The sequence below is a fragment of the Lissotriton helveticus genome, chromosome 2_1, assembly GCF_964261635.1.
Source record: "Lissotriton helveticus chromosome 2_1, aLisHel1.1, whole genome shotgun sequence".
Lineage (NCBI taxonomy): Eukaryota > Metazoa > Chordata > Amphibia > Caudata > Salamandridae > Lissotriton > Lissotriton helveticus.
This window is the reverse complement of record NC_136059.1, coordinates 904689889-904761977: the sequence shown is the minus strand read 5'-3', so window position 1 is coordinate 904761977 and position 72089 is coordinate 904689889.

Genomic DNA, 72089 nt, shown 5'->3' with positions numbered 1-72089 from the left:
GAAAACTCACCACTACCTCACCTCTGAACTTTCCCTGCCATCTCACATGGCGATGGAGTCAGCAAGAGGCTGAACTCCTCACCTCACTGTCCCTAAATTCCGTTTCTCTTTGTCCCCACCCTGTACTGTCCCCAAACTATCCCATGCCCTTGACTCTGTGGCCTGTGCCACTTGTAGGAAGACACCTGGGGTGAGACTGTCTCTGACTTTGTTCTTTCCGGGTGCCTTCGTTATAAAATAAATGCAGTTTCTGAAGTGTTCAGTTACAATGCGTATATATGAAGTACACAGAAGTGGCACCACGTTCCCTTCAGGACCTGAAAAAGAGACGGGTTTCGATGACGCTCAAGGTCAGGTTTCGAGTACAAACTTCCAGGCTGTGAAAGAGAACACATCCACTGAAACCGGAGGTGACACTCTGGAAAGGCTTTGTCCAATCACACTTTCCGCACAAGGAAGCTCTAACAAGTATCAATACAGCAAACCGTGTTGGTCTTTGTATAGTGAAAGGGTGTCTCTAGTTTCACTGACAAATGCAGGCCTTCAGTAGACCCAGCTTCCCTCACACACCGAGCACCCAGTATCAGGGTAGTAGCAGTCCGATCGGACATTTATGCAAAATGTTTACAACATCAGCAGTCCACACTTCTCCCACACACTCGCACACACCATGTAGTATACAAGTAGCACAAGGTTTTCTCACACAGAACATGTACAGTATTACCAGGGCTACTGAAACTATGCAGCAATGGGGAAACACAAAGTACAGTATAACCAGGGCTTCTGCAACTATGTAGCAATGAGGGAACACATAATGCAGCAGGGTTCACTAAATTATGCTGCAAGAAAATACAAATTATGTGCATACATAGTGCATTCTTAGTGAGTATTATTTTGCTATTTTTTCAATGTAACACACACCGACACTGCCTGTCCAAAAGTTTCACCTCACAATTAGCACATCTAAATACAGCAATCAACAAATGAAAGAAGACAATAAACTTTTCAAAAGTATTTAGCAGTGCATGACAGCTCACGTGGCACTTCTTTTTTGTTGAAAGCTGCTAACTCTGCAACAAATGTTGGATTATGTGGCAAATGTAGTAAATCCATAATTAAGTGGGAAATGCAACAGATTGGCATAATTCCACTTGCCCTGAGTAAAAGGACAGGCCTGTGAAAATGCCCCTTGCTAAACAGGTCAGGTTCAGCATCTGAAGCAGCTTTTAAAGCCTCCTTTCAAATACATGGCAGGTGCTACCCAGGGCTCAGCCCTACAAGGTTTCCTGTAGCAAGGAACGATCCAGGGATGTTCATCACGCCAGCGAAACTACACTTTCGCCAACTGGAGCTGTTCCAGCTAGGTCTGCGCAAGAGAACAGATGGAGTTTTGGCAGCACCAGTGCAATCTATATTACAAACAAAGGATAGGAAGAGCATGGACAACAGCTGTGCAAGCTTACCTCAAGCTCACAGAATGCAACAGCACAGACAGAAGCAGTGCAAGCTTCCTTACACCTTGAAGATGTATTCTAGGACCAGAAGCAGCTCGACTCTTATTGTAAATGGAGTAGCATAATTTTGGCTCCATCCTTTTACGTATGGTTTGGGTATATATGTATATGTATATATATATATTAACCAACCATTCTCCCATCAGGAAAATACGTAAACGACACACCAGGAGTTGTTGTGCTCGAAAATTTATTTGGCAGCAAAACAAACAACGCTGCCAAATAAATTTTCGAGCACAGCAACTCCTGGTGTGTCGTTTACGTATTTTCCTGACGGGAGAATGGTTGGTTAATTACATTGGGCTTCCGGGACCCTGAAAACGACCCACTCGTGAGCAGGTACTGGCTTTCTACCGGGATTCCGTGTTACGCGGTATATATATATATATATATATATATTACCTCCTGGCGTTAGCCAGTAGGTATATATAGTTAGGATTGATTTCCATAGGGAAATTGCAACATTCTATTGGGAATAACTTTGGCGCCGGTTAAGGAATCTGCCTGAATTTGTCAGCAACTTTGCCTCGCGGCGCTCCGGTCCTTCTCTGAAAGTTTGGGGGGGATCCGTGAAGCGGGGGCCGAGATAAAAGGGGGTCCCAAAACGTGCTTTCCCCATGTCAATTTCCATAGGGCGGTCGGTCGAACTTTTAGCTCGAACGGCTGAATGGATTTCTATGAAACTTGGCAAAATTGTAGAGACTGTTTGCCCGATGTGCCTTTGCTAGGTCTCAAGATATGTGCTCCAGTGGATTTTGAGAAATTAACGTTCAAAAAAATTTATATATCTGTGACAGCGTGCCGGTTAGCGCCCCGGTTCGTGTACCAGACGCGTAACGGAACTTCGCGAGGAGAAGCGGATTGGCTCTCCGATGACTGTCAACATTCTAAACAGTCCGGAGCGGCCGCCATCTTGTCTCTCGGTAGGATCGAGAGACAAGAGGTGGAAATAAACGAAGGGGGAAATGAATGAAAGAGGGCAAGGTAGACCCCTCCTGACCCCCTAGGATTGATGTGGGGGCTATTAAAGGGCCCCACGGGGCAAAAAAATAATTCGAATTTTCGCGGTGGAAGCGCTACCCGGTACGCGAACCGGGTAGCTCACCGGTAGCGTAACGGGAGTCCGCCATCTTGTGTTTCGGACGAATTTAGTCACAAGATGGAGGATAAACAATGTTGGGAATGGGTATAAGGGGGCATGGGAGACATATCCTGACCTCCTAGGTTTTCTGAGGGTGGCGGAGGAGGCCCATATATGTAAAAAAAAAAAAAACTTTTCTTTTTAAATTTTCGCTCGGTTAGCGCCCGGTCCGCGCACCGGGTAGCGTTCCGGAAAGCGTAACAAGGGGAAAACCAAGGGAAACAGTAAAATAATGTTTTAGAGTGCTTTGAGGTAGGGTAGCTCTGAATAGAGCTGTTGTGTTGTGTGGGTGATTTAAGTACCAACATGTAGGTACCAATGAAGAGTCTAAAATTCAATGTACACCGTCTCCTCTGTAGAGCAGGAAGCAACAATTGCAGTCGAGATTGCTAGAGACAGTTCTCAGGATAGTCAGAGTTCCACTTCATTGAGTCAGGATCCACTAGGAGGACCAGTTATCGAAAATGAAGCTGCCACTGCCATGATTGAAGTGGAAAGAGCCATGGCACATGCTCAGGAGGATGCAGTTAACTTCGAAGATTTGGAAAGACAACTCAACGTTGAGCAGAGGAAAATATATGACGAAGTTACCAACCAAATTGATCATGGATTAAGTCATGAGAAGAAAGAGTGCTCATGTACGTCGTTGAAGCCTGTTCGACTGTACGTGAGTGGAGAAGCAGTAACTGGAAAAAGTTTCCTCATTAAAGCAATTTCATGTTATCTGCAGAAAAGGACTGAGTCATTGCTGTCTTGTGTTGTCACCGCTCCAACTGGACTGGCAGCACATAACATTAAAGGTATTACTTTGCATCGTCTACTGATGCTGCCAGTGGAGCATGATAACAAATTACAATACCATAAGTTATCTGGAGATGCTTGTTGTGAAGTTTCAAGAGTCCTCAAGAAGATGAAACTTCTTATCATTGACGAAGTAAGCATGGTTTCCAATGTCATGCTTGCCTTTGTGCATTTGAGAATGCAAGAAGTTCTTAAAACAGAGTATGATGTGTTATTTGGTGGCAAACACATCATTGTTTTCGGTGATCTTCTGCAGCTGACACCAGTGAAAGGACAACCAGTGTTTAAACTGCTTATGCATGAAGATACCAGGGAGCATTGGCAACGTTAATATATGGTTAAACTTCAATTATGCTGAACTGCGTGAAAATATGCGTCAGGCGAAGGATGAAGATTATAAGAATATTCTACAAGATGTTAGAATCGGAAAAGTGACCGAGCATGGGAAGGAAGCTTTACATGCACGATTACTGTCAAATTTGTATCCAGATGAAGACGTTCTGCCAGAGAATATTTTTAAGAAAATTACTGAGAAGAAATCTGGGATATGGTTGATGCCAACTCTGCAAGAATGTTCCATCTTCAACAGGGAAGGAAGCTTTACATGCACGATTACTGTCTAATTTGTATCCAGATGAAAACGTTCTGCCAGAGAATATTTTTAAGGAAATTACTGAGAAGAAATCTGGGATATGTTTGATGCCAACTCTGCAAGAATGTTCCATCTTCAACAACAAAATGTTGAATTTAGAAAACCAAGACAACTATAAGGTAAGTATTTAGTACTCTTTCCCTTACATCTCTATCACATTCAACTTCTATTAGTTCCACTGCTTTATTTCCTTAACCCTCAGTTTCCTTCCTTTGCTTTTTCCCTCATTCCTTTTCTATTACTTACTTACTCCACTCCTTCCACTCCTTTTGTCAGTCCCTCTGTTCTCACAGTTCCTCACTCCTTTTCACTCAGTCCGTCTCTCTTACTCTCACTGTCTCTTCACTCTTTTACTAGTTGTTCATTATGCTTTCTCCCTGTAGTTCAAGCACACTATGTTATTTACATTTCTTTGCTGCTTCAATTACTTTTCTGTCACTTCTTCTTTTCTTCTTTCTGCTTTTTCTCTCTGTCATTCCACATGTTTTAACCTTATTCACTATCATACACCTTGTTTTATTCCTATTTACTTCCGCTCACTGTTTTTTTAACACCTTCCCTCAGGGTTGTTGTTTTAGTCCGGTTCTATCCCTACCTCTCATTCCACATCCTTTACTCTCTTTCTTTTTAATTTGAACATTCACTCACATTCTCAAAGTAACTCTTGCTTATTATTCTTCTACTCTCTTTTTTCCTTTCACTTCCTTATCTATTTTCTTTTTCTCAATTATACCCTCTTACATCTTTTCTTTGTCTAATTATCCTTTATACAGTATCTCTGTGTTACTCCCTCTAGCTGTCTTTCTTTTAACATTATTCTCTCTGTCTCCTTCCCTTATACTCACTCTTTATTTTTTTTTCATTTTTTTTTGGTTCGCTTCCGGTTCGCGCGCGAACCGGGAAGCGAATAAAAAAAAAAAAAGAGATTGCCAGAGTGCTAAACATTTTAGCATTTTTTTATAAATGGGAGGTAGTTCTGAAAAGAACTTTTTTTTAATTGTTTTTGTTGTTTTATATTTTTTTTTATTTTTCTGAACATTTTTTTTTGTTTGTAGTTTTTGAACAATTTTATATTTTTTGGTTTTTTTTGGGGGGAACAACGAAAAACAGGCATTAGAAAGGGCTCAACAGGAGCAAAAAAAAAAATTACTTCTCGGGGTGTTTTGAGCTCTTGTGGTTTTCAAATGCTCTATTAATTAAAATGATACTCCTCTCCCCATAAGAAATTAGTGCACCACAATAAATGCACACTTGCTTCAGGTGCACAAAATTCTTTTGAATACTTGGGACCGTCTCCCTCGCCTCTGGTCCCGATAGAGTTTCCTGTGACGATATACTGGCCACAGGAGTTGGTGGGTTATCCTGGAGGTGACGCACCTCAGCAACGCTATAATTGATTGGATGCCACCTCTGCATGTGGCGGTGCATAGTATAGTTTCCAAAACTATACTTTTTGTCTGTGCCTCGGGACAGAAGTGCATTGCAAATGAGGCATGTCACGTGCTGGGCATTGACCTTTTTTTGCTCTCGAGGGTAAGAAAAAAATTGCCATATAAAATGGTCTATGTGGTGGGATTGCCGGGGCTCTTCACGCAAGAACTGCCTCGGCTCTACCTCCTCTTCCTCTTCTTCTTCCTCTTCCTCTGGGTTTGGAAGGAACTGTGCAGGTGGTCCTTCCTTCCTAGGTGGTTGTGGTGGTGGTGGGGGTCCACCAGCTGCAGCTACTACAGATGCCATGACTGAACAAGCAGAAACAGGTCTTCCTCTCACAAAGATGAAAGTCAGAGTGAGGAAAAAAGGTGGGGTTTTCATCATTTGGGGAAAAAAAATGTTCTAAACCAATGAAAAGTGTTATTTTCAGGTCACATGACCTGTCACGCTTACGTTACGCGTCCCGCTCCGCGCCCGGAGCGCTTCCGGGGTGCTGCGCTTCGCGCCTCGGGTCGCGCTCCGGAGCACTTCCGAGTGCGCTAACGCGGCGCGTCATAAGACGCATTACGCGGCAACGCGATACGTCGCGCTTACGCGACACGTCACGATGTTGTTCTCGAACGCGGCAGTTGTGCAAACGGAACGTTTCCCGGTGCGCGGATCGGGTCGCGGCACCAAATTGAGCTAACGGGAAGCTACCCGGTGCGCGGACCGGTAGCGAAACTAAAAAAAATAAATAATAATTATATACATAAAAAAATTATATTAAATACATATAAAATATATTTTTCCTTTAAAATACATTTTAAAGCTTTTAATATTTGCTATTAAAAAACCATTGAAATTCACTGAAAAAAACATAGGTTATAGACCATATATAGTTAGGAATTAGCATTTACAAAACCTTGAAAATTCACTGAAAAAACCATAGGTTATCCCCTTCCATGCTCATGACGGAACGGTTCCGTCATCAGCGTCGGTGCTCCGGTGCTGATGACGGAACATTTCCGTCATGAGCCAATATGATTTATAACCCTTCAGCACTGCAGCGGAATTCGCGCAGCACTGAAGAGGTTGAAGACCATATATAGTTAGGAATTAGCATTTACAAAACCTTGAAAATTCACTGAAAAAACCATAGGTTATAGACCATATATAGTTAGGAATTAGCATTTATAAAACCTTATTTTACTCACACAAAACCATTGAAATTCGCATATATAGTTAGTTGCACTAACTATATATTTCGCGCACCCGCAATCCACTGCTGATGATGTCACATATTACATCATTCATGACATGGTCAGTGACATCACTGATGACATCTTAAATGACATCACTGATGACATCACTGATGACATCTCATTTGACATTACTGATCACATCACTGATTACATCATTCATGTGATAATACGATGAACCTCTTCAGACTCTAATATAACCTTATATACACTCAGTGTAAACAGACACTCACAGACTGTCACTCATCCATGGAGTTACTCACACACCTAGTCAGTCATGCAAAGAATCAATCACACCTCCATTTCCTCAACTATACAGTTATACACACCTTACTTATTCAAACATATACTAACACATATTTACTCTCTTATACAATCCCTGATACAAGTTCACAATGATCCATACAGCCACTCACACATGGAGTTCTTTGAGAATGTGGAGATTTGCACGCGGGGTGAGCGTGAGTTTGGCTGGTGCATTGTGGATGACCTGGAGAGACTCTCGGTGACCTGAGCGGTGATGCTGACAGTGTGTTGTCATAGTCCAGTTTTTGGGTTATAATAATAATTATCATGATATTAATTAATAGCGACAATAAAATTATATGATAGCTACTTTAGATGCAACCCTTGCCTGATGGATGGAGTTTACCTATGGGCTTGATATCTTTTTTTGCAAGGTGATGTGTAAGACTCCCTTTTCCAACTCAACCCTTATAAGTATGAGCAAGGTGAGAAAGCAGGCAAACGACGGGCTTTCACCATAATGCAAAAACATAGAACTAGAGAGGTCTTATTCTTCAGGAACAGTCCGGGTTGCTTATACCAATGGCATCTGATAGCAATAAGGTCTACCCAGATTTTTATAAAACTATGTATAAGTTGGAGACAATGGCAGACTGAATGAAAGAACATTTATTCTTAAACTGCTAGCGAAATCTAGAAGGTAGAGACGTTTTAATGCTTGGGCAAAGTGGGCTCTGGACCAGGGCCCCAACCTTTCAGTGGCGGATAGGCCAGCTATGTTCTGCAGAGAATCTTGCCAGATGACTTCGGATAATCTTTAAACAGATTGTTGTAAGTAGAGTTTTTCTATAATTTATTTTTAATGTGTGAGAGTCTATTACGGACCTTTTGCAGGCAAAATGCGTTTGTTTCATGCAACATCCATATAAAATGTTTCTTTTAGATGAATATAGGACCTCACATATGAGAAATGGGAGGGTGTCACTGACATTATGTGCAGTAATATTGGTGGGCTGCTGCTGTGTTGAATATCAGATGTACACACATTTAAAATTTGACCAAAGAGCTGAAATTGGATCATACATTTAAAGCTATTCCGAACAGGGGGGGCCCCTGGGCCAAAATACATTTGGCCCAGGGCCCCCCAAATCCTTAATATGTTCCTGTAGAAGGGAGGGAATTTTAGGGGTGTCAACTGGGGAAACTGAAATTAAACGACACTCCAGGGGATGTTAATTTGAAAAGCCCTACTTGGTCTGAAGTGTGAGTCTAGAATAAGGTGTTCATGGAAAGAAAGGAGGAACATTCAGTTCTAGCGCAGTTCAAGAGGATTCTGATCTCAGTCCTCCACAAACTACAGCGACATACTTTTACCTGTCACATATTTCGGTTTGTTTCGCTCGTTAACAGTGAAACTGAGATCCTGGAAAAGATTCCGGCTAATGGCTGGTAAGGTTTCATACCTTAATTGATGGGGTCTGCCTCTGGCCGCAGGCTGGGTACAGTGTGTGAACGCGGCGGCACTTTCCCAGGAAACCCAGCACAACCGGTCGCAGCCCAGTGACCTCTGAGGGGAGTTTGAGCGGTTGCGTACAGTACAGTAATGACGTCTGTAGAAATTCTCCGGTTTTTACTCCAAGAGTCAAGACAAACAAGCAGCTGAGTGGTTTCGCTTGACAGTGCGCAGATTTCAAGACGTGCTGACGAGGAAAGCAGCTTCCGTTTACCACAGAGAGGCTGCGCTGAAGCCACGAGCAACATGCAGCACTTTACACTGGAGCACGGACTCTTCGTCATCCTAACTCTATGTCTAGAGCCCTAGCTCCCATGGGTGCAACATGCAGCACTTTACACTGGAGCCCGGACGCTTCGTCATCCTAAATCTATGTCTAGGGCCCTAGCTCCCATGGGTGCAACATGAAGCACTTTATACTGGAACATGTCCACTTCGTCATCCAACTCTATGTCTAGGGCCCTAGCCCCCATGGCTGCAACATGCGGCACTTTACACTGGAGCCCGGACCCTTCGTCATCCAAATCTATGTCTAGGGCCCTAGCTCCCATGGGTGCAACATGCAGCACTTTACACTGGAGCCCGGACCCTTCGTCATCCAAATCTATGTCTAGGGCCCTAGCTCCCATGGGTGCAACATGCAGCACTTTACACTGGAGCACAGACCCTTGGTCGTCCTAACTCTATGTCTAGGGCCCTAGCTCCCATGGGTGCAACATGCAGCACTTTACACTGGAGCACGGACCCTTCATCATCCTAAATCTATGTCTAGAGCCCTAGCTCCCATGGGTGCAACATGCAGCACTTTACACTGGAGCACGGACCCTTCGTCGTCCTAACTCTATGCCTAGGGCCCTAGCTCCCATGGGTTCTACATGCAACACTTTACACTGGAGCACGGACCCTTCGTCGTCCTAACTCTATGCCTAGGGCCCTAGCTCCCATGGGTTCTACATGCAACACTTTACACTGGAGCACGGACCCTTCGTCGTCCTAACTCTATGCCTAGGGCCCTAGCTCCCATGGGTTCTACATGCAGCACTTTACACTGGAGCCCGGACGCTTCGTCGTCCTAAATCTATGTCTAGGGCCCTAGCTCCCATGGGTGCAACATGAAGCACTTTATACTGGAACATGTCCACTTCGTCATCCAACTCTATGTCTAGGGCCCTAGCCCCCATGGCTGCAACATGCGGCACTTTACACTGGAGCCCGGACCCTTCGTCATCCAAATCTATGTCTAGGGCCCTAGCTCCCATGGGTGCAACATGCAGCACTTTACACTGGAGCCCGGACCCTTCGTCATCCAAATCTATGTCTAGGGCCCTAGCTCCCATGGGTGCAACATGCAGCACTTTACACTGGAGCACAGACCCTTGGTCGTCCTAACTCTATGTCTAGGGCCCTAGCTCCCATGGGTGCAACATGCAGCACTTTACACTGGAGCACGGACCCTTCATCATCCTAAATCTATGTCTAGAGCCCTAGCTCCCATGGGTGCAACATGCAGCACTTTACACTGGAGCACGGACCCTTCGTCGTCCTAACTCTATGCCTAGGGCCCTAGCTCCCATGGGTTCTACATGCAACACTTTACACTGGAGCACGGACCCTTCGTCGTCCTAACTCTATGCCTAGGGCCCTAGCTCCCATGGGTTCTACATGCAACACTTTACACTGGAGCACGGACCCTTCGTCGTCCTAACTCTATGTCTAGGGCCCTAGCTCCCATGGGTGCAACATGCAGCACTTTACACTGGAACACGTCCCCTTCGTCATCCAAATCTATGTCTAGGGCCCTAGCTCCTATTGGGGCAGCAGGTGCAGTGGCCTGCAGGGCCGGACTGGGAACAAAAACCGTCCCTGGCAAAGAGCTCGGTTGGCTCCCCCACATGGGAGTGTGATCGAACTCTTTGCCGGGGCCGGTTTTCGGCCGATTTTATTACAGGGCGGGTTTTGCAGCAATGCTGCAAAAACGGCCCTGTAACAAAAACGGCCCCTACCCTTGCGGCGCACCGGGGGATTGCCCGGTGCCCGCAATGGCCAGTCCGGGCCTGGTGGCCTCAGGGGCCTACTGATCCCAGATTATTGTTGTATTTTTTCCTTCCTTGCCTTAGGGCGCGTGACACACTGGCTGGGCTACTGACTATATCACGTGTGTCTTGGGTGCCAGGTCTACAAACATGCACATGGGAACATCAAACAACACCAGAAAACTCAGACATTTTGCTCAACGCTGTGGAAGAACTTGTTGCTTGCAATGTAGTGGGATAATATAAACATCGGGGCCAAATAACAAAGGTAAATTCGGTTGGAGACATAAGTGTGCCACTGAATTTACTTTACTTACTGTCTGCTTGGTATTCACAAAGGGATTCCTGTTGGGTGTAGGCTCATTTACATGCGTAGAAATCACCAACACTAGTGTGGATATTGCCACATCCATTGATCCTTCTCAAGAGGGATGATATGTTATATATATATATATATAAATATAAATATAATTTTTTTATTGGTAAAAACTAAGTATAATCATAGATTGATTTTTAAATAAATTTAACACACTTAATTTAAAAAATCACACTTTTTAACTTACCTTTAAAATGTATTTTAAAAAAATATAAAGCATCACTTTTAACCAGGTTCACTGCAAATTAAATAAATGTTAGTGAGATGGGGGATTCTCTTTCTAAATTGTTTAAAATCATTATTAGTTACAAGGGGAAGTGTGGCTCAGTGGTTAGAGGCGGCAGACCCGGAATCTGAGATCGACCGTGGACCAGGGTTCGATTCCCCGCCTCGGCGGGTCTCGGGCTCATAAATTCCACGGTCTCGACAATTCTCGCTCCGGTGCCTACTCGACTCACGGGGTCACACTCTGCGACTCTGGGCAATAGCTTGCTTAATCTCCACATTGGCCCCTCGCGGCGGGATGCCTGGCTTTCACCTTGTGGATACCCTGCCGGGGTTTCTCACAGGGGAATACCAGGACGGGTTCCCTAAGCAAGCGCGGAGATGCCCCAGGGTAAGTCCTGCGCTATATAAGTTTCATACATTTACATTTACATTTACATTAATATATTAAAATTATTAAACAATTTAACAGAAATTTAATTTGAGGAGATATTGTGCTGTAGTTTTATATTTTTTACTTCAATTATAAAAAGTTTATATTAATTTACATACATATTTAACATTAAAATAATTGTCTTTGTTTTGCTAAATAATAAACATCAATATTTTCCCTATATTTACTTTTATGCAGCTTTCCACCCCAGTGATGGAGAGCTGCACATACAAGTGGAACATTACTAATAGCAACTTTATAGTCATAACATTGATTTTAAGAGGCTACAACCCTCCTTTGAGGGCATGGGGACTATTAAGTCTACCCCTAGGTGTAATTCTCTTCACGCAATTGGTGACTAGGAAAACAGTTGAGATTCACACCGATGTCTATGAGTAGATCTGTATATAATCAAAAAGGGGACAATGAGCAATATTTAATGAAGTTCTACAACCATGCTCATCCCAGAATAATGTTACTAAACTCTTCAAATAAAGTAGTTGCTCTCAAGGGAAAATTAAGCCCTAATGTAGGTGGAATTATAGGTCGGACCAAGAGGATAATGGAGGGTCCGAGTGGTCAGATCATAGTTTCCTGAAACACCTGAACGGGGGTCATGCTTCATCATAGGCTTCTTCGCATCTAGCTGGCTGTGCAATGCTTGACGGGGCTGGGGGCTCTTTAGCCGAGATCTTTTGATCTGTAGATGCCGTGACATGAGTGCATGTAGGGGCTTTTCAAAACTACGGTGGTGACACAGAGTGAGAGTAACAGTCATCGGTCACGTTTCACAGGAAGGGGGGCCATATTGACAAACACAGGTCCGTCCCAGAGAAGTGCAGATCAGAACAGATGGCTCGATCTGACAAAAGTGCTCACCACGCATTGGGGGGAGCAAAACATGTAGCGCTCCCCACACGCTGTTTGGCACATGACAACCTGGACAATCAAGCGCTCAAAATGTGCTGATCCAGGCAGCTCCTCTCTGAGAAGTAAAGTGCTCCACGCGCACTTTCCTACCAACGCTCTCCCCACATGCTCATAGCAAAACAGGGAGAGTCTCTGGAGAACAACTGGGGTTATAAAGTAGGGATCAAGCAGCCAGTCAGCACATCAGGGTCCTTGAGACAAAGTGGAAGTCCTTCTAGTAGCCTCACAGGCCACAGGTCAGCCCACAAGCAAGGGAGCCCAATGGCAGCTCCTCCTGGCAAAATAACAGTTTCTTCTCGCAAGGTGCAGTCTGAAGAGCCAGCAGTGCCAGGTAACAAGTCCCACGCAGTGTTTAAAATCATGGGGTCAGATCCCCTGTACTTCTATTCAAAATGTTTTTGATCTGAAGGTACAACACCCCCATTCAATCCCCAGCCCTGGCTCCAGACACACTACAGGGAGTGGAGACAGCATTGTGAAACGCAGGCACAACCCTATTCAGGTGCAGGTACCAACTCATCCCACCACTCTAGCCCAGGAAGACCCATCAGGATATGTGGGGCACACCTAAGCTCCCTTTGTAACTGTCTAGAGTGAATGCATAAAGCAGGTCCCTGTCAGTCTAAAACAGATGTTGATTGGAATCAGGATGCAAAGTACAAAGAGTTATACGTACACAGAAATGCCCACTCTCTAAAAGTGGCATTTCTAAAATAGTAATTGTAGGAAGGTGGAATCTGACTGCATGGTTACCCGCACTTTTTTCCTGGTGTTTTTCTGGGTTTTGACTAGTCTGACTGGGATCCTGCTATCCAGGACCCCAGTCTATCTACGTTCTCCCTTAAATTGATTGCATGTACTTTAGGTATACTCTAGATTGGATACTGGGGTACCCTTATCAGTCCCTAGTATATGGTACACCATGTACCCAGGGCATGGGTACCCAAGAGGACTCCCAGGGGCTGCAGCATGTATTATGCCACCCCTGAGAGATCATTCAAAATGGCACCACAGGTCTGCTACTGACCCTGTATAAGGTGATGCATGCACCCCTTACTTAGATATAGGTTACCTATATCTATTCTAAATCACTGCACATATAAACCGATCAGTCACCCCTATGGCAGGCCTTATCAATCTTGAAGGCAGGGTGCTGGGGTTTGTGTGAGGGAGCCCCTGCATGAGCTGAGCCCCTCTGCAGCCTTCGGAATCTATTCTCCGGGGTTGTCTGTGATACAGCCAAACCATATAAACCTAAGTGCATTATATCCTCGCGGTAAATGCTAACTTTAAAACGGCTGCTTAGAACATGTTGTGTTTGGTGTCAAACACCTTGGAGTCATACCTCAACACCAGTAACTGGTGTGGGAGGTATGATTCCTCCCTTGTAGAACCACTACTGTGGGTCACTGGTCTACCCGGTACCAGCTTTCTCGACCTGGACAGCACAAAATGGATGCTGCCAGCCACAGACACGAGTCTGCCCTCCTGCTGCTGAGCTGAGCTCGAGCAGGGAAGGCTTGACAATAGGTTTTCCTGTCAAAGGGAGGTGCAACCACCTCCCAGACAGGCTTTAGTGTATTGGGGCTGGGTGGGCGCACTCTGAGAGTGCCTGAAAGTCTGCACTGGGGGCACATTTGGTGTCCCTGTGCATAGTCCAGCTCAAACCGGTTGCAGGAGCCATTTGCTCCTGCTCTGGCATGAAACTGGATAAAGGACATGGGTGTAACCACCCCTCTGTCCTGTCCCTCCCCTAGGAGGGTCCCCAGAGTTTGTCCAACCCCTTCCTTGGGTATAAAGTAGGAAACCTGACTACAGGACTTTAGATTTTACCTGGACTAAACTCTACAAGCAGAAACCAAGTACTTCAATGGTCTACAATTTGCTGGACGACAGAAGAATCTCCCTTGGGGTAAAGGACCTACTCCCCTGCAGAAGCAGGCACCTTAACGCATCTGACCGGTTTGCATCTCCCAAGCTCCTGAGGACTCTGAAGATTTCTGAAACACAGGAGGTGGGTTCCAGAGCGTCTCTGAGGTCGATCTGCTCTCTCAGCAATCCAGAGATCAGTATCCCTCGAGGGGACTGTGCAACCCAAACCCCTGTGCACCGTGTACCTTTGCAGCAGCATATGCTCTTTGGCAATCCCTGAGGCTGTGCTTTAGGCTACGTGTAGTCCTGACCCCAATCAGTATTTCCACTGAAGATTTCTGGCCTCTACTCCACGAGTGCTACGTGGGCCTGTATTTTGTGATTCAGCTTGAGGTCCCTTCGCGATCCCTGGTCCGTTGACCTGTGGGTCCCTGCGAGGGTAACCTTTATTTCTCGTGGGGTTTCCTGGTTGCACCAGAAATGCACTGACTCCCCATTGCTTGGAGAGTCTCCAGGACCTTGCTGGTCCTCACCGTAACTTGTTTCATTTGCCAAGGCTTGTTGGTGTTCAGTCGGACACTGATCCCTCAGCACTCGACATCCTTTGTGGGACAGCTCACCTCTGGACTTCGGTCATCGTCGACATCTCCTGGTCCCAGTGGCTGCAGAGTCAAGCATCCAATCTTCACACCTGAAGCACCCGACATCAGTGGGCATTCGTCTACCGAACCCCTGGTCACCCTGAAGTGACTCAGACTCTGTCCCCTCTGCTTTCAGGTTCTTCTCATCTCGGACCCAGGCTTGGTTTCCACCGGACACTTTTCATCTTCCCGGCAGCAGCACTTCTTTGAATCACACCATTGAAAACGACAAAGGTTTCCAACATCCTTGACCCCAATGCACCCGGCTCCCCTGGGATAGGTAACAGGGGTACCTCGGTACTCACAAGGGTGCTGGCCTTAGAACCATCAATATTCCAAAGGGTTTGCTTGAAGTCCTCTCCTAACTGTCCTTAAACTGTAAATTTCCAACCGCGACTTTCCCATGGAGTTGTACGGAACACGAGTCGGCGTTCTCACACTGCATCCATCCTCCGTGGGCTCCCTGTATCACTCCTTTGGGTTAATACAAAGTCACTGTGGCAGTAAACTGCACATGCAAGTCATACAGTGGCAAAGGACTGAGATATGTCTTAAAGGCTACTTCTGTGAGTGGCGCAACCAGTGCTGCAGGCCCACTAGTAGCATTTAATTTACAGGCCATAGGTATATAGGATACCACTGTACAAGGGACTTACAGGTAAATTATATATGTTAAACAGGTGTGACCAATAATACCAAGTTTACAGGTGAACGTACATGCACTTTAGCACTGATCACCATTGGGAAAGTGCCCAGAGACCTAAAGCCAATAAAAACAGGTCAGAAATAAATACAGGAGGAAGGCAAAAGGTTTGGAAAGAACCCTGCAAAAAGGTGCCAGGTCCAACATAACCCCGTTCTAGCCTAAAGCCAGGGTAGACTAAGCAATACCTTGATGGGCTTCCCTGCTTGAAGTGATAGAACATGGACCCTGGCCCCCAACTGCAGGGGTATGTTCAAGTTCTACAACAATCTCAACCCAGTTGGATCCCTCTGTCTATGCTCTCAGGACAAACTAAGCTAACCCATTGGTATTCTTTAGCTGCCAGTGGCCAGAACCAGGCCCCAGGCCATCTAGGCGTTTCTGGTCTCTGGAATATTGCACAGTGGGGGGCGGTAGCCCCATGTGCATAGCCTCCTTGCTCCACTCTACCTCCTACCAGTGCAGGGGTTCTACTCTGCTGCTGGCCCCTTAGCCCAGGGCCTGCACGCTTAGGCTGGACAGGGGTCAGGGGTGAGGCTCTCTTCCCCCTACCCCTCTTTCTGGGGTTCCGCACCCTCCTCCTAGAAATGGTACCCCCAGAATCCAGAACTGTCAGGACGCTGGTGTCAGCCATCCCACACAATTCTCTGACCAGTTCAGGGGTTCCACCCTGCAACTGTTCTCCCAACCCAGGATCAGTAATCTCGAATTGAACAAGGGTCAGGGGAGAGTCCTTTCTCCCCCTCCCCATCTTCTAGAGTTCTGCAACCTCCCACCCAGAGTGGCACCCCCAGAATACAACACAATATGGACACTGCTAGCAGTCATTCCTCCCTCCAGGTCAGGAGTGACATCCTGAACCTGGGCCCCCCAACCAATGGACTACACCCTGCAGCTGAGCATTTGCCTGACAAGCCAGGACTTCCTGGGTAGTACACCTACCACCACCCCACAGGGTAAACATTCCTCATGTGTTGCGTGAGAGTCTTCCTGGCACTGATCTCCCTACCTCTGCCCATCTGACAGTGCATGAAGACCCCTCAGACCAGAAGTGGTGTCACCCGGTCACTCCTGGGGGGCTCTAACCTCAGAGCCGGTCCCTGACTCCCTGTTTCCCTCACTGGGGACTGCCTTCCCCTCTCACCACTCCATCTGGGCTTCTGCAACCTCCACTCAGTGTTGATGCTGCCAGACACCAGAACTGGTGGGACTCTGGTGACAGACGCCCCTTACATTGTCCTGACACTGAATTCCTCTCAGCAAATAGCCTCCTGGTACAGACTAGGCCTCCCTCCTAGCGTTCACTCATGGAACTAACAAGGCTCTGGGACTGGGTTTTGGGCTACCTGGGACACATCCCATCCCCACCCCTCTTCCTCACCTGAGAAGGGACATGGGACCCTCTACCCATCCCACTACACTGGGACCTATCTGGGCTACTAAAAACCTTCCCCAATTCCCTTGGTTGGGAAAAACCTGATCCGCTCCCTTTAGGATCACTCCCAAATGCCTGTTCAGACGGATGTATGACGTTACAACACATACTTTTACAACGCATGCCTTTACAACGCGGTTTTTACAACGAAAACCTTTACAACGCATAGCGCTTTGGGGTGCTGGATAGTGAATAGTTTAATTTACTATTCCAACTCCAGTCCCCGTGGACACTAGGGAAGGTGTTGAATAGTAAATTAAACGTATTCCCTATCCTAGAGCGCCCCCCAGCGCAATGCGTTGTAATTGTTTGCGTTGTAAAAGTTGCGTCGTAAAGGCACTGCGTGGTAAAAGTTGCGTTGTAAAGGATGTTTCCCTGTTCAGACCCTCTAGCATTCATCCAGAGGTCTGCCTCCTGTGTAAGTTCCCTGGGGTCAGAGAAGTTACTCCAACAGGTGTAGCCATGGAAAACAACAACAGAACATGTGCTCTCTGGCAATTAGATTGAACAGCCCTTCAAAATTGTTTACTGTACTACCCTTCACCCAACCTTCCAGTGCTTTGCAACAATCCTCCACAAACTCTCCCCAAGACTGGTGAGACTGTTTCCTACTGCCCCTGAACCTCAACCTATACCCTTCAGGGGTGACACCCTCCTCCTGCGAGCTGAATACCACGCTCTTGTTTCCGCGAGTGGAAGTTTCTACACTAGACACAACATTGCTGCCACCACTGGACTCCACCTGCATCACTGGTGAGCCTAGAACACTGAACGTATGCTCATGGGACAACCTTTCCTCAAGTACTGGTTTCTCTCTGGCGAAGGCTCTCTCAGCCTCCAGCATCCACTCCTGAACTAAGGCTCCTCAACCTTTCTCTTTTCCACAGCCAGCGTGCTAGCTCCTTGGCATGCTCCAATTTGGCCTTTCCAATGCCAGCTGGTGCTTCCTTTCCTACTGTCTGTCAGCCAGCTCCTCTGGGGACCGGGAATGGGAGGTGACGCTGCTCCTGGTACTAGACCCAGCAAGGGACTCCCCCCTCCATGTGGTCCTCTTAATCTACTGGCGTCCCTGCCCTGTAATTTTTTTCGTCCTGCTCAGTTTATTCAGGGCTTCTCTCATAACCACTACCCTCCCCCTCAGAGTCCTCATAGATCTCAGGATATAGCCTAGGCCCACCTGGTGGGTCACTGTTGACACTTTTTCAAAGTAATCCTTTAAAAACTGTAGTATGGCACTGGCAAGGTTCAGATGTGTGGCTATCACACATCTTACCCGCAACCTCCATTGTCTGCAGAAGCCCTCTAACTCCTCAACTTTGTAATATGCCATTTTGTTGGGATCAAAGGTTGACTTCATTTTGGCAACACACAAATGCAACAATGAGATTCCTAGGAGTAAGAGCTGAAGTGGGAGTAACCAATAAAAAAATGGCCAATGAGAGAATTAAAAAAAACAACACATAATGGTCTAAGTGCATCCCTATCTCCAAGTTTGCACAGCCTCAAGGAGCCGTTATTTTTTGATGCAAAGTCTGGTCTGAAAATATTAGTAGATAAGGCTCTGCATCAAAAACATGGGAGCTTGTGCTAGAAGGCGCACCTACACCCATCTAATGGCCCATTGAAGGTAACTGTCACAAAGCAGCATAAAACGCTATTTGCTCTGAAAAAAATTAACTTTTCTAGTACAAAAAGGTTTTGTGCTTTAATACAAATACACTTTCAAGACTTTTTGCATCTTTGTGCCACTTTCAGCAACTTTGCAGCAATGTAAATTATTGATAAATCTGCCCACTTCTACTGCTGAAATTCTAGGGATTTCAAGTTGTTTCATGTTATTTGTGATAGATTTCCCAGTCCTTTCTTGGGGCTAGCTGCATGAAGCATTTTTGCTGATGCAAACAGCCTGATTCGCAAAAATGCATTTTGGTATTTATTATTCCCAAATTGCAAGTTGGTCCCATATTACCAATTTGGAATTGCAAATGCATACCGATTCGGTATTTGAAAGGGGCAAGTTTAGGGCATCCGTTCCAAATACCGAATCAGAACGGGATGTATGAATGTTTTTCTATCAAAATGTGGTTGGAAAACATTCACACTTTACCCCCAACTCAAAGTTGGTGGTAACTCACTCGCAAGTGGGAAGGGACATTCCTCCTTGAAAATGTGTGAACAAAATATTTTTTTAAGAGCAGGACCACTGCCTACTCTTACAAAATTATTTTGAATCATAACATTTTTTTCTTTTTAAATGCATCCCATTTTCCTTTAAGGAAAACTGCTTCTTTAAAAAAAAAATGCTTTCTTAAAAAGTAATTACAGACATGATGGTCTGCTGATTCTAGTAGGCCACCATTCCTGTGATGGCTGCAATTCTTAATGGGTGAGTAATTGTGACCTACCTCATTAGTATTTATGAGGTAGGTCGATTTGCGACCCACTAGAAATCGCTAAATGAAACTGAATTAGTTTGACACATTAGGAATTGCCATTTCCTACTTGCGATTTGCAGAAAATCACTATTCTCAATGTTAGTACACCTGGCCCACAGTTCCTAAAGCCTAGAATGTATTAGGAGGAAACCCAAACTACAAGAATTGAACTGAAAAAAAGGCTGTATGAACTTTTTACAACACTCGACAATGGGAAACTTAAAAACTCGGCAGTACAAAATGCATGAATACAATCCAGTTTCAGATTTGTTAAAAACACATTTTGCCAAAGAGATTTTACTGCGACAGAGTTATGCATGTCAAAACAAGATAAACATATTCAGTATATTACAACAGGGTTTGGTCAGGGCACAATTTCACGGAGGAAAGTACATCACGACTGAAATATTTGGGGAGTGATGCAAACGTAATGAATGAAAGTGCAAGAGGCATTATTGACTAACATCATGATATCATGTGCTGTATGGATAAAGTGTGAGAGGTATTCGGTTCATTGGTAAGGAATTCAGAGAAATGGACAAAGATTCTGATCAGCACCAGGGTTATGACCAATGGAGCAGGTTCAGTGGCACAGGATCAAGTGTGTTAAAGTTCATTGATAATCAGCTATAAAGGTGGCACCACAGGACAAGTGGAAGGTTCAAAAGTCCTTATGAGCAAAGTCAATGAGGTTGTTGGTGACTGGGTATAAAGCAGCATTGAATAAGCTCTTGAGGGCCTTAGAATGAGATACTAAGGTTTTTGATAAAATATTACATCATCTTGGATAGACAATGTAAGAGTTAACTGAGAACGAGAGTTAAATGTTGAGTGAGTGCTAAATGACATTTTCAGTTCATGAGGCAAAGTGGGGACTTTGGGGCACACATGGGTAAGCCACAATGAACATGAAGGGGATGGTGTAAGTGGGCTTAGACTGGACATCAGGGTGTGTTCTGAAGCTTATGATTGGGTACTTCTTCATGGTTCTTTGGTGAGCAAGAGAGATGCTGATGGGTTCAGTGGTTTACCAGTCGATGATGCTTGCCTCTATCATCTTCATTGTTTTCAGATCTTGAGTCTGGCCACGCATTTGCTTGATTTCTTATTCATGGCATGATTTTGTTTTGCAGTACCTGTATTGGTCATATCCTCGGTATTAATGGACATTTCAAAAGGTGTGCCGGGTACAAAAAGGGACTGCGTGCCATATTATAAAGAATGTGCTGCCCCAGGGAAGGCGGGAACTTGCGCTGCAGTTGGGGCAGTGCATTTAAGTGAAATTCAAAGCAGCTGTTTCAATGCTGGTCTGTGCCTCACAGGGCTGTCAAAAACCTCTTGCTTTTTGAAGAAGGCAGAGAGATCGCCTTGCAGGCGGGTGGAGTGAGTGGCTTTATCTACCTGCAGGAGGATGTCCCTTTCTCCCCTCCAGAGGACTGCCTTTAGGAGGTGCACTAAAAATGTGCCACCTTTTTGGGGCGCACTTTCAGTGCACCTCCTAAGATCATGTTTGCCTCTGTGCCCCATCCATAATATAGTGCGGGCACAGAGGCAAAGTGAATCCCTCATGCAAATTAGGGAACACCCTCTTATGATAGCGCTGGCACAACATGTGCGCCAGCTCTATCTGTATTACAGAAGAGGATGCAAAAGCTTCTGCGGGCCCTTCTGTAATACCATTGCACCCCGGGGACGCACAAAGCGGACACACAAGTTTGTTGTGCCCCAGGGCACAATGCATAATAGGGCCTCTAGTGTCTTTCACTGAGGGCATAATACTTTTAAGCACCAGAGGCCATGTTATTCATAAGATGCACAGCCTGGTCTGTGCTAATTAGGGGCACTGTAAGCAGACAGAACAGTGTGCCCTATTATAACAAATGCGCTACTGCCAGTACAGGGGCAAACATGCGTCCGTACTGTGGACAGTATATAAGTGAAAGACAGACCAGTCATTGGAAGCCTCCAGTCTGCCTTTCACCACAGGCAACAGACATGCCTCCCTTTCAAGGTGAGGGCAGGGATCCCCTCCACTTGTAGAGTGTGTGACTCCTAGTGAGTCCTTTCTCCACCACTATAAGCCGCCAATCAGTCTTAGTAGTCCAGAACGTCCAGGTACATGCAGCCGTTTACAGTAGTTGGTGCTCTCAGACACACTAAGTGAAGCTGCTGATGTAAAAAAAAAACCTTGCTCAGCTGCTCAGCTAACCCGTCTTGCGCACTTTAGAGTGTGCCTAACACTCCTCCCCCTGACCCCTGCTCTGGTCAGCCCAGCCCCACCTGCCCCTAAGCAGGAAGGAAAACTAAAATGATACAATTAATTATTATCAATTTAGCTTTCCTTTTTAACCTGCCCCCAGAGCAGTGGGGCAGCACTCCTCCGCTGGAGTGGAGGAGCCTCCGCTGCTTACTGACAAGGCCTAAGTAGGCGTAAACAAGTCTAGGGTTGCTTGTGGTCTCTTCTGGAGGCTGGAGGGGGCCTTACCTGGCAGTTCGGGATGGACTTTTCCCGTGAGGATCAGGGTCAGTACTGATTTGCATAAGGCATGCCTTTCTCTAGAGTGGCACAGTGGGCATAAAGTTATGGTTTGGAATGCTACCCCTAGTGATTGCCAGTGGTTAGACTTCTTGCAAGCATCCCTTCCATCACCTTTCATGTGTATTTCATTAAAACCCTATGACTAGCTAAAGACATAACGTAACTAATCACAAATGCACCGTTGACACCTACCTTACAATGATGGGTTAAAAGCACTATATTATGACTCATTGGCAGTTTCTAAGGCACACAATTATGAAGGTAAAGGGTGTCCTTAAACTGACAAAAGTGTATGTGGGATTGATTAGAGCGTTCTTTTAAAGTATGTCACAGCAAAATTGCCAATTGAAAAGCTTTCCTAATCCATCCCCTCCTTTTTAGGTTTCGCCTGTCGAAAGCTGCGCAGGCGAAATCTTATGTTTAGAGTATGTGTCCTTATGTCCCGTCCCTCTGTTCCATTGGCTAGCTCCATAAATGGAGGCTAGCCATTGGAACAGAGATCTGTCCGTCATGGCCGGACCAGATTCGTGGGCGTTCCCGACAGTTTTTCGCATTTTGCCCACGTCCCCCCTCCCGCTGTCCGGTCCGTGTGCCCGTCCCCCCTCCCGCTGTCCGTGAGCCCGCCCCCCTCCCGCTGTCCGTGAGTGCTTTGTGTGGTCAGGCGATCCTCTGTTTGTATCTGTGAATGTTTTGTAGTGTGCCCGTCCCCCCTCCTGCTGTCCGTGTGCCCGCCCCCTCCCGCTGTCCGTGAGTGCTTTGTGTGGTCAGGCGATCCTCTGTTTGTATCTGGGAATGTTTTGTAGTACTGTCCGTGTGCCCGCCCCCTCCCGCTGTCCGTGAGTGCTTTGTGTGGTCAGGCGATCCTCTGTTTGTATCTGTGAATGTTTTGTAGTGTGCCCGTCCCCACTCCCGCTGTCCGTGTGCCCGCCCCCCTCCCGCTGTCTGTGAGTGCTTTGTGTGGTCAGGCGATCCTCTGTTTGTATCTGTGAATGTTTTGTAGTACTGTCCGTGTGCCCGCCCCCTCCCGCTGTCCGTGAGTGCTTTGTGTGGTCAGGCGATCCTCTGTTTGTATCTGTGAATGTTTTGTAGTACTGTCCGTGTGCCCGCCCCCTCCCGCTGTCCGTGAGTGCTTTGTGTGGTCAGGCGATCCTCTGTTTGTATCTATGAATGTTTTGTAGTATGCCCGTCCCCCCTCCCGCTGTCCGGTCCGTGTGCCCGTCCCCCCTCCCGCTGTCCGTGAGCCCGCCCCCCTCCCGCTGTCCGTGAGTGCTTTGTGTGGTCAGGCGATCCTCTGTTTGTATCTGTGAATGTTTTGTAGTGTGCCCGTCCCCCCTCCCGCTGTCCGTGTGCCCGCCCCCTCCCGCTGTCCGTGAGTGCTTTGTGTGGTCAGGCGATCCTCTGTTTGGATCTGTGAATGTTTTGTAGTACTGTCCGTGTGCCCGCCCCCTCCCGCTGTCCGTGAGTGCTTTGTGTGGTCAGGCGATCCTCTGTTTGTATCTGTGAATGTTTTGTAGTATGCCCGTCCCCCCTCCCGCTCTCCGGTCCGTGTGCCTGTCCCCCCTCCCGCTGTCCGTGAGCCCGCCCCCCTCCCGCTGTCCGTGAGTGCTTTGTGTGGTCAGGCGATCCTCTGTTTGGATCTGCGAATGCACTTTTGCAGATGGTCCTAAATCGGGAGCAAGGACTGCTGGAGCTGGGCAGACCACCTCGAAGGCACACAAACTAGAGCTGGTTTCCTACGTCGTCTCTACTCTTGGATCTCTCCCAGACCACGTCTGCTTCCCTGCTTTTTGTATGGTATGCCTTGACTTAAGTTCCTGCAGGGCACCTTAGTTGTATATGTCGAATCCTTCTACAGAAAAGAAATGACCATAGTCTTGCTAATATACTAAATTGGCCATGAAATATGTGTACACTTATAGAGTTTTTGGGAGGGGGGGTCTGTACTATTAAAATGCACTGGTAAGCCCACTGACCTGCTCGTATCGGTTTGTTCTGAAGCTCTGTGGGCAGTTGAATTTGGAAGGCATTGAACACCATCTTCAGTTGGGGGGGGGTAGTTTGGTATTAACTTTCACTATTTCTGCAGGTGAAATACTATTTGTTCTCAATAAGCAATCTTCGGAAGTAATGTCCCGTGTCCCAAGAGCTTGAACTGATTGAGTTACATAGAAAGATCAGTAATTACCCACTTCATGTGTCTCATCAAGGTATGGTTGTAATTTGAAACGCTTTAGTTGTGGGTTTTTGTTTTGGGGTGGGGGGCAATTTATAGACAGCAGTGTGAGTCTTCTAGGGAGAGCATGGTGTGTGGGAGAGCATGGTGTGTGAGAGGCAGCAGTGTGTGAGAGACAGCAGTGTGAGAGACCTTTTATTTATGTTTTGGTTTTTGAAACATAAATAAAACGCATTGTTATCTGCAATATCATTAGCTCAAACTTGCGTAAATACGCGACCTATTGCATTGCAAATGCTATAGGTCTCGCATTTGCGAGAGATTAAGCTATTGGCATTGTAAATGACAATGCCATTTATTTATTTATTTTCAAAACCAACACATAAATAAAAATGTTGTCATTTACAATGCCAATAGCTCAAACTTTTCAAAAGGCGAAACCATTGCATTGTAAATGCTTGTTTTAAATAGTTGAGCCATTTCATGTTGGGGAAACATATGACTTATTGGCTACATTTGCAAGCTGCTCAACTAGAATAACTGGATTTTAATTCTCATTTCCAAACCCAGGGCTTTAAGTGGGATGAAAAAACTGGTGGGTCTCTCCAAGGGGCGTGGCTAATGGAATTAAGGGCATGGCTTAAAACACAAGCTAAAAATCTGTGCTTAGCATAGTGTGCCGCCCGACTTGTATTTTTCTGTTTCTGTCATTTTTTGAAAAAAAAATACAGATTTATATAGCGCGAACTCAACCAGAAGGTGTTGGAGCGCTTTGCATGAGCACCGGTTACGTTACACAAGGACACATTCAGGCACAGGGAGATTAAGTGATTTGCCCAGAATCACAGGATGTGGACACGACCCCGAGGCTCGGACCTTAGTTTCCAGCACCAAAGTCGACAATCTAGCCATCAGACCACACCCTTTCCTGTCTTGCATCCATATATATGATACAACAAGTAACATCATACCTACAACAAGTCAGGTCTATTTGCTTTGTCATTGGTTGTTAGTTGCATAAGAAAAATAAGCAGCAACAATGGCTTGTATATAATATTGAAACGGTTTCCACTTAAAGCCCTAGTGACACCACAACAGAGGATGTTGCTGCTCCTGAGTTTCAAAAAAAGAGAGAGGAAATCCAGAGAGAAAATGACTCTCTTTAAATGATGTCCCTTCCCCTAAAACGCTCACCTGGCATGACGCATGCCCTAACTTCTCCACTAGTGAGAAGTGCGCAGTGTGAGCACGCGCACATGTGCCAGGACACAAAACAGTATATACACCCAACAAATGGTTCAAGAGGAAAATTGCTTAAGACATACAATATACAAACATTAGTAAATTAATAAAATCAAAAAATTCCAAAAGAAAAGAGAAGGAGAAGAAGAAGAAGAAGCTCCTAAGTCAAATAAATCATGTATCAAAAGTTATTATTTATTACATATGATAAAAGTAACTAGAACAGTTACACTCAAGACAAAGTGCTGGTATACAAACAAAACATATCACAAACCAGACATGTGGCAAACAAAGAAATACACATCACAATAAAGGAACAACATAAACAAAAATAATGTGTCCTTCTGTTTTTTTGGCCACATAGGCGTCGACGGTGTTTCGACCACTGTAAAGTTACACAGTCATCATCAGGACTCTCATTTCACTTGAGCGTTACAAAATATTCTGAATAAAAACGATCCCATCAACTTTCATTGAAGGTGATCCACACGAATTGTAAAATTAAAATAGCAGCAAATGTTGTTTGGACAGGTCTCACTGTTAGATAGACCAAGAGTTATATCTGTCCATTACATCAAGATGTAGAATTCAAAGCTGCGGTAATCAAATCACCAAAAGTCCTTTAGGCCCAATCAATCGGCGACTCAGTGGGTGGCCCTGCTCATGCTTACAAGGAAGTCGGTTACAGAGCCTGATAGAGACCCGTTTCGAGGGCCCCTTAAAAAAACTTCTGGTGCTCAGCACCGGTGAGACTCGGCCCACTTAAAGCTCTGTCCATACTCATCAAATTGTGTGATCCTTGGATATGCACATCAGCTCTCTGTGTTCTATTTCCTTTATCTGCCTAAAACTGGGAGGGTCTAGAGCCTTGTCACACAACAGTGTGCTTGCCAGGGGTCGCACAGTCACCCGTAGGTGTGGGCATGCTTGCCCTCGGAACACTTCATTGGTGAAAGGTGGATCTGCTGTTTGAAGCCGCCTGGTCAGCCTTAGCAAGCCTCCTTCATAAAGGTCGCAATGACAGTGCTCCGCCTCCATGTGTAGGACAGTCAGTGCGCCTTCTGATGGCCTCTGACTGTGCATCAATGTCTGTAAGATGCTACACGCGCAAAGGATTCCTTTGTTTGCATGGGGCCCAGCCTCCAGCAAATGAGGGCACGCCACCTTGGGATCTTCCAAACACACAATTAGCGATGGCCTGAACCTTCTAAGGGGCGGCGCAAGTGTCTGCGGCCTCTTGTGTGACCCAGGGGCGCAAAAAGCAGGCACAGATGCTGATTGTGCCCTGGGGCGGTGTGTACAATGCAGCTCCATGTGACTACATATCTCCAAAGATGCAACACTCCCGCCCTGGACTTTTCTTTTACCAGTCATAGTTTTTAGGTGTCGCCTGGCGTTAGCAGGGCGCATGCACTACTCTCGCCATGCGAGTGCCTTTTGTAATCGATACAGATTCCAAAGTGACTTAAAGCCATGCCCTTGTTTTCAATTGGCGTGCATCAGCATTTATGTTAAACGCTGGCGCGTGATTAGCAATCGGGGTTTTGTGTTACCGCCATGTCCACTTTTAGGATGGCCCATGTAGACAGGCCGATGCCATCTTTTTTCCCATGACGTGGGAGGGTTCGGTTCTCTGGGGCGGTGTCTTTCTTCTATAGATACACCTCAGTCCTGCTTGTCTAGCCTCCCATTTGCATGTGGTGCTATGGCTTCTCACAGATGCTTGAACTGCAGCTTGTCTGGCTTCGGAAGGTGCAGCAGCGGCTCTCTGGTTCCGGTGCGAGTTGCTCAGAATCACAGCTGGGGCCAAGGTGCCGCTTCCAGCTTTACACAGGGGCTGGGAAGGGAGGCCCGGGGCAGGTGCCCTAAGCCTCTGTGGCTGAAGCATGAGGTTCATCTACCTGCTCAGCTAGCTGTCCCTGCTCATACAGGTGGCCTTTGTGACGCAGGCGATCGGTGAGTGGCCCGGTTCTTTGGGGTCTTGTTACCCTGTCGTTGGTTCACAGAGTATTGTGCTCCAAGGCTGTTATGAACCCCTTCTCATTTTAAGTCCGCCCATTGCTTTTTTTCTAAACCTCAGCCTCCTCTCATTTATTGGCGTCCCTGTAAGTATAGAGAATTTTTTGTTTTGTTTGAAGACTTCTTGAAGGTTCTCGGAAACCTTTTGGCCCATAAAGTTTGCATTATTTAAAAGCTCTTTTACTGGAAGATAGCAGCACCCCTTTCCTTTGTCATTTGGAAGATTATCTCTTTCCCCGCACATAACATTTCTCATGTTTACCCAGTCATGTTTTGCTTGGCATTCTGGAACTTTTAGTCCTGAATTCATAATGAAACAAACAGGAATGCAAGTCCCAGAAGGCAACATTAGTGGGCTTTTTCATCGCCGCTCTCTCCGATGACTGACATGTCCCCACCTTTTCTACATTTTCTCTGGTACTAACACCGCCTTCAATGGAGTTTCGCTTTCATTGAGCTCCATCCACCATGGTTAACTGCTGGGTAGAGCGGTGCCCTGCCCCTAATGGCACACATGTCATCCTCTGTGGTTAACTCTGTGTGGTGGGCAATGTTTCATGTGATTTGAAAGGTTTACTGGTGCTTTAAACCGCCTGTGACGTGTGACAGTTCATGCCTCCTCTAATCACGGAAACGCACATTCGGGGGCGGGCAGAGGAACTGGCTCACACGCCTTCCTTTTCTGTAGACATGGATGTTATCCCTCATGCTCTGGTGGGTGAGGAGTTGTAGATGAACAGCACACACCCTAGAGCAGGGTCCGGGAGCTGGCAGCCTCGCTTATGGTGGTTCACTTGCAGTTGTGTGCAAAATACTCTCCCCCAAGCTAAAGGCACCCCTTTGCAATAACATACTAAAGCTTGTGGGAAAGAGATGGCAGCTTTGTCTATTAAAATGCATGGTTGATTTGTCTCATAAGTCTTACACTGGAAAGTATGTTTTACAAAGGGCATGTTAATTCTTCGTAGGCTCGTAGTGGCTAAAGAAAAGATGTGACCGCCTGTTGCAGACAGCAGATTACGGTGGCTTCCTCTGGAAACAGATGACAGATAAGCACCTGTAAGGTGTATTACAACAGCCGCTAATCAACCAGGACCTAAAATCCAATGTACGCAATCTCAGCAGCCAGAAAGACCCACTGCAGCTGACAGGGTTCTGTTTTGAACTCTTATGCAGGCCATAACATGCTGCCACTAATGTTAAGAAATACAATTTAAGGTCTCTTCTCCCACGTATTTAATGTAGTCCATGAACTGTAATGTATGGATCCTTTGATTAAGTTAAAGCCATTTGCTTTGCTAATGGTATTGTATGCTAGCTGTGCATTATTTATTGTATATTTGTGAGATGTGCATATAGTTTGTCTCCCCTCGCCCCTTTCGTCTGCCTCATGCTATTATAATCCTCACTATACGAAATTAACACATACTATTCTTCTAGTCATTCACCTCCCAAATCTGAAACACTGCTCTTTTCCTACTAACGCTATGCTTTAAACTACTGCACAGCTAACAAAACAATTCTAACTACATACAACTACAACATATCACAAACATACACTAAATGATGCAAAGCTAGAATACAATACCATTAGCAAAGCAAATGGATTTAACTTAAAGACGAGACCTATTGCATTTTCAATGCGTGTTTCAACGTGTGTTAGTTCACTCAAGCAACTGTAATATACCAGGAATACAACTCCCAGAATGCATTGGCTGTTAAACGAAAATCCAGAACTATGCTACCACTTCCTCGGTGACATGGACTCATATTGTAACCCTTAGCTATGGAAGAAATACATTATCACTTTACCTCCATCCACGTGTAAATGCGTTGCTAAAAGCAAGTGTTTAGAATAGAGTCACTTGTTTGCAGGGCACAATATCTATCTACCCGCACAGCCTGCTGTCCCCATGTGTGAGCGCCCAGCAAAATCCATTCGAGTAGCTGAACTGACTGCCAATCCATCCCTTTAATGTGCAGCATGCGTTATCCCACGCATTATATATTTCATTACCAGTCATGAAATCACCACCGTGCCCGCGTGCGTTCATCGGGTGATATCGCATCCGCCTCGGGGATGCCGTCAGCTCGGTGAGTCAGCTGATGCTTTTGTCAGCGGGCTGTTTATAACTCAAATTACCTCTGTGGCGGTAAAAGAGTTCAATTTATCTCTTTCCAGAACTCCATCACGGCTCCTTCTGCTCCCTTTGATGTGCTTTAGTGCCGGATAAAAAACATACGAAAAACCCCACCTTATTTGGAGCCCTGTTTTGAAGTGAAAACTCAGCACAGTGTTAAATCTGCTTCCAATTTCCTAATGCCTTAACTGACTGCAGAGCCCCCCGGAACCACATCAGAAAGCGGCGCGTGAATAACGGACAGCGGAAGTGAGCGCCAGCGACGGATTGTTCCACTGCCGCGAACCCCGCGAACCCCACGGGGTCAGCATCTCTGCACAGGCTCAGCAGCAACCATCAAAGCCACCCACCCACTTGCACTCTCACCCTTTACTGGAAAATAAATGGCCGATTAATCACAAACACCTCTTTGCCACTCACTGGCCACCCACAGTAGCCTTGCAGTGAGTCACCCCGCCCTCGAAGAACCTTTGTATAAGTCCTTCAACGTGATTAGGTCCTTAATTGTAATTTCGGTAGAGGATTACAATAGTGCAACAGGTGCAGTGGCACCGGAACCCACGAGGGTGAGGAGCCGTTGCTCCCAAATTAGTGGCTACCCGGCGCAACACCCATTGGGCTCACTGGGCTACAGTACCCCCCCTCCCTCCCCGTCGTATGTGTGAGCCCAGGCTGAGACAGCTTCACATACTAATTGCAACCGCACCCGAGTACTTTACAGGTCATTAAAAGACCATTTACTTGTTAATGAGGCTTTTGTTGTGTTTTCACACCTTCTTAGAGCCACTCTGCCTCCCCCACCCCAAATCTTTTTCAACCCCCACCCCCTCTCCCTCCCCCCTGAAATTTGGCTCTAGTTGCCCGCCTGGTGGCTACCATATGTTACCAACTCAGGGTGTGAGGTTACATTTCCTAGCTTGCAGGGCTGTCTTTAGCATTAATTGCCTTTCTTTTTTACTGACCGGATTGTTATTTGATGTGTGTATAATCCATTGCATATTTTAAACTAAATATTATATTCATTGTTGAGTATTATGAGATTCATGATTTCCTGATTTTCTTATGTATGTTTAATAAATAAGAATCCCTCTGATGACAGTTTTGTTTTATTGCACGTTTTTCTATTTTGATACCTTGTTCCTTCCACTCTTATGTTATTGCCTAGGATTTGATACACATGATTTGTTTCCCCTGTCCTAGGAATAAGACTATTTCTTACCCAGGGGGTCCTTGTTGTTCACATATTTTTAGCATCTGTGGCGCCTGGTGAGACACATTTTGGTGCCTCTCATTTTCTTCCTCTGCAAGAATTTCCTCACTACCGCCCTCCAATGGTGCCCCTCATCTCTCCTTAGACTCTCTCACATTTATTTATTTTATAGAGCTACTCATCCACACATGTAAACGTGCTAGAAGAGGAAAGTGGGGTGTTTAAGCAACATGATTGAGAGGAAGTATTCGACCCACTGGCTTCTATTAAAGGAGAAGCTATTTCAGAGGGGATTTTTGGCTTAAAATCGGGAGTCTCCTGCGTGATTCGGGTACACTGGCATGTATGCTCATCCCAATGTAAACTGTTGGAGTGCTTTACATCACAAACATACCATACAGGGAAAATGAGGCATACAAGTGTGTGGATCAATGTATAGGAACATTTACTTCAGGCAAAGATGACGTCAAGGTAGAGGTGGAAGCCAACAGATTATTAACAGGGAGAGCTGAACTAAGAATCTGGCTTGGTTTCTAGAGCCCATACACAAACTGAGCCCTGAAAATGTTTACTATGTAAATCATACAACAAACAACACATAAAATATGACAAAGTGTCTTTAGAATTAAAAAGCGCCTATTTCTTTAACATGTGGAAGCTTTGACATTAAGGTGTGACATTATAGTGTTGCCCAGATTATTGTAGAGCAACATTATAGTCTAGTAGATCAAACACAATAGGTTTTTTGTAGAACTGGTATTCTGAACTCATATTTTACAGTGCTTTCATACCCAATAATGAAGAAAAATAAGTTTTGGTGAAATAAAATATTTGCTTAAGATCACATAATTTGGAAGGAAGCCGTGACATATTCAGGTTTTCTCATTTTACTTTATACAAATCAGACAGTAGGTTGGTATTTAATTTTTTTTACAAATCAGCCACTAAATGGGTATCTCTTTTCTTATTTTATGTTAACGTTTTGACCTCTTTGTGCATTTTTCTGCAGTTTTAATATGACCCAAACTTGACCAAGAAGCATTGCAGCACTTTACTTGAGCACCAGTTACAATACACAAAGTCACATTATTTTTTTATAGACACAGGGAGATTAGGTGATTTGCCCAGAATCCACTGGATGTTGAGCCTATGCCAAGACTCGAACCTGGTTGCCTGGTTCCAAAGTCTGCAGATCTGTCCATAACAACACATGCCGAGAGACGGTATAAGTCATAGGCAAAGTGGGCAATTGCCTAGGGCCCCCATGGGAAAATTAACTTTACCATTCTAGCACAAAATACTGTGCTTTGACAAAATGTAACACTTTATCACTTTGCATGCAAAGTTGGAAAAGTTGGAAAGGTTTTCAGAAAATAATTTTTTTTCTCCAGCCTCGTGTAAGTGTAATTTCTTTTATGTCAGTCTCCTACTACCAAAGTTAGATAAGGATTAGTGTCAAAATCCATGAGTCAGTTCCTGGGAACGTCCATGTGCCACCCATGGTACGCTTCCTTGACGTAAAGTACTGCGTAGTGCTGTTCTGTGTTACTTTAGGGTTACTGTCCAATACAATTCAGGATTTACGCTGGAAAGTAAGCCCCAAAATAACAGTTTGCATCACTTTTGTCATGCAAACCGGGCACAAAGTGTTACTAAATCTGCAGCATAAATGTAATACAGTGATTGGGCTGTCATACTAATAAAATGGTATTGCTCCACCAAAGGAACCCTTTTGGCAACATTAGAATAATGAAAGATTGAGGAGAAAAAAAGCTAATGTTCTAAACCTATACCCTTCAATTTGCATGCAGCATCTTGATGCCAGCTCATAGCTTACTGTGCTATATTAGAAGGATTGTTACTGAACTCCAAGTAAAAAAGTATCTCTGTGAAAAAAGCAATAACTCACTGACCTATCAACATAAAATTCTAATCTGTGATCTGCCAGTCACATGTTGTGCTTTGCAGCAGGAACAATTACCCTCTGTGCTACTATATCATGAGTCAAAACTGTGACTAGGCAAATTGCAGATCTTTCCCTCAAGTGTATCACCCACCAGAGTTGTTGCTGTTCTAATTATCCCCTGAAAAAGGGTACACACAAAGATATTTGCAGGTTGATCTTATCTCAGTTCAACCTGCCATGCGGAGAAAGCACCCTTGGCCTGGTGCCCGGTGCAATGGTACCGGTCACACTGCCCTAAAGCCGTCACTGCTTGCTTGCATAGAGCCCAGGGCAATGTTTCTACACTACTGTTTAATGTGCTTCTTTTGAACTGCAATGTTATATCTATATACTTGTAATGCTTTGTGTTCCATTGTTTAATGTCAAATTTAATCTGTGTAACTGAACAGTTTAGTTATCAGTTTAATGCACTTTTTATGCACCGCTGCTCTACCTGTGCAATTTGTGTTTAGTGAGCTTTTCATAATACAAACAGACACAAAGTAGGTGAAAGAAACACATTCAGGGAGCTGAAGTGAAACAGAAAAGAAAAGGAAGATATTTCAGAGGGCACAATAAGGGGAGAGAATCCGTGCTGGTGAATTAAATACTGTCCCTTGTGGACCCCAGAAAAAAAAAACTTACACAGGAAACAGGTGAGGTGGGCAATGATTTGTCTGAAAGATAGCAGTAGAACAAAAGTGTTTAGTTCCCCCTAAACTAAGGTCCCTAGAACTATTTCCATAAAGACCTTTCTACTGGGAAATGTGCCACAGAAAAGAGGGAGGAAAGAAGATCTGGAATATTCTCCAAAAGTTAGTGAAAAATCTATACTTTATCCACTGCCCCGCCGGCACATCTATCCCGAGCAGCAACATATATGTCCATGGTGCCTGGAGCCTATGGAGCCCGAATGAAGTTTATAACCTCCAAATAAAGTTCCAGAAGAGGTCAGAAACCTCTGGAATCCTCCATGCTGATATCAGCAGAGTGTCTGATAGAGCGTGGTAGGTCTAAAACCTGGCAGCTCTTCCAGCAACTGGGGGGCGGAGGGGGGTGGGGGGTAACCATAAGAAACAAATGATGGACGGAATGCTGAACCATATAAAATATAGATACCAATGCTGGAGTGACTTGAGGTATTCTGCGGAATCACCTGCAACAAAACCCAAGAGATCACATCAAATGGAGGCAAGGCGTCCATAAGATCCCGACTCTCGGCCCGCATCACATTTGTCGAAGACCCTTACAGCTGAAAGATGTGCCCCTTTTCTCTGACTGCAGGAGTGTCCTGTTAAACAGGAGAGCAACAGTGATCAAAACATGGAAGAGGAGAAGACAAAGTCCACCTTACAATGTTTTGCTGTAAAATGCCCTGCAATCGCTTGGCCAGAATTCTCAAAGCGAGTATAAAAATGGATGAGAAGGTAAAAGAATGAATTCGGCAGCTTCTAAACGTGCAATCTCTCCAGATTAATTTAACCTAATGGAAAATAGAATGATAGAAAACAAAACTTAGAAATGAAATACAACACACCTTGCAGGAAACCAGGGGAACCAGAGCTAACTGTTTAGGGTTACACTACCTAAAACTCTAACTTTAAATACCCTCAGGGGCCAATCCTCAGACACTGTTCCATATATAATTAGGGATGTCCAGAAGAGATCTCAGCACTACCAAGAGCAGCAAAAATAAGAAGTCACTTTCTCTAAATTAAAATAATATAGATGAAGGCAACTGGAGACAAGCGAGGAGGTCAGCAGATGCAAGAGCCAGGCATCACTCGGGGTATATGTTCAGATCCAGCAGGAGGGTGCAGGATATATACAGCATACAATGTTTCTCCAGTAGGGCTAAAGAGTAATGGGTCAAGAAATAGCTTGTTCACCTCTTTTTATAGGCATGCCTTGAGTCTAGGCCTGGACTTCTCTGAGCCGTGGAGGGCAAATCAAGGATGGGGTGCTCCACAGACTACAGAATTGGTGCACATCAGTCAGCCATCTTAACAGAGATGCAGACACATCACCTGGAGTCTGATCTAAAGGAAGAAATGCCTGTCTGGTCCAGAAATGCCAGGAGAGTGCTCTCTTAACTAGAGGGGTAAGAATGAGCCAACCCTGCTGGAAGAGCCAACGGCTGGTGTGGATAGAAGCAGTTGACGCTGCTGCTGGGATCTGTCCACCAGAGACTCACAAAAGAGCATGACTGAGATACCCATGGCTTGGAACCGGTCATCATACTCAGAGGAAGAAGTGTGGCTCTCCTGGAGTGCCCAAGCAGATTGTTGTCATCTCCCTCTTTGCAATTGTGACACTTGTCCAAGTGTGCATGATCTACCTGCCTCGCTGAAGAAGAGATTGATGGTGCCCTGCAGCACCTGGTGGTGTGCCCCAAGTGACTGTTGTTGGTGTGAGCGTGGCACTGGTTGGTCGATGTCAAAGCAGTCTCAGTCGCCAAAGAAGAATCCTGCGATCCGCGTCACCCAACTGAGTTCAGCCACCATTGACCAAAGCTCCTCCAAGCTGCCAGGTTACCACTCTGGACCTATACTTGAAAAACAGAACTTCCTCATTGATATATTCTAGGGAAATCCATGTGAACAGCATCAAAACTCATCAATTTGGAGGAAGTGGGCCACTGCAACCATGAGACATATCTGTTGCGGACGCCATCAAGCCCAGATGATCGCCCCCATCCAAATACAGCCTCCACATCTGGTGCCTCCAAGACACCGCTGAGCGATAGTACCCGCCTGACCTGAGTGGGGCAGAAATGGGACTTGGATGCAGTGGGCATACCTCCAGTGGGCACAGGTTGTGAGCAGGATGCCTGCCACCTAGAGCCGGGTGAGTGACTGACTGACTTGAGCTGCTAGTATAGCCTAACAGACAAAACAGGGGATGTGATGCACCTGTCCTGGTTAGAAGACCTCAAGGCACCAGATTACAGGATGAAGTACGAGAGGGTAGACCAGAGGGGGCTAGCCTTCCTAATAGGGGTGGGCGGAATGTGGAGTGAAAGGAAAACTGTGAGATTCAGCGGAGTTCCGCAAACAGGCAGAATTATTCACGTTGCTCCGCTTGGGCTGAGTTTTAGTGCTTGGAGCTCATTCTACGCTGAACAATCAGCGTAACAGCACCATGTAGTGCACCAGAGGATGCTGCTTTTCAAGTGATTTTGCTGCCCCTCGAGTAGATTTTCTACTCGAGTGGCAGGTTTCTGACCACCAACGGTCCGACCACCCGTGACCAACTACGTTGGGGAAATCTCGCCAGGTGCCCTCCTAGTGACCAAAAATCATGCTACGAGATGCCAAACCTCGTTTGTGTTCTCCAACTTACCATTGGTGAGTCACATGTGATAAAATCGCATGCTACTCACATTCCACTAATCAGTAGTTGGAGGAATTTGGCCAGAAGTCTGAATTACATGCGTATTGTGGAATGGCCAAAACTCTGCCAACTCTGCCGTCAGAGCGAAATGTATTGCCCACCCTTGCTTCCCAGCTGTATTAGCCTCACATCAGCCTTGTGGATATCTGATACCCTTTTGCTCTGTCTAGTATTGCAGTTTGTAATGTACTAAAGCACTTTTCTTTATTGAAGAGAAACAGTTGGCTGGACAATCATGTTATTGTACTCCTGGGTTTTGAGTTCTGAGCCTGTTATACCCACACACTAACCTCCTTGAAAAGCCTGTGACTCAGTTCCACTGAGAGTCAAGTTTTGTAGGGGTTTTACCTGACCTAGTTTTGCAAAGTCAAAGAAAGACAGATCTCAACTCAGTTTGAGGCAAACAATCCCAACCCCACAGTTGTGACCCAGTAGCCCCTATCTGCTCCATTGTCCCCCTACTCGAGTCTGATGTGATGGAAGTGCAAAGGACTTGGAAATCTAGCGCTAACTATTCCTGTGAGCAGGCCAATAACCGAACCCCAATTTATCGGGGGACTTTTGAGAGGAGATTAAGCCCCTTAGCTGTTACTTTGTCGACTTCATCTGCTTTGTGAGAAGCTTCAGTGTCCAAACCTCCAAAGAATGAAAGTTCTGTGCAGACTCCAAAATATACCTAGTTTGATTGATTATGAACCACAATGTTTCTCAGAGCATGGAATGAAGGCTTCTTTGGCGATCCACCCTTCTATTATTCAGTGACATAAACAGTGTATCGGCACAAACCAATTTTAAGACATTCATGAACCGCCAGTCATTGCCAAGACTCCGGACAGGCGATTGAAATATAGTTATTTATTTAAATACTGAAGAAACTAGCGAAAGCTCAGATAATGGACAGATGAAAATTCAAAATAAAAGATGAGTGAAAAGAGACTGGAAAGTAAGACAGTCAACCAGCATTAGCTCAGGTACAACAGAGAACAGCAATCAGCAAAATAAGTGTGATTTCAGGCCTGTGTGAAATTAACAATGAGTAAAAATTAAACGTAAATCCATTGGAAGCCTATTCCGAAAGTTGGATCCAGCACTCAAAAGGCCCTTCCCATGCATTTGGTTTTCATAAAGTGGGCAACATGAAACGAGGCCTTTAGTCCTCAACACAAAAGCCTGGAGGGTACGCGGGGGAGAGGCACATTTTTGATAAATACAATGCAGCACGAGGCATAGGACTTTGATGTGAATCCACTATTGACCAAAGAGCTATGAGAAGAACCAGCCTGCCCTTAGACACATGGTTATATTTTCCTCAAATCAAACTCCAGCCTCACACCCATGTTTTGGATCAGCCGTGATATGCCCAGTCGTCTACAGCGGAACAAAATAGATGAACTTTATGGAGGCAAGCTGACACCACCTCCACTTTCTGCTCAGTGGGAAACCAACAGAGAACTTTCCTAAGAATTTGTATTCATAGAATATATGAGGACCACATGTTCTGTATTCGAGGATTAAATGGAAGGTCACAGTCAAATGTAAGAGCCTGGTTCCTAAGTTTATTTCTCCTGGAGCCAAAGCTCTAGTTTCAAAGGTAAAATACCTTCTCATGTGAGCAGTACTTCCATTTTGTCACTTTCAAGTGTACCCCCAAGTGGCAAATTATATAATCTGAATATAGGCCCAGCCTCAATAGAGCCTCTGTGTCATCTACATACAATAGTATTTTGAAGCCAAAGAAGTGTAGATGTCTCCCGACGAACACATACATTAGTAAAATACAACCCATGACAGGATCCTATGGTGCTCCATTAGCCACTTTTTTAATTGAATGGGCTGTGACAAAACCACTTGAGTCTGACCACTCAAAGAAAGAACACATTCATAGGAAAGGTGGGTTTATAAAGCTGGCAACGGAGAGGCATGCAATCAGGGTATCATGGGGGGCAGCATCAAAGGAAGCTGAGAGATCTAATAATTGCAGTCCTGACTGATACCCCCATCGTGGGTCATCTGTATTATGTGTAATTCATACTGGGAGGTCAATTAAATGGCCTCCATATTATAAAGCAGCAGAAATGTGCTTGTAAGCGGCCCAGGAAGTTGTGTTCCCCATTGCTCTAAGTCAGGATGCTACCATGTGCTTCTCTATGACCTTGGCAAAGGCTTGAAGGGGGGTAATTGGGTGATAATGTTTCAAACAAGGCAAGGTCTGCCTCTATTAACAGATCATGATTATCCGCTGTTAAAATGCAACTGGAACCAAATCAATGCCAAGAAAGCAGTTACTACCTCCCATTACTCTCATTCTTTTCTCTTCTTTTGAAAACGGACTCAACTTTGATGACTCTCATGAATCACAGTGTTTGTTATGTTATGTGATAATATTTTGTGTAGCTCATTAATCACCTGAGAGATTATCCAGGCACATGGGCAGGTGTGTAGGTTTGTGGTCTCCAAAGTGAAGAGCCAGGTCTACAGATTCTTGTGGAACTCAAGAGGTGAGAAGGAGGTGAGTCCCTGATGTGTTGAGGGTGATCGTTCCATGTATTGGGTGCGGTGTAGTCTCGAGAATGAGCAACTTCCAGATTTGCTTTTGCGGATACAGGGAATGTGTGCAAGAGAGAGTGAGGCAGAGTGTAGGTATCTGCTGGGTTGATGAACGTGTATGGGTCTGCTCAGATATTCTGGTACTGTGATGTGTAGGGCTTTGTATGTGTGTGTGAGAAGTTTTAAGTGGTTGCGCTTGTGAATGGGGAGCTAGTGAAGCTTCATGAGGTGTGGTGTGATGTGGGTGAGGCATGGGAGGTCGAGTATGAGTCTTTCAATGGTGTTCTGTGGTCTGGAGTCTGTCTAGGAGTTGTTTGGAGATTCTGGCATAGAGAGTATTACCATAATCCAGCCTGTTGGTGAAGAGTGCTTGCGTGGCTGTACATCTGGTGTTCTTAGACAACCGTTTGAAGATTTTTCGCAGCATGCATAGGATGTGGAAGCAGGAGGTGCACATTGCGTTGACTTGAACTGTCGTGTTGAGCTTGTCATCTAGGATGATCCCGATACTTCTTGCGTAGTCTCGTTTGTGGCTGTGGGTGTTGGTCCTGACTCCGACGGCCACCAGGTGGAGCCCCATGGGGAGGTCTTCTTTCCAAACTTTACTACTTCCTTCTTGTCGGAGTTGAGCTGCAGGCAGTTGGTTCGCATCCAGTCTACTTCCATGGTCATGCAGTTGGTGAAGTTGGTTCTAGCAGTGGGTGCTTTGTCCGTTGTGGAGGGGATGAATTGGATGTCATCAGCATAGGAGATGACAGTGATATCTTGCGATTGAAAGATGTCTGCGAGCAATGTAATGTATATGTTGAAATGTTGGAAAGGGTGAGGCTGAGAGACGGTCCCTGTGCAACTCGCATATCAATGCTGATGAGTGCCCGTTTCAGTGCTGTGGTTCTTTCTGAGTCCTGATTGAGTGTTGTCTAGAAGATTGTGAAGTTCTTGTTGATGGCCTTCACAATCACTTTCGATGGATAGGGAAGCAGGGGGGTGGGTTCTAAGTTGCTTAGTTGATTCAGGTCTGCTTTTGGCATCTTGAGGAGGGCATTGTTTTCTGCAGGTTTCCATTAATACGCAAAAGTGGCAGATGTGATGGAGGTATTGATGATGTGGGTCAGGGTGCTGTGTCTTTGATGTACTTTCTAAAGACATTTAAGAATGCTCTTAGTTTAGCTCTGTCCATGTTGGGACCTTGCTGGTGCGTATGGAAACTATTTCATTTATATTGCATGGCTGGCTCACGATCGACCATTTCTGCGAAATCACAATTATGGTGTCAATGGCATGGCAAAGCATAGTCCACAAAGCACCTCAATGTTTACTTAATCTTTACTAAAGCAGCTCTCATCATAAATGCTAATTCACAATGTCAATAAAGAGGAGAATTGAAAGTACCATGAATCAGTGGTTAATAATGATACCATAATTGATGCAATGTACACACTTAGGGGTGTGTGAAACTGATTAAATTGTTGCATGAAATTACACTTATGGAGTGAAATGTCACATGCAGGTGCTTCAGGTGTGTTTCTACAACCAAGGATGCATTACTCATTAAAAAAAATCTTACGAGGTACCAGCAGGAGATTGGTTTGGCCAGAAAATGTCGCTCAGTAATCCATTTTCTCTGTGAACAAGGCTCAGAATGCAATAACACAGTGCAAAACTGTAAGACATTTCATGAACATTATTTATTGCGAGATTCAGAAATTACAGGAATTTCGCCAGCGAAGTTGAAATTTCTCTCAGGTCTAATCAGAATAGATCCAAATAAAGTGCCTCATCAGGGGGACAAGATAGTCAAAGAAATTAGCAGCAAACAAATGACCACATAAAAATGTGAACATTTTGCATCACCAGTGATGACAACAGTTCTTTCACTGGCACTGCATAGCTGCTTTACAGTACAAGACTTGTGCAAGGAAATTTGTAACCATCGGTAAAATGACGTTTGCCATTGGGCATGACACAGGGGAACCTTTTTTCGGTCAAGCCTGCGACAGTGCATGCGCTGCATGGGCTCTCGCTTGCGAGACACTATTGTTTACAATAAAGGGTTTGAAGCCCACCCATTACTTACCATTTGTTGGGTTCAGTGTCACTCTTCTTTGGAGTCATTCTCCTGTGCAGCCACCTAATTGGCCACGCAGGTCGAGCGTCACATCCATTTATTTCTGTGGAGCATGGCCCAAGCACAGATTGATTCAAATGAATTAGTGCCCGTCTTCTGCTTGCGCTGTGATTGAGGTACAATTTCTTCTTCTCCATCACCCTCCTACTCCCTTGTCTCTAGTATTCGTTTCCTCCTCTCTCACACCTCCCTCATTTTGTTTTCCCCATACCACCCTCCTCCTGCAATCTTTTATGGCTCCCTCCCTCTCCCCCTGGAGTTTCTCCCCGTCCTGCTTTTTAAAAACATATTGCATAGCAACGTGGCATGCGGTGCAACATAGCTTAAAATATTAAAGCTCTATGACGTGGTCAACTCTGGCTGTGTCATAACGCTTCTTTTTCTTAACTTTTGTCTTAAAAACATTGACAAAGCTAAAAGATCTTGTTAGCTGAGACCTACTGGATTTGCCAATGCTTGCTTAGCTTGTAAATGTCAAACTGTTGTCCCTCGGCTGGTGACACCCTATGCTGCCACATTGTCCTGCCATGAGCCTTACCCTACAGCCATCTTTGAGACATGGCACCCTTTCATTCAGTATGTATATATGTATGTTTGTATGTATGTATGTATCCCTTTATGCATGTTTCTACATATACTTTTCAAACTTAGGTGAAAGACAGTGGAATGCTGCACAGGTTCTAAAGTAAAGACCCAGTCAAAGTGCAATTGGGGGGTGGCTGGTTTCTAAAAGCCAAACTGGACTGCATCATGATGTACTTTTCTTTAACCCCTTCGGTGCTGATGACAAAGCCAGCTCATCATCAACGTTACCTGCGCTGCGCGGATGACGAGCTGGCTTTGTAATGATCAAGCCATTTTTGAAATTCCCGTGTACAGCGGGAAAACGCGGTAGCGCGCAAGAGGTTAAACAGGTGTGTCCTCAGCTTGCCAATAAAGTGGATCATGGTTGGGACTGTCCCAGTGGATATGGGGATGTCGTCCCAGAGCCTACGTTTATAGGTAAGAATGCCTATTGCTTTGATTTTCTTTTTTGCACTTCTGTGTCTTCTGTATAACGGTGCCGTAGCAGCAGGTCTGGTGAGCTGGTATGTAGGTAGGAAGGGGTGCTGGTCATGATTGGTTTGTAGACGATGCAGCTAGTTGTGAAGCTGGGTAAAGCGGACAAGCACAGCCAGTGGAGTTCCATCAGGTAGGGAGTTATGTCGCCGTATTTCTCCGGCCTTCAATGAAACGTGCCACTACATGTAGGATGCCCTTAAATAATTCTTGTGTGGAGACTAGGAGGTTGTGAAGCAGGACATTGCAACCATCCAGATGCCTGAGTAGGAGGGCATGAACAGCAGTTCTGAAGTCACTTTCTGAAATGCTTGGTTTCACTTGCTTTAGTAGAGAGAGCTGGTAGCAGGCCTTTTTAGTTTTCATGGCGATGCGTTCCTTGAGGGTGAGATCAGAGTCCAGGGTTTATGTGGGAGCTTTGGCATTGGGAGTTTAAACCCGTCTAGATTTATGTAATCGAGTTAATGTCTTAGAGATTGATTGTACCTCGGCACTCTAAAATGTAACTTTAGCAATATGCAATTTAGATTTAGCTAAATGGCCAGTACTAAGAATCCTACAACAATGATTGCTTCATCAATTGGAGGACTTTATAAATGTATCAAACAGAGAGAGAAAAGAAAATCAAAAAATTTAGTATTTATCTTATCCAATTTAAATAATGTAAATAATTTACACATAATGTGAATATTATATGTACTGCTTTCTGATTTCTATATACCTTGGAGTACTATGTCTAAAGCTTTTTACAATTACCATGACAAAATATTGGACTGAGACAATATTAAATTGCATAAGATGAATACTCGATTTTTTGATGTTCTCTTCTCTCTCTGTTTGATACGTTTGTAAAGTCCTCCAATTGATGAAGCAATCATTGTTGTAGGATTCTTAGTACTGGCCATTTAGCTAAATCTAAATTGCATATTGCTGAAGTTACATTTTAGAGTGCCATGGTACAATCAATCTCTAAGACGTTCAATAACAGGTATTCCATATCTGTTGACCTGGCATCGTTGGTAGTGTGATGCCTATGTAACCTTGAATGGCACCGTAATCTATATACATTGAAATACTGGAAACGGATAACACTGGGTTACTTATAGAATTTGATGTGCAACTGTTTAAACCATCACAACCGCCCTATGATATTATAGAGTTAATGTCGTAGAGCCAGGTTTAGACTACCTTTTCTTATTGTTCTTGCTGAAGACAATCACCTTTGTTTTGGGTGGGCTAAGCTTCAAGTTAGTGAGTTAGTGCTGGATATTCAGGATTGGAGAATGGGGTGCAAGTGGTGTTTGAGGCGTTGGATGTCTACAGCAGAGAAAACCTTTGTTGTGTGTCACCAGCTTATTGGTTAATTTCAATGTCATCTCTGAGTAAATGATGGAGCTCCATGAAGAATATGAAGATAACCGGAGACAAGATGAAACCCTGGGAAACACTGCAGGTGATTGAGATCTTCTTGTATTTATAGGTGTCCCTGTGATTATACTGGTATTGATTGTATAAGTAGGAGTTATCAAAATTAAAAGCAGCTGAGAGGTTCAGTAATATCAGGAGACAGGAGTCATCTTTTTCTATGCTCATGAGAGCATTATCTATGACTTGTAAGGTAACTGCCTCCAGGCTACAGTATGATCTGAAGCTGGATTGATAGAAGTGCAGGTTATGTTGATGTGATCTGGTGTTGATGTGATCTAGGGGTTGATGTGATCCTAAAGTTGTGCCTAGACTGCTTTTTCAATTATTTTACAGGTGAAGGGTGGATGAGTGGTGGACCAGTATTTTACAGGGTTGTCAGGTTCTAATGTGTGTTTCTTCAGGAGTAGGAGGATCTGGCCTATCTTAAGAGATTCAGAGCTGATGCCTTGAACGAGTGAGGGAATTCTGCCACTTACACTCTATAAAAAAAACCACCAATACCATAGTGAAGAACGTCACTGCATCTAATATTCACGCCACACTGTTAAGATTACTGACCTGGCAGATTCTGACCAAACTGGCCGGATGGAGGTATACTAATTGTTCGGTCCCTGAACTTGGAGGGCCATAGGAAATCCCACACTTAATTGCACGTGGAATTAGGCAGCAAATGAACAAATACTACTGACAACATCTGCATAGGCTTCTGCTCCTCAGTTGTCTTTCACTGTTACCAAAGTGGTGTCAAAGTGGCTACCCAATAGGAGGCTGAATTACAAGCACTTGTAGGTCTTAGATCTCTACTTTTGAAAGTATATCAACATTCATAAGAAGTGCTGTATTGTTCGTTTAAACGTATAACAACTTCACTGAAGCACCCACGTTCTGTCCCACTTAAAGTATTGCAGCCCTGCTGAGAAGAGCGAATATTGTTCAATTAAGCCTATACCAGCCATTAAGAGAATTGGACATGATGGTTCACAAGATCACCACAGCAGGCATACTGATTGCCAAAACTCTCTCACCAATTGGAATTTTGCCTCTACACATTAAACAAAGATTTCTGCAGCAGGCTCCTTGCCCAACTGAGCTATAATTAAGAGCAATTGAGAGCTTCTGGATAAGTCTGAGGCAATTTCAATGAAAGGTAACGCACAACACAATTCTGACAAATTGCACCAGGGCTATTGATGAAAGAATTAAGGCCCTCATTATTAGCTCCTTACATTTTGTTGTGGGGATTCCAATGGCCAAATCACTAGTTTCGGATGATACCAACTAACCAAAACACAGGAATTATGAGTTACCTTTCCAGCACCGGAGCAGATACAAATGTGTCTGGGAGCCCAGAATGTATAAGGCGGTAATCTGGCTTGGACGAATTGGCTGCTGTGCCAGACATGTAGCAAGTAGGGAACAAGAGGGTAGTAGGACTGCTTATAGAAGAGGGTGAAGATCTAAGTGTGCAACCACTACACAGCATTGAGGTTTGTGCAAAGCATGATGATCACAAGTGGCAGAAAGAGTGCAACAATGGGGAAGCGGCCTGTGTACCATCCCTCAACTATCTTCATGAAGGCAACCATCACGGTGAGGGGTTGGAGGTATGAAGAGGAAAATTAGACGGCTGTGTGCCTCCATTCTTGGATAGAAGAGAAGGTGGTAGGGATGGAATCACAAGCACGAAAGTCAAGAGCGTCGGTTCTGTGCAAAGACCTAGGGACAGGCCAGCTAGTAATTCACCAGCATGGTGAGGGCTCTAGAACATGGGTATGAGGGATGGAGATTGGCAAGACAGAATGGACCAAAAGGTTCTATGGGAAAGAGGAGCAAGGTGTCAGCTGTGTAGCAGGAGAATTAGAACAGGGTTGGTGAGAGGGGAGAATGGTTAATAGTGATAAAGAGAAAAACTGTGTGTAGATCAATGATGGAGGTCAGGATACAACATTGATGGCAGTGATACTCCGGGGGACAAGCTGACAAGATTGGTGAGGGATGTGCGGGAGAAAGTGGGATTCACAGGTGGATGGACCATGGGTCAGGGTGGGTGATGGGAGATGAAGCAAGGACCAACCTTTGAAGAGTCTCAGCTCAGAGGGTAGGCATGATGAGAAGCCAGTTTATCACCTTTTTAAGCTGCTACATTTGAAGACGTAGTGCAAATATGGGGTCATGAGGAAGGTGTTAGAGTCAGCAAGGCTATATAGGGCTCACCCCCAACAGGGATCTGGAACCAGGCTTTTCTAATTTATGCCACCATCTATTGTGTCAGCCTCATAGAAGCATATTGCTCTTTAACCAATGACAAGAGCAAGACACTGCAGTTCAGCTTTGAGGGAGTAGCCTGGCTATGTTGTAATGTGCATGTAATGTCACACAAGGCTACTTATGTCATGTGCACCACACTGTGGGCCCACTGTGGCACTGGAGGTGGGGTACTAGCAAAAGATGATGAATTATGGTAAAGGTGAATGCTTGGCGTTCAACAAAAGGACCAGTACCAAATTCCTGTGTTAGAGTAAGGATGAGTGTTGAATATAGAGTGGGTCGCACCCTGTGGTGAGAGTTTACTTTGTGAAGGCATAGGCAGAGGGAAAGGGAACAGGGCACGTCACAATCACATCACACCACACCAGAGGGAACGCCTCATCCACACTTTCAAGGCACTACACGACACGGCCCAGCATACCTCAACAATCACAGTTGCGTTCACAAACCTTCCAGACACCTCTGCTCGTACGGACTCCTACTTGCACACATCCCATGCACAACATACAGAAAACCAGATCCAGTGGTGGCGCTTTCTCCTACCTAGCTCCTAAAGCGTGGAACGGCCTGCTGCTACGCATAAGAGCCTCCTCCTCACTTATTGAATTCTGCAAGAAGCTGAAGACCTAGATTTTCAAATATTCCCACAAGGCTGTAGGTTTGGCTAGACTCACACCTACTCAGCACCAGAATACCCTCCTAGGTGATTCTGTGCTCTACAAATCTGCATAACAGTGGCATTGGGGAAGGGTTCATACTCTGCTTAGGAAGATAGGAGTTGATATAGTTTGACCTCACTGGCAGAAGGAACTTGTGCAGAGGACTGTTGAGGGTTACTTTCATGCATTTTAGATCATCTTAGAAGGGCATCACATCACATTATTGTGAGCGCAGGGTACTACATCATTTTTAGACACGCCAAAATTTACCTGAGTCACAATGCCCGCATTTACTGGATAGGTGATGGTGTTAAACCTCAATTTCAGAGGCATTGTGTCCCCGTGTTAAGGCACCTCTCAAAGCATAAAAAATCAGCACCAAGTTCATTAAGTAATTGGGCCTACTCAACAATTAAGTTCTATATTAACAGGAAATTTAGAAAATGTATTCCAAAATTCAAAATATAAACGATTCAGAATCAATGCCATAAAGGTTCTCAATGGGAAACAGTTCAGAGAAATGCAAAATCGTACATTATTCTAAGTCCCATGGGGGCAGTAAAATCAAGAAAGTAATGGACAGCATCTGTAGTAGAACAGGAAAATCTTCGGACTCATCCCAAAAATCAAGGGTTTTTATACATTATTTTCACATGTGAAATTACAGAAACAGCAGTTTCACTGTGGTGTAAGCAAATGTATAAGATCATCAATAAATCAGAAGCACGTGAAAAACAGTATTCACATTGCCATGACACCTATGTACTATCCCGCTACATAAATAATTATTCAGCATCTCCAATGCTAATATCACCGGTAGCAGCTAGAACAAACAAGAAGTATTAACAATAGTGTGTTGTATGAATGAATAGGCAGTATCAGACTGCAGGAGGTAGCCCATAAACCCCATTGAGACCAGGGCAAACATGTGTAACATAGGACAGTGTCTCTAAGGGTGTAAATTAAAAGTCAATTTTATCAGGAGCACAATTAATTGCTATGAGCACAGGGGGTGAACAGGGAGACAAATGATTCAGAATGACAACCTGAATTTGTTGTATATATTTCCTCATATATTTTGAAAAAAACATGAAAAGCACTGTGTTACATTCAATGGCATGTAACCTGTGTAATACTGTGTACAAGTGCTTGTGAAATAGTGAATGACGCAAGTGACACGTGAGGTAGTATGTACATCGACAAGGAGGGGCGCAAAAACAAAACAAATAATATACAAGAATTCTGCGTAGAGATACCCATACAGTAAATGCAAGTAAATACAGAGAGATTTAGAGGAGTATTCTTGAAAGATAGGCTTCGTATGTTTCGCTGTAAGAGTTGACGGCGTTTCAGCCTGTAGGAATGTTAGGCCATCATCAGGACCATGTTACAATTAATTACACAACAGTGAAGGATAGCGGTGAATCGTAATCAGCTCGGGGTGCCAAGGATAAGACACGTAAAGTGAATCCAGTAGGGGTGACCAGAGCAAGTCTGGTGAAGTTGCTGTAGTGCAAGACTGCGCTGTTGTCTCATGTAAAGACTAGTTGTGAGCTACACGTGCTGCTCTCCCTGGGTTTTACATCTACTATACTGATCGTTGTCACTGAGTTTTGCCTTATACAATTTATACAGGAACCATTACAAGTAATGTATTATTTTAAATAGGAATATTTTAGTTGCGCCTCCTTCAATCCCCTGTGATAGGGCTCAAGTGGGAAGGCACAGTCCTCATCAGTGTATTTCACTCCCTGATTTGCCTGCCACTGGTTCTTGGTCTTGGGTACAACAACCATGAAATGCAATTAGGATATTATTAGAGAACCATAAAAAGCAAAATCGACATCTTTATTGTTGCAGCAGAAGTGCTCATATAGTTTTCTCTTATCACAAACCACACAATTTCAACTACTGGACCCATATGTCTAAAAACTTCTTGGTCAACATATTTATTACCATAGATCACAGTCTGCCGAGGGCTCTTTTTGTTGAGCTAACAAGGTCTGGAATACTTCGAGAACGTGAAACAATTCTTTATGAGGACCTAGTAATAAAGAACTGCCCAACACATGCCTATATCAGTAGCTTTCTTAGACACTGAAACACAACCCTTGAGATAAGAAAGATGACCAAAGAAATGCGACAAAAACAATAAAGATAACTCATGTAAAGCATTTATCTAAAGCCTCTTTTGAACGGACAAATCAAGAAATAGCATTTAGAATAAGATTTAATAACAAATAGTTTATACAAGTAGCCACACAATACATTACAGGAAATAATAAACATTTGCAGTTTGTCTGAGGAGAGAGAGAGAGAGAGAGAAACAAAATATATTTTGTGATTCAGAATATGGAATCATACAAACCAAATCAAGGCTGAGAGTGTTAGTCCGTCTTCTTCATAGACTTGCCAAGTCAGAATGTAGTACTGCAGGCCACAGAAGGAGTCAGTTAACCCTTCAGCCGAAAGGTTAGTTCCTGCTCAACATTACTAGCCAGCAAGTTGCAGGTATCAGAATCGCAGTTCAGGAAAGTTCAGTTCAAAATTTGGCAAGAAGTTGGTCCGACAGCATGCCAAGCATGGAAATTGAAAATGACAGTGAGCCCCCAACTCCTCCTCCAATGGGACAATTAGACTTCCAAAAGTTCTTGGTTTACACCCACAAAGTATCCTTTTCATCAGTCCATAGGGTTTTCATAAGTCACTTGCAGTGGGCTGCTCATGGGGCGATCAATACATCACCAAGAAATCCAGAGGATTAAGTAATCCTTTTGCAAATTCATTAGTTTTATTAAGCTAAATGTGTGTTACATTTCCATCCCTTTCACAGAAGTAAGTGGAAGTTCACTTTGCTCACAGTCTGTCCTTTCCCAAGCTCTTTTCCTGGGTTTGCAATAATATTGCTACATTTCTGTCACCAGTGTTGCTTAACTAGAAGTGAATTCATTGTTAACAATGCAAAAAAGAAACGTTATGAAAAGTTCTCACAGCGGCTAAAGTGACTACTTTGTATGATTATACATTTAGGCAAGAAAGAAAAGTGTTTGAGGCCTACATGATATTTTGCGGAATCATTGTTGCTACGGCATCCTAACGATGTTTCGTAAAGTCCTTCCACTCCTCCCCTTCCAGGCAATAGGGGATAGGATGAGCGCCTGGACTATGGTAATGCCCTTTCTCTTGGGGCCCCTTGCGTGACCATCTCAAAACTCCAGACGGTGCAAAACTGCGCAGCCAGGATACTTCTGGAAATCCCAAAATGCCAATCTGCAAAACCAGCCCTGAAATCTCTCCACTAGCTCCCCAGCAAGGAGAGAGTTAATTTCAAGGCTATGTGTATTGTGCACAAGACGCTAGCCGGAAATGGGCCTTCCATCAATCGCTCCATTGTTAGGCCCTACCTTGCTATTGTTTTGTTTTTGCGCCTCAGTTCGGACGACCTGCGTCACGCCGTAGTTCCCAGTATTAAGAAAGCTAGAAGTGAGGGGAGGAGCCAAGCTGGCAACCAAGAGGGCCGCTTAGGCTCCCATTCTCCGCAGACCTCCTCATCCTGCTACAAGATCCCGCTAGTTATCCTGTGCCTATGCAACGCTCCCGTATAGCCGAATTAAAACTACGTCGCACCGTGAGATCCCGAAAGTTCTGTCACCATCGAGAACGGAGAAACGTCATCCTGAAGTTTGCGGCCTACATCAGCCCTGACACCAGGACCTCGAGTAGAAATCTAGCCGGGACCTAATTGAACAACATCGGACACAGGAGTTTAGGAGGGGCCGGTCCACCGGAATGGAAGTGAAGTTTTTTATCCGATCCATGCATTGATCATTTGAACTGATTGGCGCTGTGCAGGAACTCCCCACGGGCACTGTGGACACACATTGGGTACTAACTAACGGGGCCAGTGCCGTGAATGGCTTGGAATAGTCGGGAAGGTGACCCGGCGGAGGTGGCCACGTCCTGAAAATGACCCGACCCATCCGTTACGCGATCGGAGTGAGTGTCCTCATTTTTACTTCTAGTTGGTTGGTCCCTATGGGCCCGAGGGACTGACCATGGTGGAAATGTATGCCATGACACCCAATATCGACTTGCATAAGACTCAAACCCAATCCTCTAAGGGGTCCATGGAATGTCGTGCGGATGTCCTGGGACGACATATCCTACCCAAGGGGTTTTCGATATTTGACCAGTCTGTCATCAGCGAAGGGGAAAAATCAGTATCGGCCAGGAGCGAACCTACTCTCGCAACTCTAATGGCGGCTGTCGGTGGTCTTCACCTTTCCCTGAACCGAAGAGTCCGAGCACTGGACCTTAAATTGGATGCCGTTCTCTTTGAGATGGAGCACGAGAAGGAGACCTGTGTTCAGTTCCTTGACAGTGTAAAATTTGCAGCTTCCACAGTAACTGCTCCACTTGACGCCAACAACCTTGTGCAGCGAGAAGGGGGAGAGATTCTGATCCGCAAATCAGCTAACGGCGATGTGACGAATATCCCTGTGGTGTTGACATATTCAGTATCGCGATTGATGGAGAGAAAATCGCGCCGTGAACTATACTTGAGAGTTTATGCAAAGACTCAGGATTGGCTTCACAAGGTACCCCTCTTGCATTATTCGAACTCAGTTAATTGTGACTGGCAACAATGTCGGGAGTCCCTGACGGATCAGATGGGACCCAAGGACAATGTGATTCACTGTTCCGTGATGTTTCCGTCTCGCTCCTGCGTTCAACACTTTTCCATGATGGTGACTGTTTGGGTAAAGTACACTTGTGTACCTGATCAAACTGGCCAGGGCTGAGACCGGTTTATTCTTCAAGACTTTTGTTCGAATTATGACTTTGCGGGACTCACTTTCTAATGCTGATACTGGGAAACGATGTAGGCGAATAATGAATCCCCCGATCTTTGCTCGATTGTGTAACCGTTGAATATCCTTATTTAGGGGGAGGTTTAGAGATGGCGGGAGGGTAGAGGCCGGGAGCCTGTACGAAGGCCCTCCTCCATTCCTTTCACTGGGATTTTAGTTTAGACGGGGCGACAGGCACACTGCTAGTTGGGGTTTGGCGTAAGCTGCATGCAGGGGTGCAGGGTGGGGGGTGGGATGTTTAAGCGCTTTGCGTTTTCTTTCTGGTTTATTTTATTTTCCTTTTCTTATACTTTAATTATCCTGACCCCTTCTTTTCCAGTATCATGGTGATAATGCGAGCGACGCTGTTTGATCTGGTTTCTCGTATGCATACAAGGGCTGCACCGTATCCTGTTCATGATTTACGTATAAAGTGATATTGTGACCGGCGAGGCCGAGCACCAGCACCCTAAGATAGAGTTAACACTGTTAATTTCGTAATCCTGATTGAATAGGAGTGTTGAATCCCAGTATCCGGTGTCTTCTGTTGCTACAATCCTGACTTCACTATGACTCGATGCTTGCATGTATGTAATTGCATTACGCCTGATACGCTTCATTGTTATTACCATTTTAAAATCAATAAAAATAAATATAAAATAAAGAAAGCTAGAAGTGGGGGTCGTCTGTTCTCTTATAATACCGCTAAGTTCTGGAACACACTCCCACTTCATTTACATAAGGAACCAACTATCTGGCTTTTCGTAAACTGTTAAAAACCTGGCTCTTCCTCTAGTATGATTGTGGTGTCTATTACTTGCCGCTGTTAGCGCTGGGATGCCCCTAGGTAGCTACTCGCTTAACAAATGTCTTTTTCATTTTATTTTTCATCATTAATATGAAGCACACATTAATAAATGTATTTCAACATCCTTGATTAATTCAAGCATCATTTTAACATGTCATTCTGAAATACACGTTTACCACATAAACATTACAAAAAACTGCACATTTTGCATCATATTGATTATTACTAAATAAGCATTTTAGCATTTCAGAAGCTTCATTAGGCAGACATTTATTTCATCTTTTGATGCGTATTAGAATATTATTGTCACATCACTCTCAAGATTAGCTATATTTTTATTATTTTCATATCATGAAAATACATACATGTGTACTTATCATTGTTTCTCTCTTTGTTTATGTTTTCATTTATACAATTTCAAACACTCTGCATGCTTTTACGATGCAGTGTAAGGTTTCAAATTTTTCGACTTAGCCAGTTATCAAGTTTTCATCAGGAATAATTTGTCGTAAATATCTTCAATAGTGAGAATTGATTGAGACAATCATGTTTAAACATTTATGCTCCATCTCTATCTATCCTGCAATGTATGATAGGACCGTCGAGTCTCTGAGTAAAATTCACCCTGACCCGAGCACATTAGTCAAGCAATGTTTTAGTTTTCTCTTCTTCTGTCACTGGGAAGGTGTAAATCGGAAGTTAAAATGCAAATATTGTAGTGTCACCCCCAATCAGTACCTCTGGCATTGCTATGCCCCAAGTGCCTCAAGGCTGTCGTTTAAATGTGAGCCTTCCTGTTATCTGGCCTGTATTGTACCAGAGTGGTTCATCAGTTTGTATGTATCTATCTACCTAAGAGTTTTGCAAGGCTCTAGCTATTGGCAAAGGAGCTGGGTCATGTGTGGTCTTTTACTGTATATGGTCTATTACCCATATATGATCAATTAATGACAGGCCACATTAGGGGGTTGGAACAGTTCTGGGCTAAATACACCATTGGCAACAGCTGACAAGCCAGATACTAAAAATGCATTTCGGAACCTCAGAGTCCATCACTGCATGCAAAATCAAGGGTTTAAGTCTGGGCTTTCTGCAAGCCCTTAGAAATAGTTTTTTGCTGTCTGTGACCATTTGTAGTGTCTGGGCTAGGAACTGGAGGGGCAGTATTCACAGGAGGTAGTTGTACTGTAATACACCCACCGTTTTAACCTTCTGTACTCTTCCTCACATGGTAACCTGCAATGTAGACCAGTGAGGAAAATCACGTTCATCGTAGGTACCAGTAGCATCTAATTGTTCAACAGCATGTTTTCCAATCTTCTGATAAGCGGAAACCCCAAATATTTCAAGTTAGACTTCAGCCACTTAAAGCCATAGTTGCCAACAGCCTCTCTCGTCGTACATTTTTGTCAGGGGAAATAATAAATATCTCACCTTTATCCCTAAATATCTCACTTTTATCCCAGCTTATCTTATATCCAAAAATGGATCACACTGGTATGCCATTTGGGTCATCTTTTACCTGCCAGAGTATGTGGTACAGTAGTCTAATGTGGCTGGCAGACGTCCGGCCATGCTCAAAACTGACTTGAGATTTCTGAATTAAAGTCAGGGTGAGCTTTTGAAAATAGTTCACTAAAATTTTCACCCACTTTTTCTCATTGTGTTGATCAGTGAGGTAGGCCTGTAACTCAGACACTGTAGTGAACCTCTGACAGGTTTAGGTGGTAATGTTATGATGCACAAATGTGACTGGCTGACTTTGCCTCCTTCAGCAAAGCATAAAAGGAGGCACTAATACTGTCTTGTTAAGCTTGTAACAATGACTCCTGAAACTATCCCCGCCCAGAGCTTTGCAGTAGGGTAAATCAGCTATCCCGTCAGATATTCCCTAATTTTATATCTCTAATAATGCTCAGCTTTCATCAGATACATTGGGTAGTTTACATCTAAGACATGAAGCCGCCTTCTGCGGACGAGGTGTTTCAATATTCAGAATCATCCAGGTTATCGAAGAAGAAAATCTGCAAAGGTCTCTGTTATTTCCACCACGTATATGACAAAAGTGTGGGTGCTATCATTAACTGCAGAGATGGCTCAGTGAGATTCTCTCTGCTTAAGCTATAACGCTACGCAGTGCTTAATTTGTAAAAAAAAAAAAAATAAGTGCCAGGGCCATCGTCTGGAGGCCAATGCAGCTTGCACAACACATTGCCACTGCGAATTGCAGAACTTATACAACCCCTAACCACCACGTTGCTACTGTGACAATTCAGACTGTTTGAGGCCCCCAAAGCTATAAGAATGGCTGGGGTGGCATGTATTAGTTGTTTTTAATGTATTTTGAATTACTGTTATTCTGCTCATCTTTTAATTACACAAACAGTGCCACCATGTGGCAGCTGTCTTAAGCGCCGGTTTTGGCCATTAAGTGCAGGTGCTGAGCACTGGAAACCACTGGCTCAAATTAAGCACTCACACTAAACGTTCACGTGCCTTCCCACACTGTTCATAGTGATGGCATTTTGATTAGGCTCAGGTGTATTCCACTCTGCTTGCGCCACATAAGCCTTTCAGCATGGGCCTTTTCTGATGAAGACACAATTAGTGTTTTCATAAATGATAACGTGTTTAACTTTCATTGTTTGTCCCGTAATTGGGTGGTAAACTTTTGGGCCCTTTAGAAGATAGGTACTATGTGCATGTGTATATGTAATGTTATAGTTCAGCTAAGGTTGAGAGACAGGACACCGTGGCTTAACGCAAAGTGATAGGGCCCTCTGCAGCATGTTGTGAAGGGCCCTAGTCTCCAATTTCTCACAGATATACGCTAGCCTTGGGTTGAGGGGGCGGGGGGGGGGGGGGTTCCCTTGAATGGCTTAAAGGGTTGCCTCTCCCCCGCCCCCCCCCCCCCCCCCCGCACTACAGAAGTGGCAGTGGCCTGCATTAGGTCCCTGACGGGACATTGTGCTAATTGAACCAATATTCTCCTGATTATTCCAAAATCTCAAAACCTAAGAGTGCTAATTACGGCTCACCAGTTTGCCAATATGTTTCTACATGCCAAAAGCGGGAATTGAACCTTGGAGGCATGTACCCACAACAAACTTTGACACACTTGGCACACTTACTATGCTCACGCTAGTCAGCGGATGGTGTCTAGGGGTTCTTGCACTATGTTCTGTATCTCGTGATTGCGGCCTGATGATCAGTCTTTCATCACCAGTGCGGATAAACTCGTGCTCGGCTGAAAGCTACCTTTTATTGTGTGTGCAAGGTTCAAAGAAAGTAATGCATGTTCACTCCCAATCAAGGAAATATCGGTGGCTTTTTTTTTTTGCGGACTCGTTGCCCAAATAAGGAGTTCGGTGCCGTCTGCTCTTGCTGGTGCCAGTCGGATTTCTCTGGGATTGCATCATGTGCTCGGCGCACGGGTCTGTGTCATGCGACAGGACATTGTACCACCGAGGTACACGGCGGAAGAATCCATTGGAATCTCGGCAGCGCGCGGTTTCACCGAGGGAGCTCGGGTTACATCAGAAAGTATGCGGTCAGAGCCTGAAACCCTGCAGTCCTGTGGATTACAAGGTGACCGCCAAGGACGGGCTGCAGGTGCTTCAGCGAGGCCAACAGCTCGGCAATCACTGGCTGCGCGAGGAATCCCGGGCTCGTGCGGATGACTAATTGTTAAATATAAACGGTTACGTGCTACGTCATTAATGCTAGAGTGAGAGAGAGTGGGGTGAAACCGGGCGCGCGGCTCGGTGCTGCTAAGCCCGCCGCCCTTGTATACATGCTCGGGGACAGCCCGACTTGATTTAGAGACGCAGCGAGGAGGCCCGCAGCCAGGGTGCTTAACTGGAATCTGTTTAACCGAGGTAATGAAATAACACACGTTAATATCCAAATGCCTGCGCAGTGATGGAGTATGGCTCCACTAACTGTTTATTTATAAGCAGAAAAAAGTTCCCTTAGCCAAGTAGTGTGAGAGCCAGCCGACCAAAAGAGTGACATATCTTGGCAGACAAATGCTTTCGGTGTGCCTACGTAGTTCTAACCTCAAAGTGCCCGTCAAGCCGCTCTTCTTCATTTCTCTAGAGACCGCACATAAGGCCCTCATGCTGGCGGGGGCGCTAAACCTGACTATGAACCTAAGGAACCAGGATGCAACTTGTGCACACCATGGTGGTTGCCTGCACCATTTCGCCAGGGAAAGTTTGGTAGAAATGATGCAGGCAAATACAGGGGCGTAACACAGGCCCCCGCAGCCCACGCGGTGCAGGATGGGGCCCTAGCTCCAAGGGGCCCCCTCGGCACTGAACTCTGGCCGAGAGAGCTCCCGATTGAGCCCGGAGGGAGCCCCCCTAAGTACCGTGCAGGGAGGCCCCCTCACTTTTCGTTACGCCAGTGGGCAAATAACGCCAATGCAGTGTATGCAGGGCTTTAAGTGGGATGAAAAAACTGGGGGGTCTCTCAAAGGGGCGTGGTCAGTGTAATTAGGGGCGTGGCTGTAAAACACTTACACTAAAAATCTTGTATTTTGCTGTTTCTGTCATGGCATCCAGATATGTGATACAACAAGTAACATCATAACTACAACAAGTAAGGATTATTGGCTTTGTCGATGGTTATTAGTTGCATAAGATAAATAAGCTGCAACTATGTCTTGTTACATATAATATTGAAAAAGCTTCCAATTAAAGCCCTGGTGACCCTACCATAATATTGCTGCTCTTGCGTTTCAGAAAGAGAAGGGAAATCCAGAAAGAAAATGACTCTTTAAAGGGTTTCCCCCCACAACGCTCACCTGGCATGACATGATGCCGTAACTTCTCCACTAGTGAGAAGTGAGCATTGCACAGGAGTGCACATCCATGTGCATGCTATCTCGAAATGGGTCTCTAACGAGCTGTTTTGCGCCCTGGCACTTTTTTCCGGACTGCAGTGACAGCAAAGTGCAAACTACTGTCACTGCAGTCCGGAAAAAAAACGGATCGTTTGTGCCAGGGCTCAAACCAGAGCCCGATAGAGACCCGTTTCAAGGCCCCTTTAAAAAACTGCTGGTGCTCAGACCCCTTAAGACCCGGCCCACTTAAAGCCCTGGATGTATGCACATCTTTGACTGGAGGATAACATACGCTAATAGCGCAGTATTTGATGTGTATACTATAGAATGGGGAGTGAATGAGCCAGGTTCCACCTTCTAGATTTACTCTGGAACCCTAGACCGATGTCACTTTTCATCTGCATTAAAGTGTGGAGAGGAGGAAAATTGTTAGCTAATCAATCATTACTGTTCCATTGAACTGGGACTCCGAATAATCACTGGCTCCCGATCCAAAGTTTAGCTAGTTTATCACAAAGCCAAGAACAGTTGGGCTTAGCCACTCAAGACGAGGGTGTAAAAAATAAATCAGAACTAGAACAAAGCCAAACCTACGAGTGAAATTGAGTTGCTGCAGCATACACAGAATAATCAGCTCCAGAATCAGGATACAGAATATGATGCCCCCCACATCCAAATTACCCTTCATTGGGGGTTCGTAGGTGAAAAGCATTAGTATGTTCCTACACTGCCACTAATGTGACATCCCTAGTTAGCATTTCTCAGGTAAGTTCTGTAAAGCTGTCAGCTCATGAAGGCTTCCTAAGAAGTCCGTTCGCGTTGAATGGGCCAAGTAGCATTAAGCTACAGAGCTCGTTCCAAGATGCTCTCTCTCTCAAGGCAAGGCAGAAGTCCCCGGACTCTGGTCCTGACTTCAATTCAAGAACTTCAGGTTTCTTCCACGAATTCATTTCAGCGTCACCCCATCCAAGCAAACCACCTCCTTGTAGGTAACTTTCCACACGGCAGCGATGCTCCTAGGCCTTGTCTCTATGACATTGATTCCCAGGTTCTCTCTCCGATGAGAAAAAATACAGGGCTATATTATCAAGAACAGGCGATAAAATTATCGCCGCTTTATCGGCAGGAAACTGCCGCTAAAGCGGCGATAATGGGCTTGATAATATGTCCTTGTGAATTCCCATAGCAGCCCAGGTTCTGGTGTTAGCCCCATGTTAATTTCCATAGGGCGGTTGGACTCACTTTTAGCCCGAACGGCTGAATGGTTTTCCACCAAACTTGGCAAAATTGTAGGGACTGGTAGCCCGATGTGCCTTTGCTATGTCTCAAGATATGTGCTCCAGTGGTTTTTACGAAAATTAACTTTGAAAAAATATACATTGGGCTACATTGGGCTATATATATGTTAGAACCCAAATGTAGCCCAATGTAGCCTAAAGATGGCCACCAGAGACAAAAAAAAACAAATGTAGCCCAAATATCAGCCAGATGTAGCCCAACTATAGCCCAATCACAGAATGCCCCAGAGTGTTCTAAAGAACAACTAGAGCGCTAACAGTCTTACTTATGACAAAAGTATGGCACACCTGAAGTCATCTTGATTGGAATAAAGTGTTAACACTTAAAACATTTAATTTGCAAAGGAACAAAATGAGGGGGTTCATTTTGCCATAGAAAGTATGATTAGTGCTGAAGAAAGAAAAATTAGGGCACATTTTGAGTGACTTCTCAAATCCTCTTATATTTCATTAAAAACATTCTGATATGCAGTCTCCCAAGATGGCCACCAGAGACAAAAGAGCCCAAATGTAGCCCAAATATCAGCCAGATGTAGCCTGTCAGAACCCTTACCCCTCGTTTGAACACAATTACCATGGAACATTCTTTGAAAGATAATGCACGACAAGGAAAAGGTTCTTGGTCAGCATGCATGCGATTCCGGCACACCAAGATGGCCGCCGGAGTTGCGTGGAGTTAGCATTCTAGTCTTCCAGCCTCATCGTCATCGGAGGTGAGGCGCTGTCAACCGGAGAGTTGCGCACTTCACCGTGTTTCTTGCCCTAGGTAGAAGCTAATTTAGGAGTTAGTGTGGAGAGTAGTCCAAGTCCCATTCGTAGAATTTTCCCTTTCAGAGTTGTCAATCCCCTCCTCCCAGTTAAGAGAAAGTCATTCGGAGTACCTTGCTTTTCGAACATTTCCCGTTTACCGTGACGCATTGTCGAGTGCGTTTCCCTGCCGCTGACAACTGAGGAGGAGTCAGCGAGTTTCAGTGCTCCGGTTTTCTCTGTGAAGAGAGAGAACGGAACTCCACGCAGATAAGTCTTATCCAGAGACGTGTAAAATACTAATAAAGAAAAAGTGAATTACGTAATTCTGAAGAACCTTGTTGTCAAAAGATATTAACCCAAGAAATATATTGAGAGACAAGAATAGTGTTTGTGAGGAGAAAGGTCAAGGTAAAAAGAGTTCAATTTCTGATATGAATTATCGAACTGTTCAATCGAGTCAGGAGAGTTCATGAGGAGAAAATTGAGTGACAGCTACAGAGTAGTCATACAGAAAGAAGTACGAGGAGAAGAAAAAGACATATCGTTATACGGAGAGAAGGTGCTATCCAGCTCACAAGATCATAAAGACAAGCTGATGATACAGAAGAGAGGCTAGCTCTGGAGAGTTACTTGGTAGGTCAGGATACAAAGGGAGATAGTAGATTAGGTTAGAGAGATAGTGCTAGGAACTAATGTCATTTTCTCTCTCTTCCATGTTTGCATTAGTCATGACAAGATCTGCAGACAGAATCTGAAGACAAGAACCTGCCAGACAGTCTCTTCTCTTCTCTCTCTTTTTTGTTATTTTATCCAATCCCCCTTCCCTTGGGATGATGGCCTTGAGACTCATGTTTTCTGTGGGCTCTGGGTTATTGTTCCGAGTGGATTTGGGAATCGGCATCTCTGTTCCTGTGCAGCCCAATTCCACAGAGTTTTCTGAGATCCTGACAGAGTGAAGTGCCCAAGTTGCTAATAGCACCCGAACAGAGATGGCAGAGGGGATAAATGTGCAAAACTTAGGTGCAATTCTAGACACCATACAAAAGGAGCTGAGTGACTTGAGAGAGGAAAATCGAAATCTTAGGTCAGAGTTAATAACCTCTAAGAAAGAAACAGCAGAGTTAGCACAAAAATTTAGACAGCCTTTTAGTCCTGAGCAGGAATTAACGGGGTCAATGTCAGGGAGTTCCAATAGAATGACTACCCAAGTAATTCATTCCCTATCCCCGGTCATCCCGTTAGCTGCCCCAGAGAGATTTGGCGGAGACCCACAAAAGGCACAGATATTCATTACGCAGTGCTCTTTGCATTTCCTGTGTCGCCCTTCGATTTTTCCAGACGCACAGTCCAGGGTCGCCTTTTTACTCTCGTATCTGAGCGGGGACGCTGCTGCTTGGTCCTTGCCATTAATCACCAAGAATGACACCATTCTGCGAAACTATGAAGAATTTAAAATTTTTACGAATCTTCGACAGGAGAAGATTATCCCAAGCAACTGATAATGAACTGTTGGACCTAAAACAAGGTAATAGGGATTTGGTGTCTTATCTGGCGCAGTTCAACAAGCTTGTGGTGGAGACAGACTGGCCGGAGAGTAAGAGAGCGGCGGTATTCTACAGAGGCCTGAAGGATGAGCTAAAGGACGGGCTGGCGGCGATACCTAACAGACCAACGGAGATTTCGGCACTATTGGATCTCGCGCTAGAATTGGATTTTCGGCAAGGAGAGAGGCAAGGCGAGAAAAAGAGAGATTTCAGACCAGCCGTCCCTAGATTCGACAGAGTTCGATCAGAGAATCATCGGAGTCAGGATGGAGATACGGGGACGGAACCAATGCAAATAGGCACTATTCGTGGTCCGTTAACCAGAGAGGAGAAAGAAAAAAGAAGGACAAACAATCTATGTATGTACTGTGGTACTGGTGGCCATTTCGTGAAATTCTGCCCCAAGAAACCTAAAACGACCTACAAACCGAAGGAAAACTAGAGGCACCACCTGTTGGAGGAGTTGAACAGGTGGATGCGTTAATTAAGAAAACTCCAGAGGAGCATAGAGTGGCCAACACGTTGCAATCAGCGATGCCTCATTTGATACTGTCTATGAGGGTGAAATTTCGAGACATCGTCCTGACGGAAGTCTCAGTGATGATAGATTCGGGAGCGACGGGAAACTTCTGCGACCTGAAGTTTGCCGACAGAGTGGGCCTCTTAGCCATCAAGAAATCCAGGAGTGAACCTGTTCGAGCAGTGGATGGCACGAACCTATCCTCGGGCCCCATAGTAAGCCACACCGAAGTCGTTCAACTTATTTCGAGCGATGGGCATGAAGAGAAGATTCAATTCAATCTTATAGACGCCCCTCAGTTTGAATTGATTTTAGGACTTCCGTGGCTCACCGAGCACAACCCAACGATTAATTGGAGCACCAGATCCATCCAAATGATTTCTGATTACTGTTTGGAAAATTGTTTTGGGTAACATGAAGGAATGCGAGAAGTGAATCCAGCCTCTTCCCTGTGTCAAACTGAACAATCCGTTTGTATTATCAATGCCCAAGAGGTGCCAGAGGAATACAAGGACTTCGAAGAAGTTTTCAATGAAATAGAAGCTGAACAGCTCCCTCCTCATCGAGTGTACGACTGTGAAATCGAACTGGAACCTGGGGTTAATCTGCCATGCAGCAGAGTGTACGCTCTGACTGAAAAAGAACATCAACACCTGAGGGAATATCTAGACAAGTACCTTGCTAACGGGTTCATTCGACCTTCACAATCTCCGGTATCCTCGCCGTTGTTCTTCGTGCCGAAGAAAGAAGGGGATCTGAGAACGTGTATAGACTACCATGCCATCAACAAAATCACCAAAAAGAACAGATATCCTCTGCCCCGTATCTCGTTTTTTGTAGATCAGATTATGGGAGCCAGTATCTTCACCAAACTCGACCTACGAGGAGCTTACCACCTAGTTAGGATGAAGGAGGGTGACGAGTGGAAGACGGCCTTCCGGACCAAGTTTGGGCTCTTCGAGTACCAGGTTATGCCCTATGGCCTGTGCAACGCACCGGCAGCCTTTCAATATTTCATAAACGACGTCCTGAAAGACTTCCTCGATCAATGCGCTATCGTCTACATTAACGATATCCTTATTTATTCAATGAACACAGAAGAACATCAAAGACACGTCAAAGGAGTACTACAGAAACTTAAAGACAATAGTCTCTTTGTGAAGCTGGAGAAATGTGCATTCAGCGTGACCCAAGTGGAATTCTTAGGATTTGTTATCTCTCCCAGTGGAATCCTTATGGATAAAAAGAAAATTGAGGCTGTGGTCGAATGGAAGTCGCCCGCGAGCGTCAAGGAAGTCCAAAGCTTCATAGGATTCGCGAACTTCTATCGACGGTTCATCAGCGAGTTCTCGAGAAAAATTCTGCCACTCACCCAGTTATTGAAAAAAGGAGCTAAATTTGAATGGTCGAACGAAGCAGAAGGGGCCTTTAAGGCCTTGAAGCAGGATTTTACCTCAGCACCCATCCTACAAAATCCAGACCCCATGGAGCCATTCTATGTGGAAACTGATGCTTCCGACCAAGCGGTTGGGGGAGTGTTGTCTCAGAGGAATAAAGTGACAGGACAATTACATCCAGTGGCATATCGCTCGAGGAAACTGTCCCCAGCGAAGATAAATTATACCATCACGGAGAAGGAACTTTTAGCCATCAAAGATGCCTTTAAAGAATGGCGCCATTACCTCATGGGGGCTCGGCATCAAGTGACAGTCTTCACTGACCACCGTAATCTGAAATTCCTGAAGACTGCCAGGACCCTTACTCCTAGGCAGCTGAGGTGGTCGTTGTATTTTGCGGATTACAACTTCGTGATCACCTATAGACCTGGCGCTCAAAATGGCAAGGCCGATGCCTTGTCGAGAATAGATACCGAAGATCACAAAACCTCTCTGGAAAGTCAAGCAATCATTCCAACGGGGAGAATCATTGGAGTCACGTCGTCGTCTGTCAGTCTAGAACAGGACATTCCAAAAATAATGGACGAGGCGACCTTGCAGAATTGGGTGAAGGAGGGGAATGATCGGAGAATCATCCGTCAATTGCCGTATTATCAAGACGCCTTATACATTCCCACAAAAGAAATGCAGCAACAAGTTCTACGTGAATGTCACGATGCTAAGCTAGCCGGACACAAGGGAGAAGCGAAAACAAGGGAATTAATCAAGAGACATTATTGGTGGCCTGAGATGTCAAAAGATATCGAAGAGTATGTTAAGACATGCGAGACTTGTGCTCTGGGAAAATCTGAACGGCAAGCCCCCAAAGGTCTCCTTCAACCTTTACCCACTCCACCCTATCCTTGGCATACCGTCACCTTAGATCTTATCACGGATTTGCCATTAAGCCAAGGCTATAATACAATACTAGTGGTAGTGGACTCGTTTTCTAAAATGACCCATTTCACTACCTTAAAAGGGGTTCCTAGCGCCAAGCAGTTAGCTACCCACTTTAGTACTCAAATTGTTAAGATACATGGGATACCAAAGGTTATTATCTCAGACAGGGGGTCCCAGTTTCTTTCCCATTTTTGGAAGTCTTTCATGGAAAGTTTGGGAACTGAGGTGAGGTACTCCACTAGTTACCATCCCGAGACCGATGGTCAAACGGAAAGGGTGAATCAGGAGGTAGAGCAATATTTAAGGTTATATCTCTTAAAGCAGGAAGGAAACTGGCCAGAATATTTATGGGCAGCAGAGTTTGCCCATAATAATGCCAAGAATGTGTCTACCGGTTACTCCCCGTTCTATATGAACTACGGAAGACACCCGAATTCAACCCTCAGGCAGACAGATATATCAGTTCCAGCTGTAGCAGAAATTGTCTCTCATCTAGAGCAAGTACATCAGAGTGCAAAAGAGAACCTGACTTTAGCTAAGACTAAATATAAGGCATACGCAGACAGGAAAAGACGAGCAGGGCCTTCCATTGAAGTTGGAGATAGTGTATGGTTAAATGCAAAAAATCTGAGACTACGAGGAAACCGAAAATTCCAACCAAGGTTCATTGGCCCATATCCTGTGGAAGAAAAGATTGGCCAAGTAACCTATCGGCTCACTCTACCGCCCACCCTAAAGATTCACCCAGTCTTTCACATTTCTTTACTTAAAAAGGCTCCAGTTAGTTTGAGGAGAATTTTAACCCAAAACCAATACAGTTGGAAGACGGTGAAGAGTTCGAGGTGAAGGAAATTCTCGACTCAAAAGAATCTAGGAACCAACTGTACTATTTGGTAGACTGGAAGGGGTATGGGCCAGAAGAGAGATCATGGGAAAAAGAGGAAGATGTGCATGCTCCCCGATTGATCACATCATTTCATCAACGTTTCCCTACCAAGCCAAGGGGGAAGAGATCTGCCTTGTTGGGGGGTACTGTCAGAACCCTTACCCCTCGTTTGAACACAATTACCATGGAACATTCTTTGAAAGATAATGCACGACAAGGAAAAGGTTCTTGGTCAGCATGCATGCGATTCCGGCACACCAAGATGGCCGCCGGAGTTGCGTGGAGTTAGCATTCTAGTCTTCCAGCCTCATCGTCATCGCAGCTGAGGTGAGGCGCTGTCAACCGGAGAACTGCGCACTTCACCGTGTTTCTTGCCCTAGGTAGAAGCTAATTAAGGAGTTCGTGTGGAGAGTAGTCCAAGTCCCATTCGTAGAATTTTCCCTTTCAGAGTTGTCAATCCCCTCCTCCCAGTTAAGAGAAAGTCATTCGGAGTACCTTGCTTTTCGAACATTTCCCGTTTACCGTGACGCATTGTCGAGTGCGTTTCCCTGCCGCTGACAACTGAGGAGGAGTCGGCGAGTTTCAGCGCTCCGGTTTTCTCTGTGAAGAGAGAGAACGGAACTCCACGCAGATAAGTCTTATCCAGAGACGTGTAAAATACTAATAAAGAAAAAGTGAATTACGTAATTCTGAAGAACCTTGTTGTCAAAAGATATTAACCCAAGAAATATATTGAGAGACAAGAATAGTGTTTGTAAGGAGAAAGGTCAAGGTAAAAAGAGTTCAATTTCCGATATGAATTATCGAACTGTTCAATCGAGTCAGGAGAGTTCATGAGGAGAAGATTGAGTGACAGCTACAGAGTAGTCATACAGAAAGAAGTACGAGGAGAAGAAAAAGACATATCGTTATACGGAGAGAAGGTGCTATCCAGCTCACAAGATCATAAAGACAAGCTGATGATACAGAAGAGAGGCTAGCTCTGGAGAGTTACTTGGTAGGTCAGGATACAAAGGGAGATAGTAGATTAGGTTAGAGAGATAGTGCTAGGAACTAATGTCATTTTCTCTCTCTTCCATGTTTGCATTAGTTATGACAAGATCTGCAGACAGAATCTGAAGACAAGAACCTGCCAGTCTCTTCTCTTCTCTCTCTTTTTTGTTATTTTATCCAATCCCCCTTCCCTTGGGATGATGGCCTAGAGACTCATGTTTTCTGTGGGCTCTGGGTTATTGTTCCGAGTGGATTTGGGAATCGGCATCTCTGTTCCTGTGCAGCCCAATTCCACAGAGTTTTCTGAGATCCTGACATAGCCCAACTATAGCCCAATGACAGAATGTCCCAGAGTGTTCTAAAGAACAACTAGAACGCTAACAGTCTTACTTATGACAAAAGTATGGCACACCTGAAGTCATCTTGATTGGAATAAAGTGGTAACACTTAATACATTTAATTTGAAAAGGAACAAAATGAGGGGTTTCATTTTGCCATAGAAATTTTATATATATATATATATATATATATATATATATATATATATATATATATATTCACTGAAAAAACATGGGTTACACACCAGTTATAGTTAGGAATTAGCATTTAAAAAACCTTTGAAATTCACTGAAAAAACCATAGGTTTCACACCAGTTATAGTTAGCTGGAAATTTTACTCGCATAAAACCATTGAAATTACCACGTTATAGTTAGTTGGACTCACTATAACTTGCACGTCTGCAATGCACTGCTGATGACGTCACATATTACATCACTCATGCATATATTTAAATATTTAAACATTACTCGCTAATATATGTATTCACTAAGATACACTTAATAAGCCAGTTAACCAATAATTTTTTTTTTTAAAAACACTGAAAAAACCATAGGTTTCAGGCCTTATATAGTTAGGAATTAGCATTTAAAAAACCTTTGAAATTCACTGAAAAAACCATAGGTTTCAGGCCTTATATAGTTAGGAATTAGCATTTAAAAAACCTTTGAAATTCACTGAAAAAACCATAGGTTTCAGGCCTTATATAGTTAGGAATCAGCATTTAAAAAACCTTTGAAATTCACTGAAAAAACCTTAGGTTTCAGGCCTTATATAGTTAGGAATTAGCATTTAAAAAAACCTTTGAAGTTCACTGAAAAAACCATAGGTTTCAGGAGTTATATAGTTAGGAATTAGTTTTTAAAAAACCTTTGAAATTCATTAAAAAAACTATAAGTTTTAGTGGTGTTATAGTTAGCTGGACATTTTACTCATACAAAACCAATGAAATTGCTCCTATATAGTTAGTTGTACTAACTATATTTCGCGCACCCGCAATCCACTGCTGATGATGTCACATATTAGATCATTCATGACATGGTCAGTGACATCACTGATGACATCTCAAATGACATCACTGATGACATCACTGATGACATCATCCACGTGACAATCACATACACCTTTTCATACACTATTACAATTTTTCATCACTGTTTGTAAAATACAGATTATCATATTTAAATCCATTGTCACAGCAATACAAGTATCTAAAAATCCACTCAGTGATTCATAGATGTATACACACATCTAATCACTTACCTATGGATTCACTCATACATGCTGTCAATGAACAATAGAACACTATCAAAAATACTTATACATCTATATCGACATTAAACAACAGCACGCATCCTATTCACATATGAAGTCATCCTACTCACTTATGCAAACAATGGATCATACTTACATATTTACGTAGCAAAACACTTATACAAACACCACTTCTTCTATTCATTTAGATAGTAAGTCATACTTAGTGAATTATAAAATCATTATTACAAGTATACAGTTATCCATACAGTCACTCACACAATCATTGTGTCTTATGTATACTTATTTATATACAACAACTGACACATACACTGCCTTTTATTTTTCTAGTTTGTTGGACCTGTACCTTTGAGAAATATATTTGCTCATCACCACACCCATAAAGAGATTCCCTCACCCAAACTGTTAGAACATGTAGTTTTAACTTCATATATCTACTGAATCAACTATTCACACATCTTTGGACAGTCACACACCCCCCACCGAACCACACACACTTTCACACTCCCATACAAATACTCAGTTAACTAATCAATAACTAATATAGACTTTCACATAGCTAGTAACCAACTGTAGAATCAGTTTACACAACAACTGACAAAGTGATACAGATATTCACACAGTTTAGTCACTATCCACTATATTTAGTGAGACATTATAAATTGGTCAAGTAAACAGTCAATTACACTGCTACTAAATCCTCCATCCAAATATTTATTTATATATATCCACTCATTCTTCAATGTAAATTGCTATATATATAATGCATATTTAAATAACGAAGCAAACCACATTCACTGGATGATGTCATCAGTGATGTCATCAGTGATGTCATTTGAGATGTCATCAGTGATGTCACTGACCATGTCATGAATGATCTAATATGTGACATCATCAGCAGTGGATTGCGGGTGCGCGAAATATAGTTAGTACAACTAACTATATAGGAGCAATTTCATTGGTTTTGTATGAGTAAAATGTCCAGCTAACTATAACACCACTAAAACTTATAGTTTTTTGAGTGACTTTCAAAGGTTTTTTAAAAACTAATTCCTAACTATATAACTCCTGAAACCTATGGTTTTTTCAGTGAATTTCAAAGGTTTTTTTAAATGCTAATTCCTAACTATATAAGGCCTGAAACCTATGGTTTTTTCAGTGAATATATATATATATATATATATATATATATATATATATATATATATATATATATATATATATAAAAATATATATATACATATATATATATATATATATACATATATATAGAATAGTTATTAGCTGTATAAGAATGAGTAACAACAATTACTTTGTTGTAAATAATATTGAACATGCTTCAATTGTAAAACTCAGATAGTGAAATAACGATAACCCTCCACTGTGAACGTTTAATCCAACTCTTCTTTGTAAAAGATTTAGTTTTATTTATTGTGGGCTTAACAATGTCTAGAAGCTGCGAATACTTGGCAGCTGCAGCTCATGCATCGTCCTTACACCTGTTACGTATAGAGCCTGAACTCTGCCAATCACCTCTCCTGTCCCTCAGCGGATTACACGGTGCGGGCTTGCAGGGGACTTTTGAAGTTTCATCCACAGCAGCCCACTTAAAGCCCTGCTGTTTATTTAGTATGATAAACAGGCTGAGGTTAGTTTCTTGATTCGCTCGGCTGGATGGCCTGCTGCTGAAGTCGCCATGGTTCTAAGCATGCCGCCACAGGCAGGCTGGGTGGGGGGCGGGAGCATTACAGAACATGGCCAATCATTCTGAGGCTTTATTTTGAATCGGTCCAGTATCTGTCCATTGCTTTTGGCGGTCTGCTCATTACTTCAAACACAGCACCAGTAACTGCACTGTGCATGAGGACGTGGCAGTGAGTAGTCCACTGTGTGATCTTGTCTCATTCCTGGCCCACTGAGCAGGGTCGGATTGGGAAGGCAGGCAGTCGGGCATTAGCCGATGGGCCAGGCCTAAGTGTCATTATTTTTAAGGCCATGTGTCACCCAGCCCACGAAACCTTGCAATCTTCGAACGCCCCCCAGCCAGGCCGCTGTATTGTAAGGCAGGCTGACTCTCAGGGCAGGAACTGGAGTCGCTAGCCTGCTGTGGCAGACATCAGCTTAGCCCCTGGGGGGCTGCACAGACAGCCAAAAGCAGTGTTCCTTTTCCCCTGCTGCGCTGTAAAACAGAGGCCTGATGGGAAGAGTAAAGCAGCTTCTCTGGGGGGTTCAGTGTCAGGTAATAATGGCTGATGGCCCATCTTCACTTCAGCCCCCATGGCACCCCACCTTAGAGGCCGGCACAGAAGCTTTGTTCTTTGCTTCCTTCTACTCTGCCAGGCCATAGCCCCAAGGCTATAGTGGGCTGGGGAGGGGATGAGTGGGAAGCAGACTCCCTGGGAGCCAGTTGTTGCTCTGGCTGTAGGGTAATTTTCACCCTACCCCCATAGGCTCAACCCTGCCCAAAATCACTGTCATTCCCCTGTCCCCTCCCCCACTGGGCCATACCATCACATTCAGGCCTTGGTGAACGGGGAGGGAGACAATATTCAGGGGCTTTGCTGGGTACCAGGTGTTGTCATCTCAGCCCCTGTGTCTTTCTGCGTTAAGTGTAAGGAGGTGGTGGTGAGGGGGAGGGTGAAAGGGAGAAGGTGGTTTGCATAGGACTAGCTGTGAGGATACCTTGACCAGAGCTGCCAACTTTGCAACTCTGGAACTATGTTGGTGTCCCGGCTTTAGCTCAACATCCTGTGATTCTGAGCAAATCACACTGTCCTGAGGCTGAAAAATAAAAATGAATTTGACCTCCTTTAAGGCAGTTGGTGCTCATGTAAATTGATCCAATGCCCCTGGGAGCAGTTCACACTATATAAAACTATAATAAAACATTAAAAAAGATAACAAGCCATTGTTCATGTTTTAAAATATTGCAAACGCCAGAGTATGATAATTAAAGACGAATCTTTATAAATAATAAATATCTTATTCCTTTTTAACATGGCTTTTCTGCCTTTGTTAATTTTACGATGGGTCACGGCTCATTAAGGAACCTTTAGAAACCAATATTAAGTGCATTTGCCTTACATTTACAGTTTAAAATACATACTGATCAGGGGAAAAAATACTGGATTACGGTGATTTGTGTCATTTATTTTGTACAGGCTACGACATTAAAATAGCCATCAGATCAAGTGTTGTAGCTATGGCTCTATAAGCTATAAAATGTTAAAATTACCAAACATTTCTATAAACATGTGCCCAATGAGACTAAATCAATTGGGGCCAGATGTATGAAGCGTTTTTCCCGGTCTCAAATGGCCCGTTTGCGAACAGGAAAAAGCCTTTTAGGGTGTATCATCCCAAAAGGCATTTGCAAAATAGGGAATCGCAAAAATTGTGATTCCCAATTTTGCAAATGCATTTAAGGAATTGCAATTGGCGATTCCTTAAATGAAATGAAGGAAGCCAAAAATATTTGCGACCTGCCCTTAAGGAATCGTAAATTACCACCAACTTCAAGTTGGTGGTAATATGCGATTTCAATGAAAAATGCACTTTTTTGCATTTTTCAAGGTGCCATGTGGTGTACATGCATGCCCTTAGGGCATGTATGTGCGCCACATGTGCACGCCACATGTGCACGCTTACCTTTTAGGGGGTGCAACAGGGTGGCCTTTTGGCCCCCATATCACCCTTGAAATTGCATTCGGAATTTGCGAGTACCTATTTGATACTCTCAAATTGTGAATGTCTTCCCATTCATTCCTAAGGGCCTCTAGGCCTATAGGAATGAATGGGAAGGTATTCCTTAAAAGTGAACCACAATTTGCGATTCACAATTAAGGAATATGTAGGAATCACAATTATTATTGAGAAAGCTTCATACATTGCATTTTGCAATTTCATAATAGCAAATCAGTCCAATTCGCTATTATGGAATCGCAAAATCCAATATTGATACATCTGGCCCTTGGTGTTTAATGAAAAGATACGAACCGGGAATCTGGGCCGCTTGTTTTTTAGGAGTGCCCGGGCTAAATTGTGATCCCAATCCGTCCCTTCCACTGAGCACCTGTGTGCAGGCCTTCCTCAGACAGTCCCTGCTTCTTAACATATGCAATAAACATCAGCACTAACTGGTGGTCAGCACCAAGAAATCATCGTATGTGTGGCACACAGTTAGGGGTACAGGGTTGTATGCACAGTTATAGGTAAAAAAATGTGTTTAAATATAATTGCCTGCAATTTAAACTCAGTGATAAATAAGAAAACGGTAGTGGGGGGTGGTTGCTATAATTTGTCATTATGTTACGCGCATTTTAGTTTGGCACGAGTTAATTTTTAGATTGATGCAAAATGTGATGTTGCTTTAAACTAATGAAGAAAAAAAGTGGGATACAGTGAAAACGTTCAATCACTTAACTTTCATAGCATTCGTTGGGACAAAACATCCGGCGAGGAGGCTGTAGAAGAGGTGATGCATGTGTGCAATGGCGGTGTCATTATCAAGGGTATATTTTTAATTCGTATTTGCATTATAAACACAGTATTAGCTGATGCAATTATTGACCAGGAATTTTGACTAATACCCCCACAAAGAACTTTTATTGAACTAAGTAAACAAATGTAGGTTATGAAACAATTGAACAGGAAGCGTTGTCCTTTAGTCAGGGCCGGTGCTAGGCATGGGCAGTATGGGCAGCCGCCCAGGGCCTCGCGCTCAGGTGAGAGGCAGGGGGCCCCCGCAGGGGGCCTCCCCTTCACTGTGAAATGAATTACTTTCACAGATTGCCCCCCTGCTCCACCAGGACCCCCTCCCCACACAATTAGAATATACATCAGAGATGTCTGGTGTCAACCGCGTGGTGGCATTCCTAGGGGTGCAGGGGTGGGGGGAAGGGACAAACAGAGTGGGGAAGAAAAAGCGGCAGGGCCAGCAATTAGGGCTCAGAGTGTCAGGGGCGAGGGCAACACCTCTCATAAGTACCGGCCATTCCCTGTCTGCATTTTGTTGCTAGGTGACAGAAGGCCCCTTTGTTTCCAGGACCAGCAGGACACAGGTAAGGAGCAGTGGGTGAGGGGAGGAGGGAGCAGCCAGATCAACTGGTGCTGGGGCAGTGTTTTAAGAAAGGCCTTGTTACTGCTTCAAAGGCCCAGGGGAGGGGGCCCCCTTTCCCTGGGCCTCGAAGCACTAGAGCAAGCTGCAAGGTCCAGGTGTGGGCCCCCCTTTCCCTGGGCCTCTAAGCACTGTAGAAATCTGCAAGGTCAGGGTG